Below are 71,933 nucleotides of genomic sequence, written 5' to 3' on the forward strand. Positions count from 1 at the left end.
GATTATGATTGATAGTACCTGTATATTTAGGTGTCGTCAGGGTGTAGAACTGTATGATTGCAGCACATCGAGCATACTTTGCACTCAAGATAGAAGCAGATCGTACGTTGTAAGAAAATGTAGTACCAGGGAATCGTATTCCTTATCATTGTGGCGATTTTGTACTTACAAGAAGTAAAAGTAAACACCAGCCTGGAAAATGAAGTAATGTGTCTACCTTGAAAGGTGTCCTTACACGATCATTAAAAGTGACATTTCTGCGCAGTAATACCAATAATAACGCCTCGTGTTAGGGTACCTGATATCTGCGGGATTCTAAAAGAGCGATGGTAAACAACCCAGGGACAACTTGACAGATAGTGCTTGTTTCATATATGCACCACCGATTTGATGGTGGCGCTAGTATGCCTTCTCTGTATGAGTACCACGAACAACGAAACGAAAAAGTTTCAAGACAAAAGCGTGTTTCATTACGTGTGTTATGAACGCCGTCAATGCGGCAAGAACAACATTTAGAAAAAGCTTATTCCAAAATGTGAATAAAGAAAACTATTATTAGAGAATAAATTTATCCCTAACTGAAAACCATCAGCAAAGTTACGTAAATCTTTTTAATATTTAGCTGGAAGTCTGTCTGTCGGCTCTCTTCCTTCCTAAACATGTTTTGGATTTCTTGTGTGAAGTTTGAAATCGTTAAATCATTGGTGCTTTTTATCTCGAGAATTGTAAATGAAAAACATTTTGGCCAATGAAAGTACATCACATGTACATGTACATGTGTTTTTATCAGAATTCTAGCAGCAAAAAAAACCACCATATCACCCCCAAAATCTGCTTATGAATTCAATATATTGGAGCTGTCAATTGTCCCCGGTCTTACGGTAAAGATGACTAAATAGAAACAAAAAACAATGAAACGACAACAACAATTAATTTCCTCAAACAAAACAATTTTTTTTGTACTGTTGCTTAATTTCCCAAATATAGAACAATAAATAATTATTATGGGTCATTGAAATACAGTCGTTACTCTGCACTCTTCAAATTTGTCCATTGCAATCATTATTTCATGCGAAGTCGTAGTATGCGACATCGACAATTTTTCTATTTCGTTCTTCAAATTTTACAACTGTAAAAGTAGTTCCACCTTTCATTTATTATCTTGCATTTGGCAAGCAGGGTGGGCACTATTGGAGCTTCAGTTGAAAAAAAAAAATTGATATGGTTGCGAGAATTACATTTTATGCAATGTGGTCAACAGATGTCGCTAGTACATCGTGGGCGATGATTTTTTTAGATTTTCTTTAAGTTTGTTTGTATGTATGAAGTCTGTTTCAATAGAAACCGAAAATTTGGGAAAGGAATTGTACAGTCCAGAATTTTTTATAGTTACATAGGCGTCAATATTCGTCACGCCGACACACGCCGGCGCGCCGCCGCCGATAGGGTCCAACGGCGTGACGCCGCCAACGCCGCCGCCGCCGGCCAAAAATGTCGCTTACGCCGCCGCCGATTAAAAATGCATCGGCGCACACCTCTAAAACAAACAAAAATATAATATTTCATTAGCGTAATCAGCGTGAGTTCAATGTTGTTTTCATGCTAACATATTTTGAAATGCGGGGTGGTGGGGGAGAGTAGGGGGATAATCAGTGGGAGGGGAGCATGTGTTGGGAACAACCTTACAAATTTTGGTATACAGGTGAGTGAAGGGGGAGGGGGGATGAGAGAGTTGGGAAGGGGTGTGGGAGGAAGGAGGGGAGGGGCAGACAGGGTGGGATGGTTAAGGGGGAGGGGCGCAGCACCCAACTGCATATTATACCTTCCATTTGAGACAAGGTTAGTGAAAATTGGTTCAATCAACGACACGACTAGACACTGGCATTCCAAAACTGTATCGCAAATCTGACTACCCCTCAGTGACTCAGGTAACTCGTACTGTCAAATATGACTTTTAGTTAGAGAATATATGAAACTAGTAACACTGAATAGTCTGTTGTTATTTTTTCCAAATAACCTGTTGCATCCCATTGAGTTCTACAAGATGACGACACGAATGAACTCATGATGAATGAAGTTCATGTTTGACAATTTTCGGTGGTTTGTTTACTTTGTCATTTGCGTGAGTGCGAGTGCAACGGGTGCTCATCTGTTACATTCGAACTCACGAAACTTTCATGTAAACAAACCACCGAGAATTGTCAAACGAAGTTCATCCGGCTCATTTTATAGGGTTATGTCGGTTGGTGTAAAACCTAATGGATACGCAGGAAAAAAACAAATTGGCAAGAAAATAAACCGTTTGCTTTTTAAAATAGACAATAATAGTTAAAACTATTTTTCAGGCCAAAGAAAAATAACTACATTTTTAATGACCGGAAGGACTAGAGAAAAATCACCACATTTCGTCGCTGTTGTGCTATCTTATGACAAACGCCATTTTGGGGTAAACTGAGTTAGATATGCCACATTACTTGTTTGAAAAATCTCTACAAAGTGGCGTTTTCAGAATTTCGAAATTCTACTTGGTTACTTAGATATAGCTAGAAACATGATAAGAAATTGTGAGTTTTTTGCTTCAAATCACTATATCTAGGGATTGGCTCAGGTTATATTGAAGTTTTAGACGGTTTTATGTGTGAAAATGTCTGAGGAACACAATGGCATAAACATTTTCGAAAGAAAATTATACGAGTTGTGAGAAAAACACAGTTTTAGTTTTGAACTGGAAATAAAATATATTTGGCAACACTGTAATCAAGAATAACCATTTTTTCTAGATTCCCTGACCCATTTCCTTTAAAATGCATTTCACCGAATGTTTATAGACCATATGAACCCAAAGATATGAATAAAAGTTAAAAAGTGATGCTTTTTTTCTATGGAAAATTTTCCATGCACGATTATGACACGTCATACAAATTTTGTCATCAATACACGCCTATGACACGTGTGAGTGCGACTTTTGTTTACATTCATAGTAAAAACTCGCAACATAGTCAACCGATCTTCGTAATATTTGAGAGATTAATGCAGAACAGATAGAAGCATCAATTGTCTTCTTTGGATTGTTTATACCATTTATAAGTTTCAAGATATTCAATCTCAAACTTTAAAAATCGTTTTTCTCGAAATGTGCTAAATGGCGCTTGTCATAAGATAGCACAACAGCGACGATTTGTTCAGGATCGAAGAGACTCTTCTCAGAAATTTTCTGCGACTATAGTGCGCTAATGTTTCTACTATTTTCAGCGATCTAAAGACGAGCTTAGGGTGCGTGAACGATAAATGGAAATGCATACAATTGCGATGCAATCATGTTACACTTATCAAAAAAATGTTCGAGAATATTCTCCTGTCTTTGGATTCATATTCCTCAGTTTATCCAGGATTATATCCGTTAATGTTTCAGTCTTTCAACTGTCATGGAACAAACTTTGAAACATTTTTGTATTTAGTTTTGTGATTGGAGTATTTGTTTTCTGAAATATTATCTTACAAGCAATAATCCGGATCCCTGCCGGGGTAAGTCAAATATATCAGGCATTGATTTTGGTGCTTCCGTTGAAACAGTACAGCTCGGAAAAAATAATTATTTGATTGACTTTGATGAAGCATCCGACTAGGGATATGAATGTATTGCTGATGATTCTGTAGGATAACGTCGCCACTACCGATACGCTCAAAAACTGATAGACTGGAACATAAACGGAATCACGGGGAGACGGTTAGCTGACGGTCGATTTTATAATTATCATTGATAATGTACTTAGTGCTCACCACATTGATGACCCGATCCGAAGTGTATGTTGCATTCAACTTTATGCTACCTTGCCCCAAAATCCTACTGGTACCGATGGTAGAAACGTGTTACGTAATAGGTGTTTTGCAATATTCCAATATATTCTTTGTTTCGGACGATAACAATGATACCGGTAAAGAATCGTTTCAAACACCGTTACTTGGTTGAAGAAAATCCGCAAGCTGTGTTTAGTGACAATGCGACAAATGACCTGAAAGTGGCACAAGTAATCCCGCAACGTTGGCGATCACTGCTGCAGCGGAATGCATAATCACGCCGCCTCAGCCAGATCTGTCAGTTTGTCATTCTGTCACAATCTGCTATAACTGATAAATCCACCTGTATATCAACGACAGTGAACTAATTTCTGCAGCTCATTCAAACTGGCTTCTCGACAAAAGTTCCCTCATCAGTTATTCTGGATTACGAGTAAATCCATATTAAATTTGCAAAAGGGCGAATAAGATTTGTAAACAAAATTTTATTTTGATGGTTTCTCTTAATTTACTATAATTTCAAAGCAGAAAACAATTGAAATTACTTCTACGAAGGGTAAAAAATTACATTAACGCATATTTTTCATGAAATTCCACTCTGCAGCAGACTAATGAGCGAAATAAGTTTGTTTACAAAAATCACTTTCGCCCTTTTGACGAATTAATATTGAAATGATTTTTCGAACGAATCTAATACGATCGAATCCGACCTCCGTTTAATTTTGCTGTCGTATTGAGAATGCAAATGACATTCGTTTGAAAAAGCGATCTGTCGTAATGCAGAATAAGCCTGAGTATACTTCACAATACATAGGGGAACAACAACAAACAGTTAATTAATAGGTAGCATTGGGCACAATGATAAAGTAAGGTCAGTGATTGAGGCGAACGGGAAGATTTCTAGTTGACTGTCTGTGTGAAAAGTTTTGCTTTTAACTTTGCTTTCTAGAGTAAGAGTAAGCAATAGATGTTTTGTAATAAATATAATTCCAATAAATAAATTTTATAGAACACGAAATGATGTCCTTGGAGCGAAGTAAATTTTAATGAGGTATGCATAATTAGCAGTTTTGACGGTTATACATTTTGATGAACACCATCGGGATAATCAGTGGAATTAACGACTTTCGCCGCACATCTCAGGTCCTCAGAAGCAAGATCTTCAATACTAGGACTTTAGCGGTGTAGTTTTATCCCATCCCCCAGTCGAAGATATCTCGTGAAAAAGCTGCGATATTTATTTACGATTCCACAACCGAATTGTACAAATCCAGATGAGTCGGGTCGAAGAACAACTTTTGCAGATTGCAGCGTTGTGGCAATTATAGGCAAGTTGTAGAACCCCGAATCAGTCTTAGAAAATTTTCGACTTTCAGGAAGCCGCTGTATTAATTCAAGTTGAGGAAAAAGCTCAGTGTATCGAAATCCTGCCAGTTGGAATAATCAAATGTTTGTGAGCGCTGAAAAGAAAGTATTTTATGAAACAATTTTTCTATTTCTTACCAACTAACGTCTTTCAAACTCACCAAAAGCAGTCAAACAAATCCAGTCCGGCTGTTCAATCCACTTTTTTCACTTGATGTTTTGTTTATTTTCGTCATATGTATTGCCAGGATACGCATATCCAAGACGGTTACAGGTGTGCACATTTTTTTCTGTGTGTGAGTGCGGTTGTCATTTTTCTTTGATGAAGCCGAAAAAACAAGATGATATGAAGAAGAAAAGCACAAACAAATGACGTAGTGGGCCTTTCTGTTACATAAGTTTTCTTTCGGTTCGGTCATAGTTAATTTAATCGGTTTTTTCGAAGTAAAAAATGTCCCTAAGTGTTCTAATAGGCAGATCCGAGGTGAAGCTCGGCTTTTTCTCACTTTTCATCGTGCGCCAAAGAATCAGGATGCTCGTTCGTTCACTTCAAGGGCCCCGGCCGCCATGCTTAATTTTGCAAGTATTAAACTAATACACTCAAAAGTGTCAAATGTTCCCACCTTTTTCCCATCTTGACGCATATCAAAATCAAAGCATTGTTGCCCAAGAAAATAATTTTTCATCATTACCGAGGGGCGAGTCAATGCACTGGTAACTGGCTATAAATTACTCGGACACTTTTTCGTCAAAATATTTCACTAAGTTTCTGGTCGTGTCGTTGGTTCCTTATTAGAAATAGTGCAACTGGTAACGCCCTACCAGTATAACCTAAATCTGACAAAAAAAATCAAATTTTCACTAGAAGTTTGGTATTTAAAAATACAGTTGCTCTCGATTATGCCACGAGTACCTACAATATGGTCATGAATTATATGAGAAATCTATTGCCGCACTACTAGGTCGATTGCTTAGTGATTTGTGTTTTCATATACTAACCAACATCTACCCCAATGATTAACGTAACGCTTAATCCAAGGGGTAAATACACCAACTGTGGAATAATGTTCACTTTGAAGTGAACTTACACATTACTTTTTGAGAAATAGCTTAATCGTTATTGAGTAAATTCACAAAATGTTTCCGGAATCGAATTCCTTGAATCACGTAAATATGTTTTCATACTCCGACATTGAAAATCGGTTTAGTTTTCCCCGTACAACACCAGTACAGCAATAGTCTCATTGTAACGGTCTCATTTTTAGTTAGTGAAAATTGGTAAGAAGGAAAAAAATAAAAGGTTTAAATCTTCGCTGTTCGTGGACGGATTTTAACCATCCGTCGTATAATTATTTACCTTTGCTGACTAAAACCTATATCGAACAATCGGTTTTAGAGAAAAACCAACATGTTTTAAAGCTATCTGCATTATCTCATTTCACTAATATTTAGGTAATGTACAACTTGCATGCAATTTGGGTACAAGATTTTGAACTGACACAGAGGACCCGCATGGTGTTTTGTTATCAACCAGGCTGCAACTAGCATTCCAGCAATATCATAATGCGGTGCGCAGACTCCAAATGGAAACCGAAACATGTCAAAGCTCGTCAGAGGATTCATTTTTTCCAAAACACTATACATTTCCGTTCGTGTTAACAACTTCAGTCATCGTCGGGACGTTCATTCGCGTAGTCGTGATGGATGAGGCTCCCGTTTGTCTGGCAGTCACAGTGTGAATAGAAAAAAAAGCAGTGGATAGAACATTCTACCATCGCTTTTGTAGGATTCTCTTCGTCAGTAGATGTGAGAGCCCTTGCTTTGTATATTTAGAAGATAACGAGTGGTTTTCACGGTCAACGATCCTAATTCCGACTGTGATTGCACCGCTTAAAGCATTAAACATGCACAGGTGATATGGGGGCGTTTTGTCAGCAGCGATCATTGCGATTCTTATCTGGACTCAGCTAATCAGTGTCGCAAATAGTGATGGTGATAATAATATGCTTCCAACTTTGCTCTCGGGCGTACAATTTAGCATCGATTTGTGAACATTAGCAACGTTTGATGAGGGCATTTTAATGACAATGCGAAGAGCTCCGGTCTTGTATGTACACCCAATCGATCGAATTTGTTGAATCGATTCCTTGCATATACAATTCATTGGTGCTATTAATAGGAAAAGATTAAAATTGGAAGCTTGCTTCTTGCTGAACTGAAGCAATTTGCATTTGAGTCAGACTAGCTAACACATTCGGAAGGATGTTCGTGCCTGGAAAACGGTGGAAAGCATAATTGTAATTAATGCACTACACCTCTACCACAGCAAGTCTACCCCGTGCTGGTGGTTATGGTCAAGTATTTACACAGAAGAAAGTAAAAGGTGGGAAATACCAAACGAGCACTCTGAATAACTGCTAATCTGTATCGATTTTCAAAGGCTCTTGCAGCCCTTGGATATTTTTTTTGTTCGCTCTAGTTTTTGAAGTCAGTCAAGTGCGGTTTCATTTGAGTAACGTTCGAACGAAACTCTCATTTTTTGTTGTGTATGAAAAACTTTAAAATTCGCTGGGCGAAGGCAAGGCATGTGACGCCCATCAGCAAGACGTGGTTACATTCTGCTTGGACTTAATTGCATATTAGTAGACTTCTTCGGTATTGTGTGTTGGCACGACAGTCACGAATTCTATTCATTACTTGGGTTAACTGACAAAATGACAAAAAAAATCTGATCGTAGTAAAGTAGAACGCAATTACCCACCCCTGGATCGGATTTTTTAACAATGCTAATTTGATATGGAGTTTGGAGGTGCTGCTGAATTTTGATTTGATGATACACGTACTAACAGGAACCCAACTTTCGGAATTTTCCACGTTTCCATGGATGAAATATTTTCATGCTCCGTTTGCAACAATTACTACTATCACATAACTACACTACATTTTTCTGAAAATTCTCTTTCTAATCTCGTGCTACTGTTTGTCGTATAGAAGTATACACAGCACAGCGAAGGATATATGCGTCTATGCGACGTAATCCACCAAACGCTCCCATCGCATCACCACCACCACCTCCCATGTGGATGGTGCTACTAGCAGGGGAGACGTAAATACTTTATTAAGCGTTTCCCAGCATGACAAAGAGCAAAGCTTCGTCTATTCACACCGTGTGCCGGTGGTGGGTGTTGCGTCACATCGTGTGGAAATTTGTCTAAACAAACAGAAACTAAACTGGAAAAAGCCGGTGGCAGTCTAAGCGAAGTCAAGCGAGAATATTATACATATTCACCTGATGCCTACGATTGTGCTTTGCTGTGAGGTATTTCGCTGTCGATTTGTTTGCCTATCGTAGAGAGCGAATGTAAATTTATCGAGTAGGCTTCCGGCGACGGGTAAGAGTAGGCAGGGCCGTGATTTCTTCGAACGATAAACAATGTCTGTTTTGTGCTCAGTGTGTGCGGTTAGAAACAAAACACAATCGGAAATGGATCCTAGCTAAACCTGAACCTCGAATATACAATACAGGTCTGTAACAGGTTCGCGTGTGAATGAGTGCAATGGTTTCGACGAAAAAAAAATGAATCGATCCCCGAAACGTAAGCAAAACCGTAATCAATAATACATTTCATCGAGCCACCCTCGAAGACACGAAGGATTACTAGATCAGAAGCCATTGTGCGCCCGTGGAAGGCAAGAATCAACACAGCGATTTCAGTGTAAAATTCAACGGAGGTTGAGGGTGGTCGTCTGTTTGGAAAATATTTGAACATGTAAGTATATAGGATATTATTTGAAAGGTAAGGCTAGTTGTTATGATTGTTGCTTGTTGTCGAAAATAGTTCATCATCATCATGCAATTTAGCTGTCTGAAAATGGATTTACAAGGGTGATGTTTCGATCGACATGCATTTTTAAAACAACCATAATGATGAGGTGACCTGATGCTCAGACGGTGGTAACTTGGACCTCCGCTTATTGTACCATTGTCTAACTAAAAAGCATCTGAATATCATTTCAAATTTATTTTGACAAACATTCTGACAAAAATTAGAAATCAATCTGATAAAGATATGAGATTTTGAGAAACCGCGATCATAACCAGACTTGTTATAAACACTTCAACACACGATGAGGGCTAATATCCCTCCCTCAGGATGAGGTAGAAAAGAATGAAGCAACGGGAGCATCTCTACCGTTGTGTGTGAGGAATCGAAAAATGAGAGAGTTCCTCTCTTGCTCAACGAAATGATGTAGATAAATATTTTCTTACGCATGGGATATTTGCTCCGTGGAGGAGAGTGTGCTACACCTCATGATGATTCAAGAGGAGTTTGTGATGTCCTCACACGCCTTGTGAGGAGGTAATGATTAGTTGCTGTGAGGTTTTGTTATATGGGTTTGATGCGTGTGTAAAGTTTATTTCTGATGTATATTTTTGTATTTGAAATGAATGTATAGTTTAGCGTTGCATGAAGCAATGCAACTATCTAAATATATACATAGTTTTCAAATATGTATAGAGTCATGAGCCTCTTTTCACCTTATTACAATTAGCACCTTACCCATTTGAAACCATTGGTTAGAGTTGTGTCTGCCATATATTTGTACTATCTTTTGACTTAAATGGTAGTGCGATATTTTGGGCATCCGATTAGAGTTTTAGTTGCACTCAAACAGAAGTATTCCACCATTCTCGGGCCATTTATTATTTTACTAGTGGTTCTTAGGAACGAAGCAAACGTGTTGGTGCCAATTTATGGAAATTTCATCGATTGTAGGCCTTGTAAGTGATACAATAGTCCAGTACCCTCCTTAAAGGGCCAAAATTTGCCAAGCGATCTGTTATTAAAATATAATACTCGTTGAGAAAGAAGTAGTTACGTATCAAAGATTGCGACCTTTTTGACGTTTGGCACCCATAGCTAAGCTAAAACGTGACATACATGTTTATATTGAAGCAAACCGTTTATTCGTTACGCACTGTCCAGGTGGATAACCGGATGACATCATAACTCTTTTCACGGCGCTATAGTGATTTTTTTTAACTTTTCAAGTGAACTAGCATAGGTTATAGTGCAACACAAAAAGTTTTGAAAAATGTTGCATGCCCCCAAATTGATTTATAGCAGAATTAAATGCTCTTCCGAATTATTATTACATAGAACCATGACGTGCCCTTGGAAGAATGTTGAACCATTTGCGTATTTGTCATGAAAAAAATGCAAAAAATGACAATTTTCTTATTATTGTCGCAATTTAGCACAATATTTATAACAGAATAATACAGCATACCTTTGGAAAGGTGTATTTTTTTCTCTTTCTAGAACTTGCTAGAAATCGGCGCTAAGACTGGACAACGTAATTAATGTTTTGGTGCCAAAGGTCCCAGAAAATGTTTTTGCTATAAGTGAAGATGATAAGGAGTAATGAGAGCAGCCTTCATTTTTTCGAATTTTTCATAGCACGTTGATGCCAATACATTCGTTGAAAAATCGGTTAAAATGTTACTTGAAAAATAATAATGATGTTGTAAAGCGCTCCCATAGGAACCTGGGCAATGATGTGAGAAAGAACTCTGCGAAATTTCTAAACGATTAGTATAGGAGGTTTTAGTTTAGTGTGTACACCGCATTTTTTCGATTTTCCTCCTGAAAATTCAATGTCACTCACAAAATTTTAATATTTTGCAATGAAAATTTAAGAAAATATTGTACAAATGTTGGATTCTTGTAATGGAATTGATTTAATAGGCAAAGGCTAACGTATATCCTACATAATTCATGAACTCATCTTTTCATTATATTTACTAAACAATCTGTTCAAAAATTATTTCACTTGTAGGGGATTATTTAGTGAAATCAGTATCAAAATAAGAAGCTTCGTGTTCTCCTCCGAATATAGGGTAAAGAGGTAAGCCCCTTACATAAAATAAACCCTATTATGGTGGGTGTACCACTAATTTCTAGGCCTACAATTGATACAATGCGTATACATTGGCATCAGTAGCTTTACTTTGCTCTTAAGAACCAATATAATAACACAATTGGCATTATGCTATATTTATCCGTAGTGGAGAAAAATTTTAATTAAAAACTATTTTCCTTCACTAACGAGAAAATGGTTTGGAACCACCTTTGCGCATAAAGGACACAAAACCTATAACTAAACTATTTATGGAGATGCGTTTCGAGTTCGAAAACAAAATTTGTGCTTCTGATTGAGTTAGTATGAAAGCTGTAAAATGTTCGTATTTAAGCGCAACGAAAACTCGGTTCGAGTGTTCCAATTATTGCCTTACCTTTTAAACCAACGCGTTGAACAAAGATGGGAAAAGCTGCTCTAACCAGCGGCTACAAATTAGTAGGGTGATAATACAAACAAGACGAAAATAGGATTATTACCCTAGCGTTGAAAGTAGATAATCAGGATAGTATACAATTTGCGACAATGTATAATTTTAAATATCGCTGTCGATAATTATCTCATTTTAAAAAAAATTTTTCCCATGGGAAATTTATCCGCATAAACTTTCCACTTTGACATTTAGTACCAAATAAACACAAACAACTTTTTTTTTAAACTTCATTGTCCATATCTTGGAAACTAACCAGCCAAAACAATCTATAATAGAGATAGAAACGAAACTATTTGATAACAACATTTTTTAAAAAATTTATTGAGAAAGAACACTAGAATAGAATCGAATATTATGCACCCATTTTACTTGGAAGCGATGTCATGTTGTATTAGATATCAAAAATAAAATATTTCTAGAGAAAATTTTCAATAGGATGTAACATCGAGAGCCTCTCTTTGTTTACTTTCTTACGACGTCATTACAACACTTTGCACTAATTTTCCAGTACATATCGAAAGCCGACGGTTTTTACTAGAATATTATGCAAAGAGTAGAGTAGTAAATATTGAAATGGCCGAGTAATGAACAGATGAAAAAGTTACTTATGTCCTACACACCAAAAAATAATGAAAATTAAACGACCTGTAAATCAATACGAATGTAAACATACAACAATTGAATCTAAAATTCGATTGAAAATTACGTTAACATCAATTGGAGCATCAAACAGCATACAATTTTACACTTTCATTCGTGTAATATTACATGTCAATCATTTTACAACAGTATTCGAGTAAAAATACATTAAAGTGCATGTGTTTTCTGTTTAAAGAAACTGTAATTTTCAACCCACGTGTAAAATTATAATAAAATTCGTTGAAGAAAGCGCGACAAGTCGTGTGTATTTGTAGTGGAGCTTAATTTTACATTTATATTCATGCTCCAAATATGTGCATGAAAATAATCTTAAAATTACAAAATATTTTTATCTGTGTATTCTAAATTTTCTCTAGATTTATCTACTATTATGGTGTTATTAAGTTTGACGAATAGGATTGATTTTAAATTTTCCGAGCTGAGGTTTATCTGATCGTTAGTTAGTATTTTCCCAAGGCCACTGAATCCTCGCTCAATTGAAACCTGTGTACAAGAAGTGCTCAAGCCTCAAGGTCGTTTGGCACAGTAGAGTCAAGTCTGGGTCCTCCAGTCTCTTGGATTCCCACCACATGATGATATCCGTATTCCACGAAGCACTGATCTACACCACGAAAATTATACTTATATCCGCATCCTACGCAGCAGACAAAATCCCATTAAAACAAGAGAGGGAAACAATCACTCTCGCGCTCCACACTCTCAGCATTTTTGAAGAGGAATTCCAACCCATCTTCAATCAGTTTTGCGCTCTCGCCTTTCCTGTGTGATGCACATAACATCCTCTAATCATTGAACAAGTCATCACCTCTGATGATGAGTTTGCTTGTTGAGTGGGAGAAGAGTTTTTTTTCTGCTATTGGCGAGGTGTGTGAAGTCCTCCTCAAAATGTTGATACCTCACCTCATTTTAGCATCATGAGTGATGCTCCAGCAAGCCTGATCATAACGACAATGTAAATTCACTCACAGTTAAAGTATGTACGCCATCCAAATGCACTCGCATCTGCTAGTTGTACAATTTGAAATCTTTTAAAAATCTCTTAATAGTACCTCGTTATCTTTTTTCACAAATTCCATTTCCTACATGATAATTTAAAAGAGAAACAACGAGGTACTCATATGTGCATTACAGGCAACGTTATGCCGATTGTGCGATGATTCTAATCTGAATCTCAGAGTGTTACTTAGCCTGTGATCTCGCGCATCAGATGATGTTATCCGATTTTCCTGAACAAAACCCTAATCGTGAATAAGGAAATCTCACGAGCGGGAATTCATTGATATAAAACTGTTGTGTTATAAGTTGGTCGCCCTATTGAATGCCAGAAAGTTTCTGTATTAGCTGTTTTTTATAACTTCCGTTTTGTGTTTTGTTGGGGAAACTATTGTGAGAAATCGATGGAAAAATTTAGCGAAATTGAGTCCGATTGTGATACTGTCGTGATTCACTGTTTGGACCACACCCTCTGTTCAACAAACGAATTTGATTTGCTAGTTGGATCGACTGACAGACATAAAAACTCTCCAAAGGATACGTTAGTAGTGTAAATGCATCTGTTTACATCTGTTTACATCATCAGAATGATTGTCAAAATAAATTTAACAAGAGATTTTGGCATTCAGATGCTTTTTACATTTCTTATAAAAGAAATATAGAATTCGTATAGAATTCGCTCAAACTTTCAAGATTTTTTCCGAGGACCAGAGAGCCGAGCCTTATATACCAATCGACTCAGCTCGATGATTTGGGACAATGTCTGTGTGTGTGTTTGTGTCTGTGTGTATATGTAACGGACAAACTCTCATTCGTTTTTCTCGGCAATTGCTAAACCAATCTTATCCAAACCAATTGCAAATGAAAGGCCTCATACCTAGACAAAACGCTATTAATTTGTTGAAAGCGGACTATTAGCGAAAGAGATATTTAATATGAAATACAGATGACGGCTTCTTGCCGTTTCCTGATATCTAGAAATGGGACCAAAACAATTGACTCTTACCGCCAAAACGTCTAAGTTGAGGTCAATAACATCTTCGAAAAAGTTATTGGATTTAATATGCTCTTACATTTGACATTATGTTTTCACTTATGAAACTCCCTATAAGTGAGATATTTTCATTAATTTTCTTTTAAGTGATTATATTCAGATAATGTCTTCTGCAAATTTATAGCTCTGTTGCGAACAATTTTGCTGAAGACGCCAAGTTTCTGTCTTGTATGCTTTAATAGTTATAGCATGTTACTTATTGTTCAATATAGTAATTAGGGTTGCCACCTCTTGAGAGGTTTTGACCCGGAGATTTTCACTGACCTGAGGGGTAGATTTTCAGTGGAACTAGACAGAAATTGAAATCAAAACGATTGCTCGGTATTTTAGAGTACTTTAATCGTTTTTTTATTACTACGTAAAGTAAAGCTGTAATTTAATCTAGTGTAGTATTCAACTTCCCCGACTAAGTGCCACAAATACAAAAGCATCTGCTACTCTCGCTGTGGAGGACAAGTCGAACGAGCATTGCTCTCCTCCACAACTAACAGGAAAAAGCGAGCAAATGAGGCAGGGCAGCAGCATCACATAGCAAGCACTATGTGGTGTCGGTTATTCATCTCCAGAGGTCGCAACAAGGGGAAAAAACTAACCTCCCTAGCCAACAGCTAAGGATCACTGCAGAAGTAACAACAACACCGGAAGAACTCGTTTGATGTTGACCTAGCCAGTTGGATCAGAACAAATCTACCATACCTTGGTGCAGCTGGTGATTAGCATCACTAACAGTGAATTGATTTGGTAAAATTGCAGCAAAATAACTTTTTTAACCATTTTAAACGACTTAGATGCACATAAAAGGAGCGTCACAATTCACTTGAATTTACATCCAAGAACATGTAAAAATGCGCTTTATTCACAATTCTCCATCTCCATTCATCCGGGTTCTACTTTAAAAGAGACATAATATTTTATTTCACATGTCAAAACAAATAAAATTCCATTATTAGACAGCAAAATACAACATTAGACCACAAGAATATGTTACAATGTTATTTCCGTCAAATGTAATTTTCATTTTTTCTAAGTGTGTACCTGGCACGTATGTTTGCACTCAAAAATCAATTTTAATAAATTCATTTCAGTTTTTTTAAATATTTTCTAAGCTTTGACGAACTTATCTTAGATTAAGTTAAAACACATTTACCATTTATTTGTGTCATGTAAATTTTCTCACGCAAACGCTTTCCAATGCACCCAGAAGTATGCCTGCACAATACTAGACCGGCAATTTTTTTTTCGGAACACTGTTAAATCAAGTGTTAATTAGCTCTACAATCCATATGCCACTTTTATAGCTCAAGTTGACTCACAAGAGTTTCTATGGTGAAATATATGGAAAAACGGAAACAAGAAATCAAAATTCAATAAAAATTCCCACAGTTACTCTGCATACCTCAAAACTTTAGGTGATGTAGCTTTTTAATAACGAGCAACTTTGTTGAAAGTTACATAATGATTGGAGGTTACCGGCCAAAGTTATTTAACCTCGAAGATTTTTTGAAAATGTCCTATTCTAAGCATGTGCGAGAAAGAGAGGCAGCATTTAACATTATATTACAATATCTTTTTACCACAAAGTCGAATCAATTTGCGGTCTTCTGCAATTTTAATCCTTTCATCTTCAGCTATACATTTGAGGAGATTTCAAGATTGCAGTTGGACAACATTTTCCGTAATTTTTGACGTAGAGCCAAAACAAAAGTTTTTTCGATACCTTAAAACGATAGAAAGCGACGATATTTTGATTTTTCGCGAAATGACATTATTCTTAATAGAAATACGCTGAGCATTTCATAAAGATCGATGCAATATTACTTATTTTGATGAAAGTACAATAAAAAAAGAAATCCTACGTATGTCGCTGAAGAAAGCAATTTCGCATACACTGTGAATATTTCAGAGCGATAAAAAAAATGTGTCTGAGTTATATTTTTGGACACCGCAAAAATGTGGTTTAGAGAAAAACACAATAAAAGTTTTTAGTACACTCAGGGTATACAGAACAAGAGTTGTGGCACAATTTAATGTTTGAATATTCGTATGTCATACGAAATTGTAAGACGTATAAAAGTAAATTTCTGACACGACATTCAATTTTTCAATTGCTTTTTCTTGATGCAGAGCAAACGTAAATGATTTCTGCGCAAAAAGCTCACAACTACTCCCATCAGCCCTGTAGTTCTTGAGATATCATCATTTGAAGTTCGAAAGTGCGAAGAATTCTTATTATGTTAAAAATTCATTCTTCATCCGGTTACCGTAAAATTTTGAGATAATTTTATTCAAATTGAGAGAAAAATTTAATAAATATTTATGAAAGAATTAGAAGACATTGATTATTGGCATTTTGTCACTTGTCGTGCCACTGTGCGTTATACCGTTCCTTTGAAACTAAGCTTGAACAATTTGGTTAAGCCATGTCTGAGCAAAGTGAGTGAGATTAGAAAATACATACACACACTTACATACATACACGTACAGACATTTGCTGACTTCGACGAACTGAGTCGAATGGTATATGAGACTCGATCCTCCGAGTCCCGGCTAAAAAGCTGACTTTCAGAGTGATTGCATAACCTTTCTAATGAGAAAAGCAAACAAATAGTAAAATTGTTCATAATTGTGATAGTTTACATCACTGTGATAGAAATGAACTGGCCCACGAAATTATCTCTCTTATTTTCCACTCATCGCTCGCAGCGCCATCTGAATGTCATTCATTGAAACTTCCGAAGTGCGAATTCGACGATTGCGTTATTTTCGAAAAACTGGGGCGAATTGTATTTCCGGACTGGTTGACCAATTAGATCTCTTCGTACTTTACAAACCGCAATGCATCTGTGAGACTTAGAACAACACTCATATCCTTTTGACATCTCATATCTCATTTGACCTTGGACCTCTCGTATGTTTGCTTTTCGTGAATGACATATGTAGCGAATTGACATCATGTAATGTAATGTAATGTACGGAGATGATTTGAAACTTTAGTTGGCATCGATAGGACCATGAGTTGGTGTGATAGAAACGTAATGACTACAAACATTCAAAAATGCAACATAATGACTTTCACACGAGCACTCACGTCTATTACGTTTGAGTGTGCAGTGAGGGCTGCTGCAGTAGAACGTGTTCCATTCAACAAGGATCTTGTTGTTACATTTGACCTAAGCTACGTTTCAGCGAAAGGTTCAATGCTGTAACTGTTAAAGCTTATGCAGTACTAGGACTTAAAAAACGAAAAACTCGATATCTCAACACCGTCTATACCAGTTGCAATTGAAAATTGGAAAATCCGACCAGCGACAATCGTATTTTTCTGATTCTAAACTATGGAATCACGGCGAAAGTAGTGCGCTGTATTCGTACAATGATGCGCTATACAGCGCAGTGCTTCCGACATCATGAATTAGCACTAAACACGAGAAAAAATAATTGAATTCTTCCGGTAAGGTCATGCAAAAACGTATTTTTTTATTAATTTTTTTCCATTTATTGAATAGTTTCCGAGTTATCAGTGATTAAAAACTGTTTTAAATTTAAATAAACTTCAAAAGTTCAAAAAAATAAATTTTATAAGCTTCAAAAGTTCAAAAACCCATAACTTAAAAACAAAGTCATATTCAGCCAAAATAAAAAAATATGAGTCAATTATTTTTAGCTAAAGAATGCAAGAAAAAATTCTGGAACGGATTAATATTTTGGTTGTAAATCTGACATGAAATCTGAACGCATTATCTTGAACTGTACAACCTATCTTTGTTTCCTCATACTCTTTCCTTCGCGTTCCTTTCCCCCTTATAGCTAACGCGTGCGGTTTTAGATTTATTGATAGATATTAGAGATGGGCAAACTGATTCAGTTTAGTAAGTAGATCGTGTCCGATTCACTCGAAAAAAGAATCGACTCTTGATCAAACTTAAACTATAGCTTTTTACCACACTCTGCGTTAGAAACAATAGCACATCCTTGAGTTTCAGCTTTCTGTACATAGGTTCATCTATGTATGGAAAACCTTAAATCCGGATACGCAATTGTATTACTGCAGGACAGTTACATATCAAATGATATGAAGTTCTGTAATCGGATTTACAAAGATTACACGTATAATACTCAGCACGCTGAATAGTAGCCATGTGATAATTGAGTTTGCAATGTCCAGTTAGTGCCCTGACAAGAATGCTGCAATTGTGCTTGGAAAAATGCAGTAACTTCTTTGACATTTTCGGACACATATCCGGATGAAAAGTCTTTGTTTGAATGCAAGTTTACAAGCTACACCAATGGCTGGCTTGTTCGGATGCAGCCCAAGAGCGAATCTTGTGCTTTATCCTACTTTTCAAAAGTGGTAGAACTGATTCTGGACCAACAAAGCCAATCGTAGCGCCCGCTCTGGCCAATTCGTCCGCCCATTCATGTTCCGAAATACCCGACTGACTGGGTGCGCAGTAGATAGCATATGAAATGCAACAATAGATTCCTTTACCGCAAATTCCCTGTTGCCGATTATACGCCACACAGAATCGCGAAAATTTCTGCTTGAAATACAGTATCTACCAAGCGAATGAGACTGGTTTAATCTCATGTCACGCTAGTGGACTCCAGCACCAGCCCAGTTCTCCACCAAAGAACCGTCAGTATAACAAACTATATAATCTTCAAGTTGTCGCTCCATCCAGCCAGACAGCCATTCCTCGCGAGGAGGAATTCTCACATTGAAGGTTTTAAAAGGAAAACTACGTGTGAGCGCAAGGTCGTAACAATTATTATTATAAACTGAATCACGATATCTGACAACTCAAGCAGTCCAAGCAGTTTCCAAGCAAACCGATTCTTGATGTCCATTTTATCCAGCTACGAGCTGGTTCAAAATTGATTCGGCAGCCGGGGACAGAGCTGGAAAAATCGTATCCTAGGGCGTAACTTTAGTTTCAGTTGGGAGGAACCTTAGCCATGACCGATGAAACTATGGATGTCGGTATGTTCGTTAGCTCTGTCGTAGTCTTCGCGATCAGGGAGGGTTGTTAGTTTATTGTAGCTTGCGAAGTCACGATTTGCAAAAAAAAAGTTTTTCAGAACTGATGCTTCCTCTTCAGCTTCTGCTGCACTGTATGCAACCGTTGAGCAACCGGAACGACGCTTCCGTTCCACGCTACCACCTTTCTTCGGAAGGGTGAGGATGTTGTAAATGCCGGATCAGGCATATCCGACGGGCACGAAGGGTGCTGCAAATCAGATGATAACACTGTCAATTATGTTCTGATGTACACAACATGGATGCTACGATTGGTGATGTATAGGTGAAACGATCACCAGGTTGCAGAGAAATTTCTAAAATCAGTTCACTTTTAAATACATACGTTAATCATAAGCATAAGCATAAGTATAAGAGATCGGCCGTAGTTGCTACTCCGTTATTGACCAGAACCAAATCAGGTTGCAAAATGTTCATTGGAACAACATGCTTGGGAATAGCCACATTGTACAATCTATATTGATCCCTGCATGCTGATCAATACCGATGCCGGCCACGTCCGAATGCAGATCTTCTGGGGAAGGAAGGAATGTTAGTCCGATACATGTCGCTGACGCTAGAGACCGAGGAATCCGCTGCATCTCCACATGTCTCACGGGAAGGTGAGATTTGTTAGTAAGTGTGCCAATAGCGTTATGATTTAATAATTGCTCTGGGCAGCCGGCTGCCGAGATTTTGGGAAATTTATCATTTGTTGTATTAATACGATTATCAAAATAAGCAACTTGAACTCCGGATAGCCGGCTATAAGGAGCGCTGTTTATATTTTAATAATATTCAATCACGCGACGAATTTTTCGTGGTTTATATCGTGTCGGTGCTGATTTTACCCGGCGATCGTTTGAATAAAATGCGAAATCTAATACAGAAGGTATTTGCATGCGTCTTTATTTTTTTGTGTCAAGTACTATTCTTGTAGATAGTTGAAATTGCACATGTATAATTATTTCGTAGTAAGAGGGGCTTTTATTAATAATAAACTTTATTAAGTAGTATGAAAACAGGAATGCAAATTGAGTTATTTCCGTTGCATTAGTATAACAGAATGCCGATTCCAAGTTAATACTAAAATGGCGATTCCTAGCAATCACTTCCGCGCACGATTTATTTATTTTTATGATCACTACTGGTTATGCTTAGTAAGTCCTAATGAAGCATAAGCATTCGAGATCGCCCGTATGTTGCTGCTCCGCTATTGACCAGGACCGATTGAGATTGCAAAACGTTGTTTGGAATAGCATGCTTGGGAATACCATGCTGACCCACATTGTGCAATCTCTCCTGATCCCTGCACGCTGATCAATACCGACGTCGGCCAAGTCTGAATGCAAATCCGCTGGGAGAGGAAGGAATGTTAGTCCGATACATGTCTCTGCTAGAGAACGAGGAATTCTCTGCATCTTCACATGCATCACGTGAAGGGGAAGATTATTAATAAGCATTATCGTGTTCTTTTTGCTCTGGATAGCCGGCTACCGAGATTGTTTAAAAGATTTATTGGATGTTCTATTAGTTCTATAGCTAACTATCCAAAGGACAATATGAATCTTAGAACAGACAGCTATATTGTTTTCGTATTAGACAAACATATCGATGGAAATTTAAATACATACGTTATTCAGCCCGTTAAGTCATTTTCATATGATATTTATGAATCCGATTACGGAACTTCATATCATGTAAGTAATAACGCCCAGCTGCGTTTTCGAGCTTTCAGTTGTCGTTACATAGACGATACCTGAAACTGATTTTTTAGCAAATGTGATTAAGGGCTCTAGGCTTTCTCTTGAGCGATTCAAACTAGTTATGAGTTTGAATAACCTGCTGTTTATTTTTGTGGTTCTATTTTCCTTCATCCATCTCATTTCTTTCCGATCAGAAAAATAATGAAAGAACACTTTAGAACACAAATCCCCAACTACACACAGAGAACAAACATTTTTTTTCTGAATCCTTAATCGCGCGATTCTTTCTATATAATGTCAAAATGTGTGCAGCAGGAATGTTGTGTCGGAAGCAATGAAGGTATCCCACAAGGGAGCAATCTTGTTCACTTGCTATTCGCATTACACTATAACGATATCGTCACATTGTTGACTCTCCTGAAAAATTGAATCCCACCAACGTATCTCAAAAACAGAACATTTATAACCCCTCTTTTTCTTTCCATCCAATCTCTACAGGGCCCTACCGACAACTGGAGCAATGTGGGACGTGATAGCTCCCGGAACGGGTGGGCGCTGGGCTGTTGGCACACTGATCTTGGTACACCTAACAACATACAATGAATCCGGCGGACTGGGGACAATGATTGGTATGGCTATAGCTGCCGGATTTGCAATATTTGCTGGTACGTACAACTGCAATTTCATGGCCACCGAACAGAGAGCTATTTTTACCATATTTTTAGGTATTTGTAAATCAAGTGTGAAGGCAATTCAGATATACTATATCCGCACCACGCATCGGGCAGATTTCTTCTGTTTGTTTCTGGCTAAGTGGATGGATATTTTAGCACTGTTCTCGGCCTGTGCAGTTCTAGTGAGAACGCTTAGTTCATCGCTGGACGCAATGACGGGTGGGATAGTAAGAATGTACATCTTAGGTGAGTCGAATCGGGTTAGAAAAATCACAATGAAAGCATGATAAAAGTTCCCCGCAGGACGTAATTCACCCGCTAACGAACCTTGGCCCGACGTGATTGGGGTGGTCGTCATTTTTCTCATCACCGCCATGTTTATGCTGGGACTGGAGAACACGAAGATATTCAGCTTCCTAATGGCGTCCGGAGTGGCAGCGATGGCGACCACAATTGGCGTTGTCACCGGTCTGAGGGGAAACGTTGAACATTTCTCTACCGAAGCGATTCTCCCCAAGGGGGTTGTTGGGGTTAGTTTTGCTTTCTTTTTCCCTTTGATGATACCTACGTTTCGTATCTGCGTGCCTGCCAGAGGCACGAAGTGATAAGTTTTTACAACCAACCAAATTGTGTTGTTTTTATGACAGCTTCTCTCTGGTGTGGCATTATCCAGCTTCAGTTACTCCAATGACCTGTTAAATGGCAATTACTGCAAACGACTGCTGGGCGTTGGAGTCATCATACTCGTACTGCTATCAAATGAGTTAATTGGTGTATGTTTAACCGCACTGGTGAGATTTAGGTAGGTGGCATATTTTACGTTGACAGGAGAATTTATAATTTCTCTAACATGTTTCAAATTCTGTTCCGCAGTACCAACCATGAGTACGAAGCCGTCCCCATGTTAGCCATTCTAGAAAATAAGGATTTCCACAAGGCCATTCCGGCGGTTGCCTGTCTCCTAGTGTTGACCTGTTCCGGTGCCCTGCTGGAATTGTTTCCGGAAATGTTCTACCACATTGTTCAACTGACCACATCGGATTGGAGAATATTGGCGAAGCAGATTGGATACGAAAATCGAGAAAGCGGAAGTCCGATTTTGGCCGTCTTTACCGGAGGCAGCTTGTGTGCCATGCTGGCTTTTGCGTGTCCGCTTGAAAATTTAATCTATATCCTTGCGGCGAGTAATGTGCTGGCGAGTTTGCTGAGAGCATTGTATCTGCTTTATATTCCATTCAGGCCGCAATATTTGGAGCAGCAAAGTAAGTAAATTGCGTACTCTTCAAGGAAACGGCAAGTCACTCTCACGCCAAACTATACACAATATTAAGTGAGAAGTAAAGTTATCCATTTTTTAAAACATATGCAACTGACTTTTAGTAACCACTATTACACTTTTTTCATTACTTTCTGTTTTATTTCTGACTCCACGTTCCCAGACGACTCGTCTCTAGCCTACAGCCGGCTTAACGCAGCTCCCAAACCCGTCACGGCACAGCCAAGCAATCATCAACCGAAGAAATCGGTTTGGTTTTTCAGAAAACCTTCAACGGCCTCGTTAGCACATCACGTGCTTCCAACCAAGCACGCCAATAAGACCGGTGTTCATGAAGAACACGAGCGGGAATGGTTGCTTCTGGGGGAACCACCATCGCCAAAGGTCCCCGAAACTCCTCCGGACGTAGAGTCCACTGTACTATCGGATCAAATCTCCGACATCGAGTGTATCGCATTGGCAAAACCGGAAAATACCGAAAGTGACGAGGACAGTTCGACCGACATCGATGCCATTGTGGATGAGTATAGGCAGAAAGTGAAAGTATCAGCGGCAGGTCCACTGGACAGCAACACGCTGAGACTCCCGACGGCTACAAGCTGGCGATTTACGCTGTTGTTGATCGCGATTATTCTGGTCGGAAGTATTCTTACTTCGACCGGACTGATTGCTTGGGAGACTAACACCATCACTGTTGGTGTAAACTGTATGTATTTCAATGAAACTTGCTTTTCTTACGCCATAAAACACTTACTTCCATTTCCAGTGGTTTTCATTCCGTCCGCAATCTTGATGCTGCTTCCTAGATACGACCAAGTCACGTCAACGTCACCAGCAATCCTCACATGCTCTATCACACTGCTGGGATCAACTGTTTTATTCGCAGCCTCCTTTATGTTGTCATGGCCAGCTTTACTTCTGTGGTTCGTTGCCGGACTTTTCCTATTCATCCGGTGTGACACCTGGTGCTGTTTGTGCTTGGAACGACCGTCATCCAGTCAGACATTGATTGCAAGCGTTTCCCGTACTAGAACTACGATCCGAGTTCCCCGTCCTCCAAAGGGATCAATTATTCCTGCCCGTATTGCCGGACATAGCTGACACTCGGACAGTAGTGACAGTGAGTTTTACGAAGAGGAAGACACCGTCGAAGAGTGGACTGATTGATGGATCTAGAATGGTTCTGGCCACACTGCGTTTTCCTTGTCCTTTGAGATAAAAAAAACATGAAGCGGCAAGCTTCGAAACTGAAGAGTCATTTTGCGATAAGTTAAGTGGATGAATTGTTGTAATTTTGCTCCATGATCGTATACCTAGTCCTACTAAAATTAGACATAAAAGATAACATTTTAATAACGATGCAAAAGGTTTTTTTTCGTTAAATTAAAATTGGGAAAAGTTTCCCTGGACAGATTTGACGTAATTTAAAGCTAAACGCAAAACGTGTAACCCTTTAAGTCAAAAATTGGCATAGCTAGGTTCGTTTAGGTGTAGTATGTCGTATAAGAATTTTAAGCTTTACTGAAAGATTCAAATGAATAAGGAAAAATAAATAAAGTCTTTGAATGTGATACCGATGTGATGTTCGAACGAATTCAATTAGGTGTAACTTTTCCAATTTGAATGTAAATCTAAAGAAAGTGTCATTATTTTTAACAACATTAGATTTTTTTATTTTAAATGCAAGCAATCGAATGAAAGTATCATGCAATCAAAACAGCATCATCTCATATAAATCGAGATTTTAGAACTACTTGGTTCATGCTTTGAAACGTAATTTCAGGGAAGTATAGGTATTTGGGATAAAATCGGGTAGAGGAAAACAGAACGGTTGTTGCATCTTGATTTAGTAATCAAGATTCAAGGGATTCTTAGATTGAACATAAAACAAAGATTGAAGTATGAGAATATCGCACTGAAGCATTATAGGCATTCTAGTCAGAAGCGAATACAGAAATGCGGCCTTTTAATAGCGTTTTTACAAAACTTGGCTGAAGCTTCGATTAGCGACAGAATAGTTCTATTTTAAAAGGTAGACCTAGGCAAAGAGCAGCTTGCGGATTGTGCTATATTTATAGGATGATTTGGAATACCGTAGAATACAAAATCTGGTAAGTCTTCTGGACGAATTAAGTTAAACATTTTAAATTCTTAGATTTTAAAAATATATATTTCTGTATGAATGGTGTAATTCGGTGACTTCTTATACTATTGTTGTTTCAAATGTTAACGAAATCTCAATATTATCGCTTGAGAATTGTTTGTTTAATAAATTTTCTTGGAAGAGATGTTTAAACGGAGACGTAAGATGTCAAAAAGGCAAATAAAAAATTATTTTCAAAACTTAGTACCTGCTTTTTAAAAGTTTTATGATTTCCTGAGCCTTTGATGTGAAATGCAAAGAACTGTCATTTCTCAATGTATATTGAATGGGTTCCAAAATGATTCGGTGTTAATGATTCTGGGATATATTTTTTGTTCGAGAGTTGTCCTACTTCAGCTGTAGAGCTACATTCTCGGAAGGGCTCCCCGCCAGAATCACTCACTACAATTGCAGACGAGACAGACAATGTCACTCACTAAAATATTGCTTAATGCGTATTGTAGTGGGCCGTAGGCTCAATATTCACTGTACGGTTCAGAAACGTACGGGCATAGGGATTTCGCCAGCGCGTGTACCATCGCGAAGTGCTCGTGCGTTTGTACGTTCATGTGTTCGATCACGTGTGCGTTTGTACGTCGTGTGTACTAACGGGTACGTAACTTCTTTCGCATATTCGCGTGTGTTCTTGGATGATCGCGCGCGGATTTTCGGTGTACAGTTCAAATGCTAGAAGAAAGTAAAATCTTCCATATCACTAGAGTTCCCGGTCATGTCGCCATTGACGGTGTTGTTTAGTGGATATGAGCTCTATTTTTTGATTGGCCCAACTGAATGTATGGACCTTAGCTGCTGGGACGGAGGATAATGAACACGGGCGTTTGTAGGTTCGCGTTTGATACCGCGTTTGAAATTTCGTAAGTACTAAAACATTCACCTTATTACCGGGGTGTTATCAAGCTTGCTCGATCGCGGGCGTATGTGTGCGTGGTTGATCGTGAAGCGCTTAAGCGTTCGTATTGTGATTTCGCGTGTATGAATTCGATTTTGAAACCATGTGGCCATTCACGTATTCGCGTGCGTTCTTCGATGGTCACGCGGACTGTCATTCTGATATTTAGTTTGCGGTGTACAGTTTACATTCTGACAAGAAGTGGGTTACCCCATATCACTAGAGTTCCCGGTCATGTCACCATGGAACGTGTTGTCCAGTGGATATGAGATTTTTTTTAATTGATCCAATTGAAGGCATGGACCTAAACTTCTGGTATCGAGAATAGATTTCCGGAAGTGACCGATTCATGATAGCGCGAGCGCGGAAAATTGTAGGTTTACGCTTGAGACCGCGTTTGAATGTTTATAAGTGCTGAGACGTTCATATTATCACCGGAATGTTTTCATGTCTGCGACGACGCGGGTATTGGTTGCGTGGATGATCGCGAAGGGCTCAAGCATTTGTATGTTAACGTGTTTGTCGTGTGCATACGACGCGTGTATAAATTCGATTTTTATGTTGCCATGTGTTGAACGTGTTGTTTAGTGGACACGAGCGTCATTTTTTGTCAAATTATTTTAGAAAGATGGGTGAAGCGAATTGATCGAAACTTTTGTACATTATACTACATCATTTCAATAACATTGAAAAAAATTAATATTGTAAAAATATCAACTAGTGACTCGGTGACGAAGTTTTTTGTAGAACGACTCTGGAAAAACATGATTTGCGGTGTTACCTGCCATTCAAAAACTACTTAACCGATTTTTTTAAAACTTGCATACACATTCTATGTAAAAAATACCTAACTACGTAGAGTTTTTGGGATATTTTTTCAATTAAGGGGGCTTTTTATTCATACAATGGCGAAATTTTTCTTGGAAAACAGCGATTTCGCCATTTTATTAGCAAAAAGGCCTTTAATTGAAAAATTATCTCAAAAACTCAACGTACGCGTTAGGCATTTTTTACATAGAATGTGTATGCAAAGTTTGAAATAAATCGGTCAAGTAGTTTTTTGAATGGCAGTGAACACCGCAAATCGTGTTTTTCCAGAGACGTTCCACGTCCAATTTATCGAAAGCTTTGCTGAATTCAGTGTAAAGAGCTTCTATATGATTTCCTTTATCCATGGCATTTAAAGAGTAATCAACAAATTCTAAAAGGCTTGCACTAGTTGAACGGTTTTTAAAAAACCCATGTTGTGAATTTGTTATTTTATGTTTGATTTGATTGAAAATGTTTTTATTTATAATGGAAAAGTTTGGGAAAGCAAAACAGAACGGCAATTCCACGATAATTACGAATATCAAAAAATTTACCCGATTTATAAATAGGTATTAAAAAAGATTTTTTCCAGTCTTTTGGGAAAATACCAGATTCTGGTAACTTATTGAACAACCAGAGGTGACGTCAGCTCAGTTGCTAAATTTTTTATGAAAGCAGGTGGAATTCCATCAGGTACTGAGCCTTTAGTGACATCTAGATCATTGAGACTGGACAAGATATCTTGAACACTAATGTGACTTGCACCAACATCTCTTGAATAATCAGGAAAATAAGAAAAATATTCAAAGTCACGATCATTGTCTGAATAGTTAGAATAGGTTTCTTGAAAAAATGATGCGAAGAGATTACAGACACCTTTTGAAGTTTTACCCTCTTTCCCATCCAAAGACGTTTTTTATGGAAAGTTGCATAAATTCAACTTAGTTTTGATGTAATTAAAAAGATTTTTGGGCATGACTTGATCTCATTTTCAGTTTTTGCATTATATACAGTAAGTGCCGAAGAAATAGCCAAGGTTAGTTGGTCACGATTGTTGGGGGTATTTTTCCAAATTTTCTTGATTATTGTGTTTCCTGTAGATTTTGTAGATTTTGTGAGCTTTTTGCATCCGATTTTTTAAATTAATAATTTCCTTGTTGAACTAATCTGGATTTTTGGATGCATTATTTCGTCGTTTTTTGTGTATTATTTGCAACATTCAATGTTCTCTTGATTCTTTAAAAGAAACTGCCAATTTGCACTGCTTAATTTATATTTAATATTATCATAATTTGCTTTTAATAATCGAAGACATCCTCGAAGTCACAGTCAATGGAATTATGATCCTTGTGCACAAAAATAGAGAATTCTATTGCTGTGTGAAAGTTTTCATTTTTCCATAAGGCAGAATGAGATTCATCAACACAGAAATCTTCATTAATATTTGTTAATAGCAGATCTAAATAACGATTATGTTGATTTTTTGTGGCTTATTTGATTGAATCCTAGCAATGTAATGGAAAGTACAATAAGACAAAAATGTGGATTTCAGAAGCGATATGTGCTTTAACCCATACATGTCCAAATTCTTTGAATTTTGGTGAAACAATAAGATCAGAATTAAATATAGATGAAACTGCGATGAGAACTCCTCCGCCTGACATTCTTTGGGTTAGTCGCAAATCACGATCATCTCTAGAAATATTATCAGTGGCGGAGGATCCTGGGGCGTCCGGACCCCCAGCCACACTCCCCCTGGAATTTTCTTTAAATTCTTCAGAAAATTTAAAATAATTTCTATTTTAAATTCGTATTGAATTCAAAATCGTTCCAAACCAGATTCGACCACCTAAACTGATTTTAATTGAATGAGGGTATTACTTATTACGTATTGTAAAATGAACATTTCAAAGTCAAAATTTTGGACACTCTCCGAAATTCTTTTCTGGATCCACTCCTGGACATTATAGTCACCACCAAAAACCTCTTTACTTTTTACATCCTCATTCCAACATGTTTCGGTACCTAGAATTATCGAAAATAAGGAGCCTAAGATGTTCTTCTGGATTTCGTTCATCTTTACGGCGCGCCTCATTCTATTAAAATTTTGACAGTAGACCAAAATTTCAGTGGCTTTCGAAGTTGGTTGTGATTCGTTATGCGAAAAAATATTATTGTCCTCGCGGTGTATACTGAAACCGTCCGGAATGTGATCGACTATGTGAAGACGGACACGGCACGTTTGTGTTAAACTAATTAATTTTTATTCACTTAATCGATTTTGCACTATTGAAAAAGATAGTGTGCACTACTCGAGAGATTTATTCCAACTGGTTATCTGGTTTGCATATAACAATTTATATGGGAATTCAGTACAAAGGGAATTAATAAAGGCCCTTCCGATCCTCGATCGAATCTATTTCTCTCGCTAGCCGAGTGCTAGTGATAAGGAACTAGATCGAATGATAACGATCCAAAAGGGGAAGCGAGATCGATACATTATATCTCCAATTTTAGTACACATATGGGATATTTTTTATGAACTTACTCTATGGGTTACTCCAACATATGCCGGCCCCTGTTGGAGGATTGGCTCTTTCATCTAACCAGACTGCGACGAATGTTAGATGATGAAGGCAGGAGTTCTCTGAAAAAAGATCGATGATTCGTCGTCTAATGTTCTCGTTTAACTTGGCGATGTCCTACGACCTGTTTTCATTCTGCGGCATCCTTTCACCGTAAGTCAGCAATTACGATGAATTGATCCGGGCGATGTCTCGTTGAGATTGGTGACGTCACAAAAATGTTTGTTGGTAACAAGTTGACAAGCGGATGATTCGTCTATTTCAGATAGTGACGTCTTTAGGGTTGTCCTTCGGGCCGGCCAGCATCTACAGTGATCGAGTCGTCCTTCAACGTCATCAGGGTTGGGTTTACTCATGGTTGACGGTCGGAGCAGCCATCGAAGCGCAGCACATGCCGGAGGAGGAACATTCTATGAGTTTTTTGCAGGTTCTTTAATAAACAATACTTACAGTGGCGGAGGCCCCAGGGCCTCCGTTCATTGCGCAGCACCGAAGTACTGCGATGGAAGAGCTTAGAGGTCATCTGGGTTGATACTGGCAATGCCATCTGACTCGGTTGTGGGTTGACGAGTAGGAAGGACGCATATTTTCGAGATTGCACGCCGATATTCTCCATCTACTGTCCGTACGTCGACTACGCGGATGTTGTCATCGTCTCCACGAATGATGTTGGTAATTCTACCGTACTTCCATTTTAGAGGCGGGAGGTTATCCTCTTTAAGAAGAACCATCGTGCCGATGAAGATGTTATCTCTGATGCGCGTCCACTTGGTTCGGGGGTGGAGTCCAGAAAGATAGTCCTTTGTCCACTGCTTCCAGAGTCGCCGAAGGGGTTGTTGATTTTCTTGCCAACGGCTAAGTCGGCCTTGCGGGACACCGGAGAGGTCAGGTTCGGGAAAGCATGTCAGTGGACGAAATACGAGAAAGTGACCCGGTGTTAATACCTCCAGATCATTTGGATCAGCTGTGAGTGGTGTGAGCGGCCGTGAGTTTAAACAAGCTTCGATGCGGGCCAGAAGTGTCACGAACTCACCCTGTGATAGTACAGAGTTTCCAACGGTACGACGGAAGTGCTGTTTGAACGATTTAACCACCGCCTCCCAAAGGCCACCGAAGTTTGGGCCGCGTGGCGGGATGAATTTGAAGGATATTCCGTTGTCTGCACAGCGGTTGATTACTTTATCTTAATGCTGCTGTGAACGGAACTGCTTGGCGAGTTCTCCCAGTTTTCTTGAGTTCCCACGAAGTTTTTGGCGTTGTCGCACTCTATTTGATTTGGCTTCCCCCTGCGAGCAATGAACCGATATAATGCTGCTATTAACGACGCAGTGGAGAGGTCGTAGACAAGCTGTATATGAACTGCCTATGCGACAAAGCACACGAAGATTGCTGTAACTCTCTTTGGAGGTAGATCTCTCATGAGTTGCTCGAGGTTTCGAGGACGGCAACGAAAGCAGCTTATGCAGGAATGCGCTATACTTCGTGCCAAATCGCGGATGCGAAGTAGCCAGAATTTTTCCCGAACGCATGCTACAAGCAGTTGAGGTCCGGCGTGTAAATTCTTTAGGTGATAGTAGTTGAGTATCGATTTCGTGATGGGATGTCGCGCCGGCAGAATTATTGGATGTTTCCGATCTAGAGATATGGCCGTATGTCGAAGTCGGCCACGAATTCTGAGGATCCCATCGACGATAATTGAAGTGTGATGTTTCAGAGCTGATTTCGGTCCCACTTGACCGCCCTTGGACATTGCAGCGATATCTTGAGCGAATACTTCTGACTGTGCTAGTCGAACAAGGACCTTCACGGCTTCATTGAGCTCCATAGTGCATAGCAAACCTGATCTCCGACTACTGCGGTTGCTGAGCTTGCTGTTGTGAATGAAGCGGCAAAGTAGGGCAACAATACAAACGAGAGCTGAGAACGATGATCGAATGAAGAAAATTTTATTTGGTTGGTACACTTGGATTGGCAATGAGACAGCCTTTTCCTCCAGCAGTTCTGGCGGTAGGGAATCGACGGTAATTTGGCAGGATAGCGGTGGCCAAAAACGAGAGGGTTGGCTAAGCCATGGTGCTCCACTCCACCACGAAGATGTTTGCTTCAGTTGATCCGGATACATTCCTCGGGAGATTATATCCGCAGGCTTATCGATACCAGGTACATGAGCCCATATTCCTCAACTCGTTAAATGCTGCACTTCCGAGACGCGATTGGCAATAAACGTCTTCCATCGTGATGGACTCGAACTAAGCCAATGCAGAGTAATCATCGAGTCTGTCCAGAATATGGATTTTGTCTTTGATTCTATACTGGTGTGAACCTTATGGTAGAGGTGGCTCAACAAGAGCGCTGATGAAAGTTCCAACCGGGGTAAACAGATACGTCTTTGTTTCTTCGAGTCACCGAGAGGAGCCACTCTCGATTTGGCGGCTAATAGGCGTACGGATATCGTCCCATCGATGCAAACTGTCCGCAAATAAATGCAGGCCCCGTAAGCTTTCTCGGAGGCGTCACAAAAGCCGTGCATCTCTATTGAGACTGGAGCGGAAGCGAACGCTACCCATCTCGGAATAACGATTGTGGCTAATTTATCTAAGCTGCTACGAAACTCCAACCAATGCTGCTGCTGGGCCTCGTCTAGCGGATCATCAGTTCTTAGAAGTTCACCAGAGGGTTTGTACGAAAAGTTTGACGATCACCACTACCGGATCAATAAGCCCTAGAGGATCGTAGAGCCGAGCTGTGTCGGACAGTACAATACGTTCGTCACGAAGTTCGGGTGGGATTTCCGAAAGAATAGCCGAGGAATTCGAAGATTATTTACGCAGGCTCAAACCGGCAGATTGGAGCAACTGCAACAGTTGTCGACACAGTTCAGTCCCTTCAGCTTCATCGTCAACCCCGGTTAGCATATCGTCCATGTAAAAGTCCTTGCCTAGGACTAAAGAAGCAAGAGGGAAATCATTCGATCTATCTTCCGACAGCCGTTGAAGGCACTTTGTTGCCAAATAAGGAGCAGAGGCCGTGCCGTAAGTCACTGTCGTAAGTTCGAAAGTACGAAGGGACTGAGAGGATGAGCAACGCCAAAGAATACGTTGCCGTGGGTAATCCGACGGGTGCACACGTATTTGGCGAAACATTTTTTCGATGTCGGCGATAATGACATATCGATGCATCCGGAAGCGTAAAATAATTGACAACAGATCATCTTGGATGACTGGGCCCACCATGAGAGCCTGATTCAATGAGATTCCGGTATCAGTGCGGCATGAGGCGTCGAAAACAACTTGCAGTTTCGTTGTTGTACTTTCTGCCTTTTCGAAGCCATGGTGTGGCTGGTAATAGGCTATAGGCGCGGAAGCTTCACTGTCTGAGATCTCCCGCATGTGGTTAAGTTGATGGTATTCGTCAATAAAAACCGTGTAAGCTTCCTTCAGGTGAGGATTAGCATCAAAACGGCGCACTATGGAGTGGCTAGAACAAAAAGGGACATAGGGACAAAATAGGGAAAAAATTTCTAACTTTTTAATCAAACTATATTTTTTAAACATTCTTCAATATGTTCTACACCATGTATCATTAAAATAATAACTAAAAACTTTGATCTAAATTTGTGACACACGGTCAAACATTATTAAAAATGAACACGTTTTTTTCTGCTAAATCAGGAAATAGGAAATAGTTTCTACTGAAATTGAACAATGCAATCAATGAATTATTATTATACTACGAAACGTTGCTTTTGACCTATTCTAACAACTCTAATGCTGGAAATATCGAAATAAATAGTCAAGTTATCAAATTAAGCAAGCGATGCGACTGAGACTATATTTTCGTACATGTTTTAAATGTAGGATACGTAAATCTTCTAGGTGTTTAAACTCTGGCTAATCGTTTATCGAGATTGTTTCATCGAAAACAACTTGAACTCCGGACAGCCGGCTGTCGGGAGTGTTGTCGACAATGTAAAATGGACAGTAAACAATGAGTTTAAAAGTGGTATGGTGGAACATTCAAAAATTATGTCACGCAAAGCTTACCCAATACTAATGTGGTTTTTGTTTGAGGCGAAACTGAGTCAGTTCCTAACCCCAACTCCTGTCAAAATATATGAACTTACAGCGGTTGGGGTTAGAACCTGACTCAGTTTCAGGTTCAAGCAAAATCGCCATAACTAACTCTCTGTCATATTACCACGTTATGTTTCCCCTTAGTCTAATACGAATCAAATTCTTTTAGTTTTTCCTTCATTTTGTAGTAGCACTTTTATGCCGTTACTCGCAAAAGTGTTCTGTGGAATTTACATGCCTGCATCCTAGCAACAGGGATGCACTGAATTGAATCGAATCGCTGAATTTGCAGCAATGTAAAAGAGCGCTTTTCGGCACAGGAAGCAACCTACTTTTCCAACGTTTTGAACGCAGCATTCAACATTAATCACATGGTTCTCCCAGACTGCGCGCATTTCGCGTAGAGTTGGTGCGCGCATGCGTCTGGATACTGGTATGCACCCAACAAGGTCGAAACCGAAAGTGAAAATTTTCTCATGAATTTTCCTCACCTGTCAAAGTAGTGGCCATTCCCATTTTCCTCACGGGAAAATGTGTTTTCCTTCTGCTGGTGAAAATTCATTAAAATTGTAATAATACAGTCCAAGTAAATAGCAGAAACTTAGTGATTGATGTCCAAGTTTGTATCTGGAACGTGAACGTTAAAACTAGAACGTGATTTTCCCGAATTTATTCGACGAACACATAAACAATGGTAGGCAAATCGATTTTCCTTCTGATAGCAATATCAATTCTCCAAGCAACAGCCGGAACCTATCTCACCGACGATGTTTACGTCTCGGAACTGTTCTCGCTTCGTGTCGAGCCGCGAATGTTCAACTGGACCTTCCAAGGATTAACGGAACAGTTCCAGTACCGCCCATCTCTCGAGGGCTATCCGGATCTGCCATCCTGGGTGCGGTATATGTACAGTAGTGAGTACCATTCGGGTTTCCTGTATGGAACACCACCGGAACGAACGGCAGAGAGTAAGGTACCCATCGAAATCATTGCCCTGAACAAGCAAACCTATGAAACGAAGCGGATTGTGCTGATTCTGACCGTCCATCGGAAGCTTCCACCGCGGAATGTGATTCAGATGAAAATCGATAATCTAAATTGGGTTCACATGATGGATCCGGGTAGGATTGAGAATTTGAAAAATATTTTTCGCAATGACCTGTGGCAGGAAAGTCGGTCGGATTTGCATATCATTTTCATGGATTCGGCAATAAAGCTAGGCGCGCGAGTACCGCTGAAACCCCAGCAACGGGAAGGCGTTGTAGTACATCTGGGTAGTAGAGCCGATTTCTCGTCCCGCTTGCTCGACTTGCAGGAGGAAGTTAAACCGTTGTACAAGATCGCCTCATGCAACTATAAGCGAACATCGGTGCAGACTACTTTCGAGAATTCCGGATTCAAGCTGGACTGGTGCGCATTCAAGCTGGTAAGTTTTTCGCGTATTCTCATTTCATACTAGTTATAGCGGAGGAATACATTCACAGCACGCTGCCCATGATGATATAACAGCAATGCCACATCATCCCCACGAGAGTCTCAATCCGGGCAAGGGATCCGAGCTGACTACGTTGCACCGTTCAGATAAATGGGAGGCACCAATGAAATCCGAAGTCCCAGAGCGGAACTATAGTGACGAGTTTGCGGTTTCGTTCGCGATCCCGGGAATGATCTTCGCTCTTCTGTTGTCCATTCTGACGGTGATCCTTTGCTTCCAGCACGAGAAACTGTAAGAATTTGGCCAATTTCGTTGTTAGTTGATGTTTGAATTGATAGAATTGATGTTTTCTTCTTTATATCGTTTTTATTTCTATCTACCAACGTTGGTTTCTGTTGTAGGCGGGATGACGATTCTGAATATTATTTCGATTTTCTGTTTAACATTTGTACAGATTTCTTCAGGTGATTTTCTGCGTTCACAATTGTTTCATTTCATGTAGTTTGTGACAAGAAGACAGATGCCCTTTTCGATTAAAAGGTTGAAACATTCTTACAGACAAGAGTACCGGCCGGTTCAGGCAGTTCAAATGGTCCAGTACTCGCAACAGCATCAACCGCCGATGGTTTCGCAAACAGGGACGCTTAGAAGCCTGAAGGATGCTCCTTATGAGGATAGTTTTAGTCTTCGCTCTGCCAGGTGAGTTGTTTGAATATTTCACTTAAATGTAGTCATAGACATTACGTACACATTTATTTTAGCCCAACGGATAGTTACTACCCGGATGGGAGCCCAAGAGTTGGAAACTCGTACCTTCGACCGAAACCACCACCGTATAAGCCCTCTTCGGGATCGACCAACTCGACCATGCAGCGCAAGATTGGCACCGGCGTAGACATATGACATGCTGAACCACGTGTTTTGTTCTGCTAAGGGGCGCATATTCCGGGATAATCAACCACAATCGGTGTAGTCAGAATAGAGAACCAAGTGTTGTAGAGTAAAATTTGGAAACAATAGTATATTCAAAGTAGCACCAAATGAAACTAGTGTTTGTGTAGTTTAGACTGTCCAACAAATGGCATTTATTTCTGACTTTATTATGAAGGTCAAGTCCAACAGTTGCCCTTTTGAACTTTTGTTCTTCAATTCACAAATAAATCTTCTAGCTGTAGCGATTCTCATCTTATCTCTAGCATTTTTGCAGCCATTGTTAGCGAAAAAAGCTCATACTAGATCATTGTGAACCCTAAATAAACAGTTTTCAAAACAAACTGTTTTTTTTTCTTTCGTATGGAGACGAAAGTTCCCAAAAGCCAGTAATTTTATTTGTTGTCGCTTTTGAAGTAATCTAAGAATCTTAACACGTATCGAACTACAACGCAAACCATTTTTGTTTTTCATCAATTTTATTTTGTTCATGAAAATATACTAGCCTCTAGATTGCCATAGAAGTTGATTATCAAACTAGGGAGTTGTGCCTATTATAACAATAAAGCCTATTCGCTTGTCCGCGCACTGAATTCCTATCAACCTTTCCAACAAGCGTAGTAACAAAACAAAAGCTATCAGTAAAGTAAGCAAACAATTCTACATACCACTTTGTTGCTTATCCACTGCACAAACAATATAGTATCCTTATCTCCGTCTGCGTAACCGAATAGGCGAGTTACAGAAAATAACAGTGCCAGTGCTACTGTAAAACAATTTTGATATACGCATATTGTACCTGGAGTTCACGATGTGGAATACAGTTGACTCTCTCTCTCTCTCTCTCTCTCTCTCTCTCTCTGTCTCGATATTGAAGGGACCATCGAGATAGGGAGAGATCGAGATATAGAACGTAATGGTATTTTGGGACGTTTTTTATTTCAGGACGTCATATTGCAGGCCAAGAAACGAGGATAGATTCTTGTCTTAGGAGTAAAAGGGGTAGACGGTGTAAAATACGCCAGGAGAGAAAATAGTTGTTTGCGGCACATTTTATCCGATGTTATCATGCATTTTTATTCATACGATGCACGCAGTTTATAAATGTGCAGAGTAGTAATCCAAAATATTTTACCCAAAAACTCGATTTTCGCACTGTAGTGTCCTTAGCAGAATTGATTAATGATATATTTTATATTATTCATTTATAGAGGTATTAGTTTGGTTATTAATTCCCTTTTATGTGAGAAGTAATCCTTTGCTCATTTTTGCATACATATGCAAATTTTTTCGACATAATTTTATACTTTAAGCTGATAAGAAAATTCTTTGCTTAAGACACTTGATTTGAATAACGCGTTTTGTTCACAAAAAAATTCAAAGACGGGTTTGTTCTGATCACGAAAAATTAGATTTTTTAATTGCATATTCCGCTAAACGCGTATATTCCCCATATACAGTCGTGATTCGCTGGTTGGTCACTTTTTAACTGGACCGCTTTTTAGTTGGAGCTCCGCTGGTTGGACCATTGTCCAACTAAAAAGCATTTGAACGCCAAAATCTCGAGTCAAATTCACTTTGACAATCAAACTGATAAGAATTAGAGATGTAAGCAGATACATTTTCGATCCAACTAGCGAATCAAATTCGTTAGTTGGACAGAGGGTGTGGCCCAACCAGCGAATCACGATTGTAATAGTCGTCCACATCCAGCTTTTTACGTGCCATAATGGCGGTCTAAATTGTTCAGTTCGTAATACGTTTAATTGCCTTTTTTTAACAATAATCGTTTACGCCAGTTTGACAGCAACGCCCAGTTGAAGATGTCGGGCGTTCATTGAATAAACATCCAACGCATTGGACTAACGTACGATGACTTAATCTCACTGGGTGGTTGACGTAAACGATTATTGTCAAAAAAGGTCAATTAAACGTATTACGAACTGAGCAATTTTGACTACCATTATGGCACGTAAAAAGCTTGTCGACCCGAAAGTAGCCACGTCCATGATATATACCTCCAGAATTTCGCCTGGACTCGATCAGAACTAAAAACCCTTGTGCTTGTTTGTCCTCCGATCGAATTCGTACTTGATAGTAGGATTTCCAAATGCTATCAACCGTTCTCAAATATAACAGGTAACCTTCGGAAGTAGCACTAACATGTCCGCTCGAGACAACAGCTTACAGTTTAAGGAGACGCCATTGGCCATGGCCACAGAATTCTGGTAACAACCTCGTTTTGTGACCTCTCGACCTGCGTGGTCTCTTGCTCGTGCAGATGCACGAATTCCTTCTTGGTATGAGTTCCTCTCACGGATCGTGTTGCTTCTGTGGCGGGAAAGTCCTCTACCTCGGAAACGTCGGCTGCTATGTCGGTGACGAAGTTGGCAAACTTTTTCAGCAGAGCATTTTGTTTGCCTTTCTTATACCTCACCCAATCCAATTTGTAACTTGGAGGAAGTTCCGCAACTAGTATTGGATTGCTGAGATGATCGACGAGACGCGCAGCTTCCAGGTGGTTACAAAGTTTCTTGACTGTTACACCGAATCTGAAGGTTTCAAGTTGATCTGCATTTGGGGCTGGTGCATTTCTCATCTTGTCAGGGGCGGAAGAGGGTCTGAAACTTCGAGTTTAAAATGAACATTGTACGATTCGTAATACCTTATTTGATGAATGTCAGTTTTGTTCTTCAAATTTGGTTTGGAATGACTTTGAATGAGTTTGAAACTAATAAAAATTGAACAAATTTAAAATTTCTCAAAAAGTTAAAAAAAATTGGAGGAGGTCCGTGTCGTGTCCGGACGAACAAGACACTAAACTTACTCGTTCCAAGTCAATCACACAACTGACGAGCTTTATTCATTTCATTTCATTCGTGCTGTCTCCAATCTATTCTCTCCTCTCGATTGAATCATTTTTTTTTTATTTTTGCTCTCTCTTTCTCTCCATCTCGTTGTCTTCCTTACATTTTTGTATCTTTCATTTTCATATTTTCAATCGCGCTCTGTCTCATTCCCTACATCCTTCACTACCTCTACTCTAGTTTTGAATATATAATGCACATATCAACTAGAACTGCGAGTTCAACTTTTTGTTCTTTCATGCGATCAAACACATACTTTAAGAATAAATTTCATCAAACGCGCACATATGCTCAAGGCCGATGTAACAAGGCATACGTATGCTATAAATCTACACTACTACTCATAATGTTATACAAACGATTCTATTTTGCCAAAAATATGTAACCATCAGTATCTTTCTTTAAAAACCTTTCATCTCTACCTTACAGAATCTGTACTAGCAAAATGTTAATCAATCCGTAAATAAATTTGTAGCCTTTAAATATTTCTGTATTTATGGCAACACTGGTGACATGACACTTTTTTGCGCATGTAAGGTCCCCTAATCAGTACCGAAGTTCATGCCAATGACCTTGCAAAACGGAATGGCTAGTTTGCTAGTCCGAAAGGCAAAGCGAATCTCATCTTTAATTATTAATTTTGCTTAAATTTCATGAAATTTGTTCAATCTCTTACATGAATTGAAGCAATATTTTTGCAAAATGATAATTTTTGTTTGTAAGATATGCTAAACATTCTTTTTAAGCCAACGGTCATTAGCTCTTAGTACTAAAATAATTATTTGTTCCTCGTTTTTCTTTAAAATTCGTAATAAAACTCACGATAAATGAACGCTGCTACTCAAACACTATACAAAACAATTTTATCTTTGCATAAATCTGTAATCTGTACCGTACAGAATCCGTACCATTTTTTAAATCTGCACTTTTGTACTTAAATCTGTACTTGTGGCAACATTGCCAGCCTATTTGGTCGGAGAGGCAAAACAATATATCAATTTCTCTTTTCGAAAACACGTCATATCCAGTGCTGTCGCATTTTATTCTGTACCTAGGGTGAAAAAATATTTTCAATCCGCACTATTTTTTGAATAAATCTGTACCAAAATCTGCACCAGTAAAAAAGTTATCAGATTCGTTCAGCTAATAATGTTTGGACAATTTGGCCGTTTTATACATAATCCTTTCCAAACTAATTTTATCTTTCCGCCATTAATAATTAAAGAATTCCTTACAAATAATCTATCTGCTGAACTCTCCTGCTTAATTTACAGCTGTCTAAAGTAAACCCTTGCCTTGTGTTTATTCGTGTATGCCAGCTACGCTGAGGCCCTGAGCTCTTTGAATATTCTGTAAACACTTTCTCAATATAACTTATAGTTAGGTATGTCGAACAAAAATTTCATTTTACACTTTCAGCTCCCGAGATCTGCACCATTCTGTACTTTTTCACAAAATTCTGTAATCTTCGCCGTACAGAATCTGTACCAATAAAATTTGAAAAATCTGTACTTTTGTAGATAAATCTGTACTTGTGGTAACACTGGTCATGGCGTGTACAAATGTTCCGGCACCGATAGCCTATGCATCTTGACGTGATAGCGATAGCGAGCTCATGTTTTCTCCCTTCATCCGTACATCATATATGCCCAAAACTATCGTACATATCAGAGATGCCAGATTTGCAGACAAGTCTGCAAATTCGCAGACTTTTAATTTAAGCTGCAGATTTTTTCGATGACGCAGATATTTGCAGATTTTTCCGTTTGGTTGCAGATATTTGCAGATTTTTTAGTTTGGTTGCAGATATTTGCAGATTTTTGAATATAAAGGCTTTTGGTTACACTAGCTTGCCTCACATTTTTTGTTCTTCCCAGACTTTTAAAATTATTATTGCAGACATTTGAAAAAAAAAAACCTGGCATCTCTGGTACATATGCCAACGACCGCGTGCTCTCTCGATACAGAGACTCTGACGATACCAGGCGATCAAGTGACCCTGTACCTAAGCACAATTAACTACACTTGTTAAAATGGAATGGCGATAGCGAATGCATTTTTTTTCTTCTACTGCACATCACCTGTGTGGAAGAAACAGAAATATCAGCATGCCTGCCCAGAGAGGCACCCGAATTCATTCTCGCGATACTGAAAGGCAACGCTCTCATTTTTCTTACTCCGAAAACCAACGCTCAGCATGTTCAATATAACCGATGGGTGTTACAGTACCAAAAGAAATGGTAGAGTATAAAGAAAACAAAACAGAAACTATTCAATGCCAACATGCCTGCCCGGGGATGCAACATAAATTTAGTCTCGTGGTAATGAGAGGCAACGTTGTTTCTCTCACATTTCTTGTTCCAAAGACAAACACCCCACATGTGCAATCGAACCAGTGCCGAAGCCCAAGCAAGCATCTTCATAAAATATAATATACATAGCGAATTCATATGTACTCTCTTTTTCGCGCACCACGTGTGGGAATAAAACAGAAACAATCCCAGTAAGAAGAGCATGGAGCTGAACACTCTCACGTAGAGCTAACCTTCGCTCTCAACTTTTTTTTCGACCAGTTGCCAAAGTATGTGTGCTTCATTTTTTAATACTACACATCTCGACAAACATATGATTACGGCCTAAAAGCCAACTGTCAAAATCCACTTTGAATGGAAATTCCGGACCAACCGTTACATGCCAATCACAGATGTTGGTAGTAAACGAAAGAGAAAAGTTTTCTCTTTCATAAACTGTTGTGAACTGTGTTCGGCTAGTAACGGTTTGTCCGGAATTTCCATTCAAAGTGGATTTTGACAGTTGGCTTTTAGGCCGTAATCATATGTTTGTCGAGACATGTTCTCTATCACAGTGTTTGTGACGTGTATGATTTGCAATTGAAACTGATCGAAGTAGTCTGGCTGTCGCAGAGCGTCTTGAAAATTTATTAAAATCGTGCTGCCCTTCAAGTGAGTATAATTAATATCGCATATTAACAAAAAGTTCAGTGCGGAAAAAACTTATTTTACCGTTTTGACATTTGCAGCGGGATAAATATTGATCCTCGCTTAACCATGTCCAGCATATCGTGTCCGATGGGAGGTAAAACTTCGCCAACGCATCGGGCATCCCGGGAAACTTCAAATGCAGGACGTTGTCGACCTGGATTTCAATGGTCAATCGGTACTGGAATTAACGGAACCACCGTGTGCTGCTGCAGCGGAGACGACCGATAAATCGAAAAACAAGTGTGAGTATTCTTATTGCACATATGCTGTCTACAATTTGTGTACCTTACACATCATACAATTTGTGTATCTTACACATAATTGATATTTGCACAAAATGCAAATTTTGCACAAAAAAATAATTAGTATTTACATGTGCAATGAAATTGCGTATTTTAATAATTCTCTGGCGTTTTCTTAAGGATTTTTCTACTTCCGTTTTATCATTTATATGTGGTTCCTGAAATGTTGAACTTTTTAAACATTCCCGAAAGTTGTCCAAAATGGATTATCCATCATGAATGGTTCCAATATGTGCTACTCTTTCAAACGCCCTAATCCAGCAACTAATGTCATTGCAACGTAAATACTAACAGCCGGAATGCTATCATGAAGTGGGGGAACTTCCTCTCCAGGTTTAGTGACCGAAATCTTCCATAGGTGTACATCTTCGAATTGTTTCCATATTGACCCCATTCGTATCTTAAATTAAGCGTTTATTGGTATTGTTTCATACATATACCATGAATTTTTAATGAAGCTTTTCCAACATCCAAAACATACTGATAACAATTCGATCGTAAACCTACTAAAAGGCTTAAGCCGCACTGACATTAAGTCGAGAAAAACCGCTTTGAAAATTTGCTTCAGAAAATCAGAATCAATTTTTGATGCAGACACTAATACAATTTTAGGCCAAATTTGATTGATTATTTGATCACTGCACAGCTTCTTCAAAAGTTTCTCTAAACCAAAAAAGATTATATGGCCCTTGAAATGCATGTGTTTTAACAGCTCGCGGTTTTGAGATCACTCGCACATTGAAAGCGCATTACTGTGACATGCAGGACCGGCGTCACACTTTTAGGTCGTGTGAGATTTTTGAATATTATATATTACATTTCCATTCTGAATTTCAGAATCCTAGAATTTTGGAATTTTAGAGCTTCAGAATCTTAAAATACTAGAATTTTAGCATTTTAGAATTTTTGGAATTTTAGAATATCAGAATTTTAGAATTTCAGCAAACTAAAAATTTTAGAATTTTTGAACTTTAGAATTTAAGAATTTTAGGATTTTAGAATCTTAGAATTTTAGAATTTTAGAATTTTAGAATTTTAGAATTTTAGAATTTTAGAATTTTAGAATTTTAGAATTTTAGAATTTTAGAATTTTAGAATTTTAGAATTTTAGAATTTTAGAATTTTAGAATTTTAGAATTTTAGAATTTTAGAATTTTAGAATTTTAGAATTTTAGAATTTTAGAATTTTAGAATTTTAGAATTTTAGAATTTTAGAATTTTAGAATTTTAGAATTTTAGAATTTTAGAATTTTAGAATTTTAGAATTTTAGAATTTTAGAATTTTAGAATTTTAGAATTTTAGAATTTTAGAATTTTAGAATTTTAGAATTTTAGAATTTTAGAATTTTAGAATTTTAGAATTTTAGAATTTTAGAATTTTAGAATTTTAGAATTTTAGAATTTTAGAATTTTAGAATTTTAGAATTTTAGAATTTTAGAATTTTAGAATTTTAGAATTTTAGAATTTTAGAATTTTAGAATTTTAGAATTTTAGAATTTTAGAATTTTAGAATTTTAGAATTTTAGAATTTTAGAATTTTAGAATTTTAGAATTTTAGAATTTTAGAATTTTAGAATTTTAGAATTTTAGAATTTTAGAATTTTAGAATTTTAGAATTTTAGAATTTTAGAATTTTAGAATTTTAGAATTTTAGAATTTTAGAATTTTAGAATTTTAGAATTTTAGAATTTTAGAATTTTAGAATTTTAGAATTTTAGAATTTTAGAATTTTAGAATTTTAGAATTTTAGAATTTTAGAATTTTAGAATTTTAGAATTTTAGAATTTTAGAATTTTAGAATTTTAGAATTTTAGAATTTTAGAATTTTAGAATTTTAGAATTTTAGAATTTTAGAATTTTAGAATTTTAGAATTTTAGAATTTTAGAATTTTAGAATTTTAGAATTTTAGAATTTTAGAATTTTAGAATTTTAGAATTTTAGAATTTTAGAATTTTAGAATTTTAGAATTTTAGAATTTTAGAATTTTAGAATTTTAGAATTTTAGAATTTTAGAATTTTAGAATTTTAGAATTTTAGAATTTTAGAATTTTAGAATTTTAGAATTTTAGAATTTTAGAATTTTAGAATTTTAGAATTTTAGAATTTTAGAATTTTAGAATTTTAGAATTTTAGAATTTTAGAATTTTAGAATTTTAGAATTTTAGAATTTTAGAATTTTAGAATTTTAGAATTTTAGAATTTTAGAATTTTAGAATTTTAGAATTTTAGAATTTTAGAATTTTAGAATTTTAGAATTTTAGAATTTTAGAATTTTAGAATTTTAGAATTTTAGAATTTTAGAATTTTAGAATTTTAGAATTTTAGAATTTTAGAATTTTAGAATTTTAGAATTTTAGAATTTTAGAATTTTAGAATTTTAGAATTTTAGAATTTTAGAATTTTAGAATTTTAGAATTTTAGAATTTTAGAATTTTAGAATTTTAGAATTTTAGAATTTTAGAATTTTAGAATTTTAGAATTTTAGAATTTTAGAATTTTAGAATTTTAGAATTTTAGAATTTTAGAATTTTAGAATTTTAGAATTTTAGAATTTTAGAATTTTAGAATTTTAGAATTTTAGAATTTTAGAATTTTAGAATTTTAGAATTTTAGAATTTTAGAATTTTAGAATTTTAGAATTTTAGAATTTTAGAATTTTAGAATTTTAGAATTTTAGAATTTTAGAATTTTAGAATTTTAGAATTTTAGAATTTTAGAATTTTAGAATTTTAGAATTTTAGAATTTTAGAATTTTAGAATTTTAGAATTTTAGAATTTTAGAATTTTAGAATTTTAGAATTTTAGAATTTTAGAATTTTAGAATTTTAGAATTTTAGAATTTTAGAATTTTAGAATTTTAGAATTTTAGAATTTTAGAATTTTAGAATTTTAGAATTTTAGAATTTTAGAATTTTAGAATTTTAGAATTTTAGAATTTTAGAATTTTAGAATTTTAGAATTTTAGAATTTTAGAATTTTAGAATTTTAGAATTTTAGAATTTTAGAATTTTAGAATTTTAGAATTTTAGAATTTTAGAATTTTAGAATTTTAGAATTTTAGAATTTTAGAATTTTAGAATTTTAGAATTTTAGAATTTTAGAATTTTAGAATTTTAGAATTTTAGAATTTTAGAATTTTAGAATTTTAGAATTTTAGAATTTTAGAATTTTAGAATTTTAGAATTTTAGAATTTTAGAATTTTAGAATTTTAGAATTTTAGAATTTTAGAATTTTAGAATTTTAGAATTTTAGAATTTTAGAATTTTAGAATTTTAGAATTTTAGAATTTTAGAATTTTAGAATTTTAGAATTTTAGAATTTTAGAATTTTAGAATTTTAGAATTTTAGAATTTTAGAATTTTAGAATTTTAGAATTTTAGAATTTTAGAATTTTAGAATTTTAGAATTTTAGAATTTTAGAATTTTAGAATTTTAGAATTTTAGAATTTTAGAATTTTAGAATTTTAGAATTTTAGAATTTTAGAATTTTAGAATTTTAGAATTTTAGAATTTTAGAATTTTAGAATTTTAGAATTTTAGAATTTTAGAATTTTAGAATTTTAGAATTTTAGAATTTTAGAATTTTAGAATTTTAGAATTTTAGAATTTTAGAATTTTAGAATTTTAGAATTTTAGAATTTTAGAATTTTAGAATTTTAGAATTTTAGAATTTTAGAATTTTAGAATTTTAGAATTTTAGAATTTTAGAATTTTAGAATTTTAGAATTTTAGAATTTTAGAATTTTAGAATTTTAGAATTTTAGAATTTTAGAATTTTAGAATTTTAGAATTTTAGAATTTTAGAATTTTAGAATTTTAGAATTTTAGAATTTTAGAATTTTAGAATTTTAGAATTTTAGAATTTTAGAATTTTAGAATTTTAGAATTTTAGAATTTTAGAATTTTAGAATTTTAGAATTTTAGAATTTTAGAATTTTAGAATTTTAGAATTTTAGAATTTTAGAATTTTAGAATTTTAGAATTTTAGAATTTTAGAATTTTAGAATTTTAGAATTTTAGAATTTTAGAATTTTAGAATTTTAGAATTTTAGAATTTTAGAATTTTAGAATTTTAGAATTTTAGAATTTTAGAATTTTAGAATTTTAGAATTTTAGAATTTTAGAATTTTAGAATTTTAGAATTTTAGAATTTTAGAATTTTAGAATTTTAGAATTTTAGAATTTTAGAATTTTAGAATTTTAGAATTTTAGAATTTTAGAATTTTAGAATTTTAGAATTTTAGAATTTTAGAATTTTAGAATTTTAGAATTTTAGAATTTTAGAATTTTAGAATTTTAGAATTTTAGAATTTTAGAATTTTAGAATTTTAGAATTTTAGAATTTTAGAATTTTAGAATTTTAGAATTTTAGAATTTTAGAATTTTAGAATTTTAGAATTTTAGAATTTTAGAATTTTAGAATTTTAGAATTTTAGAATTTTAGAATTTTAGAATTTTAGAATTTTAGAATTTTAGAATTTTAGAATTTTAGAATTTTAGAATTTTAGAATTTTAGAATTTTAGAATTTTAGAATTTTAGAATTTTAGAATTTTAGAATTTTAGAATTTTAGAATTTTAGAATTTTAGAATTTTAGAATTTTAGAATTTTAGAATTTTAGAATTTTAGAATTTTAGAATTTTAGAATTTTAGAATTTTAGAATTTTAGAATTTTAGAATTTTAGAATTTTAGAATTTTAGAATTTTAGAATTTTAGAATTTTAGAATTTTAGAATTTTAGAATTTTAGAATTTTAGAATTTTAGAATTTTAGAATTTTAGAATTTTAGAATTTTAGAATTTTAGAATTTTAGAATTTTAGAATTTTAGAATTTTAGAATTTTAGAATTTTAGAATTTTAGAATTTTAGAATTTTAGAATTTTAGAATTTTAGAATTTTAGAATTTTAGAATTTTAGAATTTTAGAATTTTAGAATTTTAGAATTTTAGAATTTTAGAATTTTAGAATTTTAGAATTTTAGAATTTTAGAATTTTAGAATTTTAGAATTTTAGAATTTTAGAATTTTAGAATTTTAGAATTTTAGAATTTTAGAATTTTAGAATTTTAGAATTTTAGAATTTTAGAATTTTAGAATTTTAGAATTTTAGAATTTTAGAATTTTAGAATTTTAGAATTTTAGAATTTTAGAATTTTAGAATTTTAGAATTTTAGAATTTTAGAATTTTAGAATTTTAGAATTTTAGAATTTTAGAATTTTAGAATTTTAGAATTTTAGAATTTTAGAATTTTAGAATTTTAGAATTTTAGAATTTTAGAATTTTAGAATTTTAGAATTTTAGAATTTTAGAATTTTAGAATTTTAGAATTTTAGAATTTTAGAATTTTAGAATTTTAGAATTTTAGAATTTTAGAATTTTAGAATTTTAGAATTTTAGAATTTTAGAATTTTAGAATTTTAGAATTTTAGAATTTTAGAATTTTAGAATTTTAGAATTTTAGAATTTTAGAATTTTAGAATTTTAGAATTTTAGAATTTTAGAATTTTAGAATTTTAGAATTTTAGAATTTTAGAATTTTAGAATTTTAGAATTTTAGAATTTTAGAATTTTAGAATTTTAGAATTTTAGAATTTTAGAATTTTAGAATTTTAGAATATTAGAATTTTAGAATTTTAGAATTTTAGAATTTTAGAATTTTAGAATTTTAGAATTTTAGAATTTTAGAATTTTAGAATTTTAGAATTTTAGAATTTTAGAATTGTAGAATTTTAGAATTTTAGAATTTTAGAATTTTAGAATTTTAGAATTTTAGAATTTTAGAATTTTAGAATTTTAGAATTTTAGAATTTTAGAATTTTAGAATTTTAGAATTTTAGAATTTTGGAATTTTAGAATTTTAGAATTTTAGAATTTTAGAATTTTAGAATTTTAGAATTTTAGAATTTTAGAATTTTAGAATTTTAGAATTTTAGAATTTTAGAATTTTAGAATTTAATGGTGGTTGCAGCCAGGACAGATGAATATTTACATCAGTAACTAATCAGAACGAAGCATGGCACCCCATGTTTTGGTTTCTGCTTCGTATCTTTTTGAAAAAATAACAGCACTAAACATAGAAAAAGGTGAACACGTTTCACAGTATATCATGGTTACCACGTCACGAGATACATTTTATTCGATTGTCATTTTTCAACAATTAGCAAAATACGAACGAAAATTCAAAAACATTTACTGCTTTTCTTCTTTCTGATTGGTCAGTGATGTAAATATTTACCTTGTTGTTAAGGTCCGCAGATGTAGCTACCATAATTAATTCAGCAAGCAAGAAACCACCGCACTAAAATACGGCAAATGTTCTCATCTCTCTTATTCTGCATCTTGACTACGTAATGAATTTCATCATTTAATGTTTATTGTGGAAGAAGAGGAGCTGAGAGTGGACGACAAACTTACGAGTGATTGCCAAAATTCTATCGGGATTTAACCGCGTTAAGTGAAAATCACTCTCGCTATGAAAGACAAGTCCGCTGATCCGGATGTCCAGCTACATCAAGACGACAGGCGAACTTAGATTTACTTTGACACGAAAAAAGAAGATCGATAGATGCTTTAGAACAATTTATTTATAAGCTTAGTTCGGAAAACTACCGTTGATATGAGCGTCCGAAAATAAGAGGAAGCAGACAAAGCTACGTGCAGTCTTTTAATGGGTAATAGCAAACATTGTTCCAATGATTGCAGAGATTACATAATATTTTTTTATTTATTTATTTAAAAATAATATTCCGATCAATTGGTCAATTTAAAAATCATTAACAGCGAATAATCAGGAATTCGTCATTTGTTATAAAAGACTAAAACTTTCCAACAGATAGATTAGGTAAATCATTTCCATTCAATGCAAACTAAGTTTTCACTTATTAAGTTGATATAGAACTAAAACTTTGCGTAGCTTTTGTAGGTTCAATCATTGCAATGAATAGATTACACAATCGCAACAAATCGTTATTTTCATATTGTATAAATTAATAATAACAAATAGGTCCACCACTCCACAATACACAGATATGTGCAGACTATTGATTAGTTCTAATGTATTTCTAAACAATAAAAAAATATTTTTGATTAAAATTTATGAAATCATGGTTTTCTTCACTATTTTGAAATGTGCCTGCCTTCATTATATTGTATTGACAGCTTAAATCAGCACCATGGTCTATTCTAGAATCAGCTCCACGTCAGCCTGACATCAGGAGTTCAACTCGAGCTAGAATCAAAATTCGAGCTCCACAAACCTGACGATTCTGTTGCGTATTAGCACGTTATCGTGGTCAAATCAGCCTCGCATGTCAGCGTTACGTCAGGACGACGCGTCAGACTATAGAGCTCTTGTCAGGGTTACGTCAGGTCCACGTTTCTTACTGGGAATGCCAACATGCCTACTTAGAGAGACAACTGGCAGAGAATCGCGCGACGCGAGTTCATTTTCTTTCTTCCTCCATGTGTGAAAACGAAGAAGCAATACCTGATCGCAGAGATAAACCGAGATCAACCTGGCGATACTGAGAGGCAACGCGAATTCCATCTCATTTTCTCGTGTTCAAGCAAACTTCTATGGCCCAAACATCCTCGCAAAAGATTTTTTTTCTCTTTTTCGTACACTACGTGTGAGAAACAACAAACACCATGCCAACCTTTCTGGACGAAAAGGCAAACCGAATTCATTCTATGGATACGGTGATGTAACTCCGGTTCGATCTTCTGTCCTTTTCGCCCAAAAAATCGACACTGCGTGTTCAAACGAAGCGGAGTCGAAGCACAAGAGCTCGTGCGGAACAAAGAGATTGCGAATATTAAATTTCTCGATTCTTTCGTAAATCACGTGAAAAAAATAAACGAATCGAAACCATGCCGACCATCAGCAGACAACTTGCCGTACGAAATGTAGACCGAACTGAAAATTCACATATTTGCATTATACTTCAGGACCCCCTCTGGGGCTGTACATATTTCGATTGCCCTCTCAGGGGATTTGTTTTTAAAAACACCTTCTCGGAGGCAATACTTCAGTTACCTTCTCAGAGGCCATACTTCAATTGCCCTCTCGGGGGAAAGCTTCAGTTACCCTCTCAGGGGCCATACTACAATTACCCTCTCGGGGGCAATACTTCAGTTACCCTCTCGGGGGCAATACTTCACATACCCTCTCAGGGGGAAAACAACTTCAATACCCTCTCGGGGGCAACACTTACAATGCCCTCTCAGGGGCTCGTATACTAGATACCTTCTCGGAGCGAATGTCCCTTTTATATACTTACTTATTTACCGAACTGCGCCATTGTCGTGTCCGGACGAACAAGACACTAAACTTACTCGTTCCAAGTCAATCACACAACTGACGAGCTTTATTCATTTCATTTCATTCGTGCTGTCTCCAATCTATTCTCTCCTCTCGATTGAATCATTTTTTTTTATTTTTGCTCTCTCTTTCTCTCCATCTCGTTGTCTTCCTTACATTTTTGTATCTTTCATTTTCATATTTTCAATCGCGCTCTGTCTCATTCCCTACAGTCCGGACCCCCAAGATCCTCCCCCTGGATCCGCCACTGCATCTTGTATTGTGGTTGGCCGACCTTCTCCATTTCCGTGAGAGGAGTTCCAAGTCTTCCTTGTCGGAATCTGGAGTGCACTCCCCATCGCTAACCGGTGGAAGCTCTGGGTCCAACCTCTCGTTCCTCTTTCTCTCGTGAACTGCTGCTCTTTTAACTGCCGCTCGGTTGGATCCAGGACGAAATCGGCTCCCCGATTAGACTCAGTATTACTTTTCGATGTCTTTTTCGATAGCATCTTTTGTGGATGCGAAGCCGCTACTACTGACACACCTACGCCCGAAAAGTGCGCCCACCGCTCGCACTACGACCTCGGCGACTACTTGCCTCAGCTGGGCCGACTGCTCATAAAACCAAAACCTACACGTGTCATTTTAAACATCGTACCCCTTCATTTGCCTTCTCCTATCCACCTATTCCTGCTGCCTTGCCCTTCCGGCCTATCGATTCTGTTCACTTCTTAAAGTACTCACGGCTCCCGCAATACCGCTGCGGCATCGCACGACATAAATCGTTTGGCTCGCTTCCTTCAGTTCCATCCCGTGTGCCCTCGTTAGGGCTGACAAAATCCACCTTGAACTCGACCGTGGGATCAATTGCGTCACGGTCTCCTATTAACGGCTTGTACTCTGGCTGCTCACCTGCATCCAGGTGCGTAGCTGCGGTAACCAAATTTTTTCTGCCAAGTGGTCCCTGTCCCTGTTCGACTGACGCCTTGATCGAACTTCTGTTGAGCCGGTAGTTGAGTCCCGATGCTTGAAGTAGAATACTCTAACGGCCAATTTCTTCACCTGGATGAAAACCGGTTTTCGTTGAAAACCGGTTTTCGGCTAATCGGCCATCAGCTATCCGAAAACTGGTTATCAGCGAAAACCGGTTTTCATCTAGTGAAAAAATTGGCCATGTCGGAAAAGGAGCCCTACAATATTTCACGTGTCGTCATAAAATCTATAATCGCTGTGATTTATTCACTTCCTTTGGAAGGCGTTTTCCGTTTCGTGTTTGCTAAGCGGGTTAAAAGCGTATCGCTTTTCATTCGCAGAGTACTGCTTGCTGGTACTGATGCCTTCAGGATTCTTTACTGGTATGTATCAGTACCGTGAATAGCTAACATACCTTCCCGATGAAATCCGGTACGATTTATAGAACACGTGTGAACGGACAAAACCACAAATGTTACCTAATTTGGCTGAAAATCACAATTTAAGCTAGTTTTGAGGTGCTGAGCTCATTTTTGATGTCAAAAGTCAAAAATATTAAATGCATTTTTCCATACAGTGTCATTGAACCAGGCATTGCATTTATCGCTCATATGAGTAAATGCGCCCGGATAGTTTGCTACTGCGACAATAAAAACTCACATTTTCACACGAAAAGTTATTGGCACTCACACAACTTCTCCGGATAAATACAACGTGTTATTTCTCCGGATAAATAAAACAGCCGGAGAATGAGTGAATGAGTTTATCACGGTATCCTTTTGGCGTTCCCTGCTTTGCTGTCGTTATTCCAAAACACGATAAAACAAGTCCATCATACTTCTTTGCCGCTTTTCTTTGTAATTAAGTGTATTTTTTGAAGTTTTTATTGATTTCCACGAAATTAAAATTTTATTACCTTCTCCGGTGAGAAGGAAAAAGTCAAATAAATTTTATCCGGAAAATCATTCTCACGCTATTTGTGGAGACGGAGAATTTTGCGACTCATCTTATCTCGGAAAAGTTGGACATCGGATAAGCTACTTCTCGCGTGAGTGAGAGAGAATTACAACCCCTGCATTGAACCTTTCTTATAAGGGACCATTCATAAATTACGTAACGCAAAAATTGCCCAAAATTGACTCCCCCCTCCCCCCATGTAACAAATTGTCACAAATTTCTTCATCCCCCCCTCCCCTGTTACGTAACAAATTCCTAGAAAATTTTTTTTTTTCTTCGGTGAAAACATGTTACGTAACGATCTAGCTAACTCCCCCTCCCCCCTATGTCACAACATGTCACAACTTGTTGTACCCCCTACCCCCCCTAAAAGCGTTACGTAATTTATGAATGGTCCCTAACTATGATCCCGTTTTCATGATAGATTTTCCGTTACTGTTCACCAATGTCAACAATATCATAAAAAATGAAGAACACTACTTAAGAACCATTGTTGAATGTGTTGGTTTACTGTAGATTGTCTAACTATTTTACACAAAACACCATGCGTCTCCATATCAGCAACAAAGCTTCAAAATCTGCTTAAACCTTTTTGCGCACCTAGGCGCAGAACGAGACCATGATATTCGAAAAGTAGAGATAATTTCACATAGAATGTATACTATGTGACCGTTCCGAACTGAAATTTGTACAAAATACATTAGTGAACAAAGTATTTTTGATCTGACCACCTTAAACATATTTAAACTAAAAAGTCATAGTTCCAAGCAAATTTACCAAATGAATTTTACTCACTAACCAAGTTCTTTCGTTCCTCTACACAATGAAACTAGTTGTGCTAAAATCGGACCAAAATCAAAAGAGCAACATGCATTTGAAATGAACAGAGCAATGGTGGTTTCGGAAATGAAAATCATTAAAAAAATCCGGACTTTGGTACGTTTAAACTCATGTTAAAAATCGTGTTCTTATCCAATGATCATAAAATTTTGAATATACATCATTCAATACATGAGAAATTTAGGAAAAATATAAAATATCTATTTCAAAAATAAATATTTGAGGTTTTGGCCAGCCTCCGGCCACTGTGCGTCGTGTTCCTGCTTGTACGCTACTAAGAAGAAGGCAATTGGGTCATTAAATGAGAACAAAAAATCTTTTTTTTTTATTACATACATCGATAAAGCTGATTTTTGTGATTACATTATGTTGACAGTCTTGATTTGACACTATCAGAAGCATTTGACATATCGAATTTCACGACAAATGATGCCCTATCAGAAAAAAATTAATACAGACGTGATTCGCTGGTTGGGCCACACCTCTGTCCCACTAACGAATTTGATTCGTTAGTTGGACCGACTGACAGATGTCAAAAACTCTCCAAAGGAGGCGTTAGTAGTGTAATTGCATCTATTCACTTCTCTAATAATTGTCAGATTGATTGTCAAAGTAAATTTGACATAAAATTTTGACATTCAGATGCTTTTTAGTTGGACAATGGTCCAACTAGCGGAGGTCCAACTAAAAAGCGGTCCAGTTGAAAAATGTCCAACCAGCGAATCTCGATTGTACATCTTTTCCCGGTTTTCCCATACGGTTATTTTTATTTGGCATAGCGACACAGATCTTTCATTAGGGCTTAAGTCGCAATGTACTCAAATGGAGAAAAATCAGTTTCAATATTCGGCGGTGCTTTTCTAAATGTAGCTTTTATTGAAGGTATGAATTACTTTAAGACCATGTTTTTCCTGAAGCATCTTTGGATAAACCTTATGACAATATAACAAATAATTTAATTCCTATGTGCTTTTGGTGGGCAGAAACTAAAAAAATGCTTACGCCCAATTTGCATTCCAGTCGTGATTTCGCCCTTCAGCAACCACATTTGCGAAAGGGCTAAACCGTGAACATAATTTTCAGAAGGGCGCGGTAAATGGGCTAAACTCACTCTGTCTTGCTAGGTAGGGCCTAAGAGAAGAGAAGACAATCGCGTAGCCAATTTGATCCAGTCCAAACCTCAATATTGAACCAGCTTCTGATTGGTCGTTTTGCCAGCCAAGAGCGTTCATAATATTTTCAAACGGGATGAAAAACAGTGCTGCTGAATTTATTTTGGTTATTTTTCATACACATGAGCATTTCATGCAAACTGAATAAATACCCTGAATGACGTAATAACTATGTGTATTGTTAAGAGAGACACGAATAAACATAACATTCAATTTTTAAATGCAGCTAGTATTGTGGATTCTTGACAGAAGGTCGATATTTGAGGTACAATTATTTTCAGCAATTGTGAAAAACATGCATGGAATCTGGCAACGATGGATCCTTTTTTTTATTCATTTCGTTTATTTGATAGGCACAAATGCGTTAGCTTGGCGGTGCCAAATGCTTATGTTTTTACATTTTGGATATCTTAAAACTAGGAGGTTACAATGTTGAAATATTTTTTTTTTTACAAAGGAAAAAAAAGTTTACAGCTATCTTAAGACTAGAAATAAGATTCAATATACAAGAGAGGGCCAAAACATTTTTTTATGAAAAAATTTAAAACAAGGGATTCACTTTGATATACAAGAGAGGGAGTAATAGTATTTTACGAAATATTTTACGGTTATCTTAAAACTAACAATATAGTTTAGTACACAAAAGGGGGAACAAATATTTATGAGAAGTTTCACAGAAATTTTAAAACTAGGGATTCAATTCTATTTACAAAATGGAGGACAAGAGTTTCAATAAAGAGTAAAAATTATAGCTATCTTAAAACTAGGAATACAGAATACTAATTTAAATTTTTTAACTAAAACTTATGCTTGGTCAAGATATTCAGAGGGTGGCTTATTTCCGCATCAGTGTAGCAGCAGTTGTATCAAGGACAGGGGAGAGACAGGGAAAGAAGAGCAAAACTTGCAACTTTCGCTCGAAGGGGGGGGGGGGGGGGGGGAGGGGGATCAGCGAAATAAATTTGCGCCTCAGTCTAGTAAGTCGTCGAGTACCGGATTGGCGGATGATATTCTTCGGACCCGCGGGGAGTCCTTCAAAAGTCATCGGACCTCGAGTCGCTCTTCCTTCAGTTTCCTTCTATGCAGGCGTAGTGATAAGGGCGACGGCGGTTACATAGTGGCACTCTGGAGCTGATCGGTTCCACAATGCAGGAGGAAAATTCTAAAAACGAGAAATAAAAAGAGAGGGGCTAAATTGGGATATTTATCGTTTTTATGAAGGTATAAAAAAGGGACATATAGGGGAAATCACGAGTTGCCAGCATATCTCGGACTGGTACATTGGGTGGTCTACCTCGGGCCCGAAGGGATTCCTTTAACTGAGACCTGGCGTCACAATACCCGGCGCATACCCAGACAACGTGTTCGATGTCGTGATAGCCCGCATCACAAGCGCACAGACTACTCTCCGCAAGCCCAATACGCCGCAAATGCGCATCCATGGTGTAGTGATTGGACATAAGTCGGGACATTACGCGAATAAAATCCCGACCCACATTCATCCCCCCGAACCAAGGCTTCGTTGATACCTTTGGGATAATCGAATGTAGCCATCGTCCAAGTTCCCCGTTGCTCCACGAGGTTTGCCAACTGTTGAGTGTCCTCTGACGACAAATACTAAAAAATTCGTTGAAGCAGATTGGTCTTTCGTATATGTCACCATTTAATGCGCCCACCTTTGCTAATGAGTCGGCCTTTTCATTGCCCGGGATAGAACAATGAGAGGGGACCCAAACAAAGGTAATCTGATAAGATTTTTCAGATAACGTACACAAGGACTCCTGTATCATCCCCAGAAAATACGGGAGTTGCTTTTTAGGCTTCACCGCACGAAGAGCCTCGATAGAGCTGAGGCTGTCCGAAACGATGAAGTAGTGATCTGTGGGCAGAGTGTCGATGATCCCAAGGGTGTACTGAATTGCAGCTAACTCTGCGACGTAAACTGAAGCGGGATCATTGAGCTTGAATGAAGCGGTGATAGTATTGTTGAAGATACCGAAGCCAGTGGACCCATCGAGATTTGATCCGTCAGTGTAAAACATTTTGTCGCAGTCGACTTCTCGGAATTTATTATAAAATATATTGGGGATCACCTGAGGGCGTATATGGTCCGGTATTCCACGAATCTCTTCCTTCATGGATGTGTCGAAGAATACAGTAGAATCAGAAGTATCTAGGAAACGGACACGGTTGGGATTGTACGAAGAAGGATTGATGCTCTGTGCCATGTAGTCGAAGTACAAGGACATAAAACGGGTTTGAGAATTAAGCTCGACGAGCCTCTCGAAATTTTGAATTACCAACGGGTTCAGAATGTCGCATCGGATGAGCAATCGATATGAGAGTTCCCAAAATCGATTTTTTAGCGGAAGAACGCCCGCCAGCACTTCGAGACTCATCGTATGGGTCGAGTGCATGCAACCCAAGGCAATGCGCAAGCAACGATACTGGATTCTCTCCAGTTTGATGAAGTGTATGTTCGCAGCGGAGCGGAAACAGAAACACCCGTACTCCATCACCGACAATATCGTTGTTTGGTACAACCTGATCAGGTCTCCTGGGTGAGCACCCCACCATGTTCCAGTTATTGTTCGGAGAAAATTGATCCTTTGTTGGCATTTCTGTTTCAGATACCTAATGTGACATCCCCAGGTACCTTTAGAGTCGAACCAGACCCCGAGATATTTAAATGTGAAAACTTGGTTGATCGTTGCACCCATTAATAAAAGCTGGAGTTGCGCCGGCTCACGCTTCCTAGAAAAAACAACCAACTCAGTTTTCTCCGTGGAGAACTCAATACCCAGCTGAAGAGCCCAAGCAGACAAATTGTCCAAGGTATTTTGTAATGGTCCTTGCAAGTCGGCAGCTTTGGGCCCTGTAACAGAGACCACCCCGTCGTCGTCAATGTCATTCACGTAGAAATTGTAGAGCAGGGGACTTAGACATGAGCCCTGGGGAAGACCCATGTAGCTAAATCGCGATGTTGTTAAATCGCCATGCGAAAAGTGCATGTGCTTTTCAGACAACAGGTTTAGCAAAAAGTTATTTAAAATTGGTGAAAGACCATGCTGGTGCAGCTTCTCTGACAGAATGTTGATAGAAACTGAGTCAAAAGCCCCCTTAATATCCAAGAAGACTGATGCCATCTGCTCTTTGTTAGCATAGGCCATTTGGATTTCTGTAGAAAGCAACGCAAGGCAATCGTTCGTCCCTTTGCCTTTGCGGAAGCCAAATTGTGTATCTGACAGTAAGCCATTTGCTTCAACCCAATTGTCGAGGCGAAACAAGATCATTTTCTCGAACAACTTCCGAATACAGGACAGCATTGCAATCGGCCGATACGAGTTGTGGTCGGAGGCTAGTTTTCCTGGTTTTTGAATGGCGATGACCTTCACTTGCCTCCAGTCATGAGGGACAATGTTACCCTCAAGAAACTTGTTAAATAAGTTCAGCAAGCGCCTTTTTGCAGTGTCAGGCAGATTCTTCAGCAAGTTGAATTTGATTCTGTCTAACCCTGGGGCGTTATTGTTGCATGATAAGAGAGCAAGTGAAAACTCCACCATCGAAAACGGTGTTTCGTTCGCGGTATCGGGAGGAGACGCGGCGTGGCACGTTTTCTGTACCGGGACAGAGTCCGGACAGATCTTCTTGGCGAAAGCGAATATCCAACGGTTTGAATATTCCACGTTCTCGTTGGTACTATTACGGTTACGCATACGTCGAGCCGTACCCCAAAGAGTGCTCATCGCTGTTTCTCTCGTTAACCCGTCGACGAACCGGCGCCAATAACTGCGTTTTTTGGCTTTCATTAGACTCTTCATTCGCCTATCTAACGACGCGTACTGTTGATAGCTAGCGGGTAACCCGTCTTCCCGGAAGGCCTTATATGCAGTGGACTTTTCCGCGTACAGCTCTGAGCACTCTTTATCCCACCACAGGGTGGGAGACCGTCCATGGGTCTTCGCGCTGGGTACTGGTTTAGTCTGAGCTTGATTCGCACTGTCGAGAATCAAGCCAGCCAAAAACCTGTACTCTTCCTCCGGAGGAAGTTGTTGAGTGGATTCGATTTTAACGGATATCGCGGTCGCGTAACTCTTCCAATCAATGTTCCGTGTGAGGTCATATGAGACATTGATTGTTTCCGATGGTCTTGAACCGTTAGCAATTGAAATCACGATAGGCAAATGATCGCTACCGTGGGGATCAGGGATCACCTTCCACATGCAATCTAACTGTAGCGATGTCGAGCAAAGCGACAAATCCAACGCGCTTGCGCGTGCTGGTGGTGTAGGAATCCGCGTCATTTCTCCCGTGTTTAAGATGGTCATGTTGAAATTATCGCAAAGATCTTGGATTAATGTTGATCTATTATCATCATGAAGACAGCCCCATACCGTACCGTGCGAGTTAAAGTCTCCCAGAACTAGCCGCGGTGCCGGTAAGGATTCCGTGATATTACAAAGCGTTCGGTGCCCTACCGAGGCTCTAGGAGGAATGTAGATAGAAGCAATACAAAGGTCTGGTTACCTTTGATTAAAACTTGACAAGCGACAATTTCAATGCCTGGTGTCGAAGGGAGGTTAATTCGGTTGAAAGAATAGCACTTTTTGATCCCCAAAAGTACTCCTCCATAGGGGTTTTCTCGATCCAGACGAATTATATTAAAGTCGTGGAAGTTGAGATTTATATCGGAAGTTAACCAAGTTTCACATAATGCGAAAGCATCACATTTTAAACTATTTAGTAAAAATTTAAAGGAATCGATTTTCGGGAGGATACTTCTGCTGTTCCACTGTAGAACAGTGATCGAATCGGTGACCTCGTTCGATGACTTAGGCATCGAAGGATACGATCGCTGCAAGGAGGGGCCATTTAGTAGTCAACTGCTTCAAAAATGTTTGCACCATAGGGAGAAAACGTATCAGAAGGCTTTTAAGAGGATCAGTAACATTGAAAGCTGTGAAAATTAAGTCCACTATGTCAGAAAATTTCATTAGTCCGCTACTGGACTGAGTATCTGTTTGAAAAAAGGGGACACTTGGGGTTTTGGATGTCCCTGGAAGTGGTGGGTACTCCTTGTTAGAATTAATATTTCCAAGTCCTGGAGCAAATTGCTTCGGCTTTTGTGCATCACTTTCGTTGGATTTATTGGTTGTAGTTGGCGCACTCTGAGTGGACGACACCTTGGCACCCTTACGAGGCAATGTAGGGGAGGCTGGATTTCTCCTCTTCCTGGATTCCCCTGGGTTAACCAAAGATGTTCCCTCTCGTGGGTCGTCAGATTCTTGCTCAACGTTAGCCAAACCAGCATAGGGATTTTCGGACAGGACAGATGGCGAAGCATTCTTTAGCATTTCTGCATAAGAACGCCTTGAGCGTTCCTTACGGGAGCGCTTAATTTTATCCCCGCGCTGCTTGTACGCAGGACATGATTTAAGAGCATGTGAAGGGCCCCCGCAGCAAATACACTTTTCAGTTTCTTTGTCGCAAGAGTCATCCTCATGCTCTCCTTCGCATTTGCCGCATCGTTTCTTATTTCCACAATATGTGGCTGTGTGGCCCAACTGCTTGCAATTGCTGCAGTTCATGACCCGCGGTACGAACAGGCGAACTGGTAGGCGAACCTTGTCAAGGAGGATGTAGTTGGGAAGAGAGGACCCGGCGAATGTCACCCGAATCGAGCCTGATAGAGAGTAGGTAGTCTTACCTCCCTCGGTGTTTGCGGTATACAATTGTTTGCATTCCAAGATCTTAATCTGTTCAAGTGAGGGGTCCTTAAAGCAGCCAACCCCGTGCTCCAACAGTTCTTCGCATTTCAGGCCCGGTTCGGACACTACCCCATCGATTTCACAGGCCACACAAGGCACGTACGCTTTAAATTCCCGCGTAAAGTGCTCACAGCAAGCAATCGCGTTTGCCTGGCCGAGATCATTCACTAGAACACATATCTTGTTTGCCCGAACACGTGTTATCTGAGTTACGGCCGGGTAATTAGCAGTCAGATCTCGAGAGTTTTAGTATATTAACCGGTTTCTCTCCGGTCCGAAAATATACCACCCAAGGCCCAGAGGAACCTTCTGGGTACTGCTTTATACGGGGAGCAATGGGAGTGTTAGGGGGATCAGGGACTTCCATGATTACATCAGATGGAATTTCGCCCTCGGCCATTTAAGCACGAGGGCAGAGCGTTATATAAACGGGAATGTGTCTTATTATTTGATTACAAGGTAGAGTAAAAGTAGGGAAAAGGAAAGAAAGCAAATGATGAAAAAAAATGAAGCAAAACTTATCTGCAAACAACGTCGATTGTTCCGCACCAGCGAAAACAATGTACTGGATTTACTTCCGGCACCAGCAGAATGGCAGCTAACGAACGAACAAAGGATGACCTTCACTCACTGAAATTTACACACCGAACACCACTGTGAAATATAACGATCCGTTCCGTTCAAAGGTTGGGAGACGTATGGACGATGGATGCTTGTTATCTTTTGAATTACGACAGGGCCTGGTAGATGAAATTAAGAAGAGCAAGAAGCCTCTTGTCGTTTCTTCTCTTAGGGTAGGGCTGGGTAAATGGGCGAGCTTGACAGTATATTTTTTAATAGGGCTCAGCAAATGGGCGCATAGAAACCCTATGTAAATGCAAGGGCGCGTGCATCTTTTCTTCAAATTTCATGAAAATATCGAAATATTCGTTTATGTGCAACAACTATCGAGTAGACATAATCACAGTAGATATTGTTTATCATTTATATAATAGAACCGGCGTTTACAGAATAATTTTGTGAATAATAACCATTCGCCTTGTCTAAAAATGTAAGTTTACCCTTTATATTCCATATGAGAAGAAGGGCCTAAGTCGAAATCTCGAAGAAAATGCATGTTTCGCCGTTTTGTTTTCTTTAATTATAAATCGAACTAAAAACCATTTGAACTAATTTTTACCTCAATCTTGTACAGTCGTGATTCGCTGGTTGGACGCTTTTTAACTGGACCGCTTTTTAGTTGGACCTTCGCTAGTTGGACCATTGCCCAACTAAAAAGCATCTGAATGTCAAAATCTTATGTCAAATTTACTTTGACAATCAATCTGACAACTATAAGAGATGTGAATAGATGCAATTACTCTACTAACGTCTCTTTTGGAGAGTTTTTGACATTTGTCAGTCTGTCCAACTAGCGAATCAAATTCGTTAGTTGGACAAGGCTGTGGCCCAACCAGCGAATCACGACTGTATTCAAATAGTTTGGTAAACAAAAGCACTGATGGTCTATTTTCAAACAAAAATGAATACAACACAAGAAGAAGAAAAACATCAAACACAGTTCCACCCGCAGCTACTGTCAAAGTTAAAACTGATACCCTCATCGTGGATTGGACTAAAGAGACTAGAATAACAAAGAGACGCCATCTTAATTAAGTGAAAACAATTCAACTAGCAACCAGGCTACAGGTCACAGGCAACACTGCAAATGTGCAAGCCTCACCAAACTTGTTTGTTGTTATTCCGTTTATTTCTTCTAACCAATATAAAAATCCGATGCGACTTCTGTGCTGCTGAGTTCCTCGACCAGCTAAAATATAGTTATATCCGCAGGAATTGTATTTTGCAGCAGCAAAACCATATTAGGCCAAAATTTATTATTTGCATCATTTGGTATTCGTTACCCTCATACTGAATTTCGTGTTCCCATCAAACCAAGCCCTTTTCTCTTTATCGTTTCTAAATACGATGGTATTGTAACAAATTTGGTTTGAGGATATAATTTTCATCTTTAAAATCTTTAGTAATTCTAATTAATTGCATAACAATACTTCCTTAAAAACAATGCCACATAATGCTAAACATTTACGATTGACAACTCTCTTGTTCGTTTGGAATGACATTGACATCAAAATTGGAATTCCAAACGGAACATGGCGTCTCTTTGTTATTTTAGTCTCTTTAGATTGGACTATCGAACATTGCCTATCCTTATACAGTCGTGATTCGCTGGTTGGTCACTTTTTAACTGGACCGCTTTTTAGTGGGACCTCCGCTAGCTGGACCATTGTCCAACTAAAAAGCATCTGAAAGTCAAAATCTTGAGTCAACACGGAAACAAAAAACTACCTAAAATTGAGTTCCTTTGACTCAATCTCGTGGTATCGTGGGGGAACTTAAAATTAGGTAAACCGTGTTGAAGGTAGTTTCCATTTAACCACGGCAAAAATTACAACTCATTGATAGGTTTTTTATACTCAAATTTAAGTTTAATTTACCTAATTTTGAGTTCACCCCAAACAACTCAAAAGTAACTTCCCCCACGGAAGATCTCGACTGAGTCGAACCTCTCGTTTTGTTTTTGACAACACTAATAAGTGCGAAAGCGACGCACAACTCAAAAGTAAGTTAAAAGAACTTTTCTGCAGGTTGTTTTATTTAACCGTGAAATTCACTTTGACAATCAAACTGATAATAATTAGAGATGTGAGCAGATACATTTTAGGTCCAACTAGCGAATCAAATTCGTTAGTTGGACAGAGGGTGTGGCCCAACCAGCGAATCACGACTGTAACATTGGACGTGCATACGTTACCAAAAATGCTGTTTTTGTCTCCGTAGTTCTCTTAAGGCCTATTTACACCCTCAGTGAAAATGAACGTGAACTCGATGTGCGCCAAATTGTTTTTTCCAATATCTCACATATTAGCGCATAGAAATTTATGAAACTGGAACTAAACGATAGTACTTTAATATACTTAGCGAATCCATGCACAATTATTCGATATAATTGAATCAATGCAACAATATTCATATTCCCCGATCATTTTAAATATTCCACGGTGAAATATGTTCGCAGTGGATAATTTACTTGTTCACCGGGAGTGTAAACGCGACGATGGGCGGAATTGATGCGGAGTGGTGAATATAAATGTCATCGCTGTTCACGGTGAACGTTCGCCTTCAAATAACAGATTGCATTCTGACAAACTGTAAACTGCCAGGTGAGCGTGAAATCGTTGTTCACTGATGAAACTGTTCACGACGTCGTTCACCGTGAACAATGGAAGGTAATGTTCAAGTTCATTTTCACCGAGAGTCTAAATAGTGCTTTACTAGAGTTTTTCTAGGTTGAAGCAGTCTTGTCAATTTATTTATTGACATTGACAATGTGCATTTCAAATGGGATTGACGCGTTGAAGCAATACTGCGTATTGACAAAAATATTAAACGTGTAAAAGCTGGTTTAATATTTTTGTCAGCTAGCTACGCACTTTTGAGTTATGTTAAATGAGCGTGTAAAGTTGGCGTGAATTGTGGTGTGGATGCGAGTCGGCATTCACTGTTGAACAACAAAATATTTTGACAGTTATTTTTACAGTGAAACCTCTTTAATGTGTGCACTGCATCTGTTTTTCACTCCAATGTTTGTGATCATTATTTAACGAGCAGTTTAATCTTGCGAAAAATAATAAAAATATTCAGTGGAAAACGCTTGCTGAATTATCGTTGGACGTGCGATCGATAAGATACTAACTTCTGATAAAGCCGTAGTTGATGAATGAGCCTGGAAGCCAAGTGAATTTATACGAAAACATGAGTCAGCTTGTCTAAGCTGAAAAGGGGATTTTTCCATATCGAAAAAGGTAAATACAATCTAAAAATTGAGTTAATTTCTTTAGCGCACCGCACTTTTTCCCTCTTCCAGAATGTCCTGGCAATTTTCCTGGTCGGACGTGTGCCCCTCAGGAGTGCGGCCGTGGGTGAAAGATTACAATGAGTTGGCCCCATGTTTCCAGGAAATTTGCCTGCAACTTCCGATCCTGGTACTGTTTGCGGTGTTTTCCTCCTTCTTCTATGGATGCCACTTTCGGCTTGTATTCCGAAATGCAACCCAGCGGAGAGCACTCCGGTTGCGAATCGCTGCAGCTGGCGGACTTGGTCTGCTACCGGTGTTGAAGGTGTTCTACATGATACGAATTCATGGGCATATTTATCCGATTGATGTGCTGCTGTCGTGCGTGCAGTTTGTGGCTTGGACGGTTCATATCGGATTTTTGTCCAGTTGGATGAAACGTGGTTCGTTGAGTCATCGGGGGCCACTCTGGTTGATAGTTTTGTGGACTTCGCTGCTAGCGCTGTCCGGTATCTGGGTACATACGAACTTTCGTTCGGAGTACTGGATTTGGTATGTGAGCGATTTTAGTTTGTTCGTGGCTTACGGGTGCACACTGATTGCTCCAGGGAATGCCCACTATCTGCGGGTGCAGAGAACGGCCGACGAAAGGCAGGCACTACTGTCGCATACTTATACCCGTTTTTTTGAGGATATCGACGAATCTGCATTGGGACCGATTGAGGATGATGCTAGTTTTTTGTCCCGCCTGTTTTTCTACTGGGTGAAACCATTGATTGCCAAAGGAGTTGCCGGGAAGCTGCGAAAGAATGATGATTTGTTTGATTTGCCGGAATGTCTCAATATGAATCAGATCGTGGAAAAACTTCAGAAGCAGCTGAATTCTGCTCACTCGCTATTTAAAGCACTGCATAAGAGTTTTGGATGGGAGTTTTACTTGATTGGTCTGCTTCGACTGTTGGCGGATCTTTCTGGGTTTGCTGGACCGGTGCTACTTGGAGGTTTACTGCGTAGTGAAAATTTTATCAATGGAACCAACAGTTCGGATGATTGTGAACAGAATTGTTTCACGGTAGATATACGACCGTATTACTACGCGATGGGTTTAATGTGGTCAACTCTAGTAAGTTGCTTTGCTGGGGTGCATTTCAATTGGAGAATGACGCTGGTGAGCACCAAAATGCGCATGAGCTTAGTTACGGCTATTTATCGGAAGTCACTGACCGCAAAAGGATTGCGGAATGCTCGTCCCGACATACTCAATCTGATGTCCACCGACACTGACCGCATCGTGAATTCGTGCATCAGCTTTCATTCTTTGTGGAGTATCCCGTTTCAACTGTTTACCACCCTTTATCTTCTCTACACACAATTGGGGCTAGCTTTCCTGGCCGGTGTGATTTTTGCCATCATTTTGATCCCGATTAATCGGCAGATAGCACTGAAAATAGGGCAACTTTCGCAAGGTCTGATGACGGCCAAGGACGGACGTATTTCCATTACAACGGAAACGATTACCGGAGCGAAGCACATTAAGCTGAATGCTTGGGAAGATGTGTTTATCGATAAAATTGATCGGATTCGTCGGGAAGAGGTTGGCTTCCTTTCGCGTCGAAAGTATCTGGATGCACTGTGCGTGTACTTTTGGGCTACCACTCCGGTGTTGATGTGTTTGTTGACGTTCGGGACCTCGGTGCTGCTTGGAAGCACACTCACGGCTGCCACCACCTACACCAGTGTGGCACTGTTGAACATGTTGATTGGACCGCTGAACGCGTTTCCGTGGGTGCTGAACGGACTAACCGAGGCGTGGGTTTCGCTGAAGCGCGTTCAGGAACTGATCGATGTAAGTGTAACGTAGAGTGTCCATTGACGTTTTAACATTTTTTTTTTCATTTGTAGCTCCCAAACATCGACTTGGCCGAATACTACAAACCGCTTCATCAGACGGACACCGCATTCTCCGGATCCTCTCGGCGACCGGTTGTTATCGCAATCAAGGACGGTCACTTTGAGTTCGAAGCGCAACGCAGCCGTAAAGAATTGAATCTGGTCCAAGAGGACATAGTCGATTTCCGGTTTGTCAATTTGAATCTTCACATTCGCCAGGGTGAGTTGATTTGTCTGGAGGGACCCGTTGGAGGCGGTAAGACCTCGCTATTGGAAGTTATTCTGGCAAATTTCAAGTGTACACAGGGAATCGTGGCGCTGGGGAATGCTGACGACGGTTTCGGATATGTTGCCCAAGCGGCTTGGCTCCAGCGCGGAACCATTCGAGAGAACATTTTGTGGGGTGAGATGTATGATGACGCTCGCTATAAGTCTGTCATCCACGCGTGTGCGTTGAATTATGATTTGAATATGCTGAAAGGAGATAGCACCGGAGTGGGTGAACAAGGACGGACGTTATCCGGAGGACAAAGAGCCAGAATTGCGCTGGCAAGAGCAATTTATCAGAACAAGGAAATATATCTGTTGGACGATATACTATCGGCTCTGGATGCCCACGTGGCTTCGCATATAGTGCGGTACTGTATTTTTGGATTGCTGAAGGATAAAACACGTATCATAGTAACTCAACACCCACTGGTTCTAAATCGAGCCAATCAGATTCTGTACATCGAAGGTGGAGTTGTGAGCCAAAGCGACATCACGAGTTCCGCTTCGTTGATCAGTGATTGTGATGAAGAAGGAGACAGTTCGTCGCACAACTTTGATGTCGAGTATGAACCGCAATCTCCGAAGGGAGATGACGACACCCGAAGTTTGGATAGTGTAATGGCCGAGGAGACCAGAGAATTTGGACACCTCGATAGGAAGGTGCTGGGTGCCTATTGGCGAGCAATGGGTCGATCTCTTGGCTTTTGGGTTATCTTTCTGGTTCTTTTGATGCAAGTGTCTCGAAACTTGACGGACGCATGGCTTGCCTATTGGGTGGGTGCCTCATCGCCAGCAGCAGTGCTACCACCCGTCAATAGCACTTTGATGCTAGAACTGAATCAACAACAGTACAGCAGTGTATGGAGTCAAAACTATTTTCAGAGTTTTATTGCGATGGCGCGGGACTTCTTCGTTTCACTGATGAAGGGCGTAAATCATCATTCGCAGTTGTCAGAGGAATTACAACAGGAAGCTTTCCTGGCAGAGAATGATAACAAAACGCTTACACTGTATTATTTGGGAATTTACAGTGCATTCGCGGTAGGAAACTCGCTGATTACCTTCATTCGTGCATTCCTGTTCGCCTATGCCGGAATCAAGGCAGCAAAGTGCGTTCACGATAAGCTACTAAAAAGCGTTATTTATGTAAGTCACTTATTTTAAAAATAATCATCAATTTACTCACGTGATCTCCTTCCAGACCAAATTCGAATTCTTCGACATCGTCCCACTGGGTCGCATCCTGAATCGTTTTTCCTCTGACGTCTACACGATCGACGACTCGCTACCGTTCATTGGTAACATTTTGCTGGCACAGTTTTTCGGTCTGCTTGGTGCCCTCGCCATCAGCCTGTATGCCATGCCCTGGCTCGGACTGTTGGTCATTCCATTGTGCCCGATCTACTTGACGCTGCAGAATCAGTATCGGTACGCTTCTCGTGACATCAAACGACTGTCCAGCAATGCCCTGTCTCCACTGTATGCACACTTCACCGAGACGCTCCAGGGAATGGCAACGATCAGGGCGATGCGGGGGGAAGCTCGCTTTAAGCGGGACTTTATTTTCAAACTGGGTGAAAGCATCAAAGCCCAACTGTCAGCTTCAGCCGCACAGCAGTGGTTGGGTCTGAGATTGCAACTGTTGGGTGCGTTCCTCGTAGGCGGAGCTGGATTGTTAGCTGCCATCACTTCCGCGCACTTGACTTCCCCGGAGATGGTCGGGCTGGCTATATCTTATTCACTTTCAATCACCGGACTGCTGTCTGGGTTGCTGAATGCAGTTTCCGAGACTGAGCAAGAGTTTGTCGCGGTCGAAAGAGTTAATCAGTACTGCGAGCTGGAGCGAGAGCTTAACGCCGAGGGAACCGCTGATCCACCGTTCGGTTGGCCATATCAGGGTGTTGTGGTGTTTGACGACGTATTCCTAAGGTATCGCGAACATCTGCCTCATGTCTTAAAGGGCATTTCACTACACATTTCCTCATGCGAAAGAATTGGTGTGGTCGGACGAACCGGTGCAGGTAAAACATCCGTTTTAGCTGCTTTGTTACGTGTGGTTCCACTTGCGCAAGGAACGGTTACCGTTGATAACGTTAACATTTCCACGCTACCATTGGATGTTGTGAGAAGCCGGATCGCCGTCATTTCACAAGATCCATTTTTATTCAATGGAACTATTCGTGAGAATCTCGATCCACGAAACCTCCACTTAGATTCGGAAATATGGGAAGCCATCACTCGCTGCCTGGCGAGCCCTTTGGTTCAGGCACTAGGCGGATTAGATGCCAGACTAGACCCAAGCGGATCCAACCTGTCCGCTGGCCAGAAACAGCTACTTTGTCTTACAAGAGCTCTTTTAAAAAAGTCTAAAATTGTCCTCATTGACGAAGGAACGGCGAACCTAGATTTCGAATCGGAATCAGCCATTCAGCTGGTTCTGAAGAATGCCTTCCGCGGCCGGACTGTGATATTGATTGCTCACCGGTTAAATGGTTTACAAAATACCGACAAGATCGTTGTGATGAGGGATGGGGAAATTGCTGAACAGGGACCGCCTAAAGATCTTGCCCAAAATTTGGAAACATTGTTCCATTCGATGCTGGAAGAGCAGCATAATACTGACTTCGCCAAAAAATAGACTTTCTGTATTATTTTCGCCAGTTTGTTCTAGGTCGTTATTTGATTTTTTTTCTAATTCCCAGATTTTAGCATTTAACCTGAAAAATAACGTTTTCCTATGAATTAACTTTTATTATATATCATTTATGTTATAGACTGTTTAAGTAAGCGAAATATGAAAAAAACTGATCGATACAGCATCGATCGTCCAATCTACTTGTCATTCGTCTTCGCAACCCCGATAGAACCGAAAAGAATATTCCCAAAACCACCGACTTTTTACACACAGTGTAAAGAACGTGCAGCCAAAACTAAACACGCACACAGCCTACTTTGCTGGTCATTTGCATCATCATCATCATCATCATACACAACGCTGATCTCACGCTACATGTTTCACCCGGTGCAGCGCGATGAAGCACTGCTTCGTCTGCAGATCGTGATAACCGACCGGGCCGATTTCGCAATCGGCACAGATTAGGTACTTGACGTTGTTAACCGTGTGCGAGAGGCCAATGTTTTCAAACGTGAACATATCGCCGACGACCCAAAAGTCCTTGAGCTTCTCGCAGGTGAATTCCGTCCGCTGTTCGGCTCCTCCGTCCGTGGGTTGTTGGCGCGTTTTCTGGTGCGCTTCGGGTAGATCGAACTTTGAAAAAAAAAGAAAGCGATTATTTTATGAATCTGCACTATACGCCCACTGTTAGAAAAAAAGAATGGCTTATTCCGTATTATGATGGCAAATGCCGCACTAGTTTGATTTTGTGGTCGTTTTTGAGGAGTTACACTTCTTCGGGAAAGCGATTTGTCGTAACGCAGACAAAGATTGACTTGTTTTTTTAACAATAAAATATGATTTTCGTTGTCGACATTGCATTACACCGTTAGTTTAAGTCCAATATGTAATTTTGGATTGCATTCACACAAACTTGTAATTTGTAATGTCTATTCATTTTTTACACCACACTGGTGTAGCACAATGTGTAAACGAATTTAAAAATAATTTCTCTATGCAAAATAGAAAATCAGTTACCTCGCTTTCCACGTAATCAGCACAGGCCGGTTTCAGCATCAATGATTCGCAGTGGCTGCATTTGACGTTGGTTTTGTTTTTCGCATTCTCAACCAACTCGGTTAGATCTATCGACGGTGTGGTGGTCATTGTAAGAAGTAAGCACTAAATAATAATATTCTAAAAGAATCACACAGTGTGAAACAACATTCACTGTTCTTTTTCGCTAAATTAAATTCCAAAATATTACGAACACCTTTTCGCCAAATGAATATATTTGTAAACAAAATTAGATGTTACTGTCAACGAACTGACAGCATTGCTACAGTGATGTTCAAGATTTCCGGACAAAAATTAATGAAAGATGGAAAGGTGGTGAAATTTTTCTATGCGCGAGATACCGGTCAAACTATTCGGATTCCTGAATGGATTCATTATGGATTCCGTTTCAAATGCAATAACCAATTGAGTCAGAATCGCTTATTGAATACTTGACGCTGACGTCACAAATGAACTCGAGTGTTCATTTTTGACAGTTCGCTTGTACTGTTTACATGGACTTAGAAAAATTCTTTGCGATTTGCTTCGAGCGAATCGGGTAGTCCACAAATTTTTCTAAGTCCATGTAAACAGTATAAGTGAACTGTCAAGAAAAGTGAGGTTAACTGTGTCCGTAAAGAATCTAATTGCATTTAACCCATTCATGCCCATGTTGTTTGTGGACAACAACCTTTTTAAACAGCTATAACTTGTGATTGAGGCGAGATTTGCTCACAAAAACAAGTAAGGCTAATAAATGTGACTATTGCCGTTCATTTGAGTATTAACAGTTGCACGGATCAGCTCTAGAACTGAAGTTATTATAATTAGTCGATTTGGATTCCGATGGAGCAGTGCTGTCAGGGGCAGTTTACATTCGCGACAGAAAATAAATTTTTCATATATCTTCTTTATGTTGCAATATTATTGAAAACTGATAAAACTTATCAACTTAGACTGTTTTTGGGAACGTTTTCCTCGCAATTGGACTATTGTAAATATTCTAGGAAAATTGTATTGAGTATTGTAAGGTAAAAATTGAGCAGCTTCCAGCACTGCGAGGGAAGCACGTATCTTTACGAAAACAAGTTTTTCGTATTTCTTGACCCCACAGTTTTTAAGGAAAAATAGTTTTGAAACATTACATGCACTAGAAAAAAGTTGGGCATGAAAGGGTTAAGCTGCAATTCTCGAGTACTTTTTCAAATGGACGTATGTAACATTTTGTGGAAACCGAGAAAAACGGGTTTGAAGTTTCCAGCGGAAATTTTTGAATCTTATTTCAAAAATACTGGAGAAATTTCAGCATCGATTTTACATATAACATTGTTTGCCCCACCTTTTTATGTAACGTAACATTTCTGCACGTATTATGCGTGTATCATGTAAAAAAAGAGAAAAGAAATTGATACGTCATTTCGATTTCTTGACTGTCATAATCGTCGACTTGAAATATATGTTGTTAGATACGTCAAGTCAGGTTAGACTGTTTGTAATTTCTGAAAGTATTTACGCCATATGGTTTTTACGATTCTTTGAGCGTTATTTTTATCAAATTTGAACAGAGTTAAAAATATAAGCAAATTTCGAGTACTTTTTCAAATAGACGTATGAGATTTTTGGTAGAAATCATGAGAAATGGAAAACATCAGTCTCTTGCGTAAACTGTTAACTCCTATTTTAAAACTACTGGAAAAATTCCTACATCGATTTCACATTTTCATTTTTTTTGTAAAGTAATCGTTTTAAGTTGTTGTTGCGAGTATTATGTTGAAATTGAGAAAAAAAAACTATGATACCCCATTTTGATTTCTTGACTGTATCATACACCGTTAGATTCGTCGTTTGATATTACTAATTACTGTTACTAAATTCTGAAAACAGTTACGTCGTTTGGTTTTTACTATTCTTTGAGCTTTAAAATTATTAAATTTGAAAATAGTATAAATATAAGCAAATATCTGTCACAGTTACACTAATTGATTTGCTTGCTCAAAGTACACTGGATTAATATCCGACCTGAATAAGTGACGTCCTCACATTCTCAATAACATAAGTGAGTTTATGATAACATGAAAACTACCTTGCATATATCCCGGGCATAGCTGGTCGTCATACCGTAGGAACATCAACAATCTCTCCGTTGCACTCTGGATGCACATATTCTTCCGCGAACTTAAACATCAGTTAGGTGGTGTTGAGCATCACTCCTGTATGCTTCTCGTAATGCAGTGTTTCAGCTTGGCAATAACCATTTCGATCTTCGGCACGACACGAGAACA

At 38.1% G+C, this 71,933-nt stretch overlaps 5 protein-coding genes across 12 annotated transcripts; 3 read left to right on the forward strand and 2 right to left on the reverse strand.

The window, feature by feature from the left end:
- Positions 1-6,837: 6,837 nt before the first annotated feature.
- On the forward strand, positions 6,838-25,245 carry LOC131678622 (probable cationic amino acid transporter). 7 transcript variants are annotated; one of them, XM_058958849.1, is made up of 9 exons: positions 6,838-6,969; positions 8,616-8,933; positions 21,447-21,613; positions 21,674-21,868; positions 21,926-22,152; positions 22,270-22,424; positions 22,496-22,884; positions 23,062-23,604; positions 23,665-25,245. In XM_058958849.1, coding segments are annotated over exons 2-9 (2,013 nt in total). In that variant the 5' UTR covers positions 6,838-6,969; positions 8,616-8,931; the 3' UTR covers positions 24,000-25,245. The 7 variants fall into 7 exon arrangements, with proteins under 7 accessions (XP_058814832.1, XP_058814831.1, XP_058814830.1 ...); XM_058958848.1 differs by having other exon boundaries at positions 6,839-6,969; positions 8,155-8,933; XM_058958847.1 differs by having other exon boundaries at positions 6,845-7,075.
- Positions 25,246-30,709: 5,464 nt separating this feature from the next.
- On the reverse strand, positions 30,710-31,468 carry LOC131679346 (uncharacterized). Its single transcript, XM_058960058.1, has one exon. It carries the CDS (start codon positions 31,466-31,468, stop codon positions 30,710-30,712), a length of 759 nt encoding a protein of 252 aa, XP_058816041.1.
- A 2,442-nt stretch (positions 31,469-33,910) lies between these two features.
- On the forward strand, positions 33,911-36,128 carry LOC131681527 (epsilon-sarcoglycan). Of its 2 annotated transcripts, XM_058962344.1 has the most exons (5): positions 33,911-34,845; positions 34,904-35,145; positions 35,256-35,318; positions 35,395-35,553; positions 35,616-36,128. In XM_058962344.1, the coding sequence occupies exons 1-5, from the start codon at positions 34,111-34,113 to the stop codon at positions 35,755-35,757; spliced, it is 1,341 nt and encodes a 446-aa protein (XP_058818327.1). In that variant the 5' UTR covers positions 33,911-34,110; the 3' UTR covers positions 35,758-36,128. The 2 variants fall into 2 exon arrangements, with proteins under 2 accessions (XP_058818327.1, XP_058818328.1); XM_058962345.1 differs by lacking the exon at positions 35,256-35,318 and having other exon boundaries at positions 35,413-35,553.
- A 27,459-nt stretch (positions 36,129-63,587) lies between these two features.
- LOC131678749 (ATP-binding cassette sub-family C member 10) lies at positions 63,588-68,816 on the forward strand. The gene is made up of 4 exons (XM_058959033.1): positions 63,588-63,831; positions 63,894-65,667; positions 65,724-67,127; positions 67,183-68,816. The coding sequence occupies exons 2-4, from the start codon at positions 63,895-63,897 to the stop codon at positions 68,617-68,619; spliced, it is 4,614 nt and encodes a 1,537-aa protein (XP_058815016.1). The 5' UTR covers positions 63,588-63,831; position 63,894; the 3' UTR covers positions 68,620-68,816.
- LOC131678750 (guanine nucleotide exchange factor MSS4 homolog) lies at positions 68,712-69,879 on the reverse strand. The gene is made up of 2 exons (XM_058959034.1): positions 69,634-69,879; positions 68,712-69,249 (listed from the first exon to the last, which is right to left on the reverse strand). Exons 1-2 carry the CDS (start codon positions 69,760-69,762, stop codon positions 68,983-68,985), a joined length of 396 nt encoding a protein of 131 aa, XP_058815017.1. The 5' UTR covers positions 69,763-69,879; the 3' UTR covers positions 68,712-68,982.
- Positions 69,880-71,933: the final 2,054 nt, after the last annotated feature.

Source organism: Topomyia yanbarensis, chromosome 2 (genome assembly GCF_030247195.1).
Source record: "Topomyia yanbarensis strain Yona2022 chromosome 2, ASM3024719v1, whole genome shotgun sequence".
In the NCBI taxonomy this organism is placed as follows: Eukaryota; Metazoa; Arthropoda; class Insecta; order Diptera; family Culicidae; genus Topomyia; species Topomyia yanbarensis.

Bases quoted from the DNA above. Each gene is read 5' to 3' on its own strand.
- LOC131678750 (XM_058959034.1), bottom strand. From the start codon at position 69,762: ATGACCACCACACCGTCGATAGATCTAACCGAGTTGGTTGAGAATGCG. The intron at 69,250-69,633 runs GTAACTGATTTT...TTTTTTTCAAAG, and splicing joins CTGATTACGTGGAAAGCGAG to TTCGATCTACCCGAAGCGCA.
- LOC131678622 (XM_058958849.1), top strand. The intron at 22,153-22,269 runs GTTAGTTTTGCT...TTTTTATGACAG, and splicing joins TCCCCAAGGGGGTTGTTGGG to CTTCTCTCTGGTGTGGCATT. The intron at 22,885-23,061 runs GTAAGTAAATTG...CCACGTTCCCAG, and splicing joins GCAATATTTGGAGCAGCAAA to ACGACTCGTCTCTAGCCTAC.
- LOC131678749 (XM_058959033.1), top strand. From the start codon at position 63,895: ATGTCCTGGCAATTTTCCTGGTCGGACGTGTGCCCCTCAGGAGTGCGG. The intron at 65,668-65,723 runs GTAAGTGTAACG...TTTCATTTGTAG, and splicing joins GCGTTCAGGAACTGATCGAT to CTCCCAAACATCGACTTGGC. The intron at 67,128-67,182 runs GTAAGTCACTTA...ATCTCCTTCCAG, and splicing joins TACTAAAAAGCGTTATTTAT to ACCAAATTCGAATTCTTCGA.
- LOC131679346 (XM_058960058.1), bottom strand. From the start codon at position 31,468: ATGTATCCGGATCAACTGAAGCAAACATCTTCGTGGTGGAGTGGAGCA.
- LOC131681527 (XM_058962344.1), top strand. From the start codon at position 34,111: ATGGTAGGCAAATCGATTTTCCTTCTGATAGCAATATCAATTCTCCAA. The intron at 34,846-34,903 runs GTAAGTTTTTCG...ATACATTCACAG, and splicing joins ACTGGTGCGCATTCAAGCTG to CACGCTGCCCATGATGATAT. The intron at 35,554-35,615 runs GTGAGTTGTTTG...CATTTATTTTAG, and splicing joins TTTAGTCTTCGCTCTGCCAG to CCCAACGGATAGTTACTACC.